Genomic DNA, 72,089 nt, shown 5'->3' on the forward strand with positions numbered 1-72,089 from the left:
GTTCATAATGGAAGACAAGTATCAGAGCTTGCGAAGATTTGATGAATAAACAGATGTATTTTCTTTTAAACCTGTTTTGTTTGCTTTTTGTTTGTCTGGCTCTTCAGTGTTAGTGATCAATGTTAGGTCCATGTTATAAAGCAAATTGTAGAAGTATTCATGCCTTACCGTTCTGGAAAAAGGATCACAATGGCCCTTAGTTTGTAATACATTTTGAAATTTATTGTCACAAAATTTAAATTAAAATACAATTTAATGCATTTTATAACGATGGATTGTGTCTCTTTTGTTTTAAGGATGTCTCAAATAATGACTTGTGTGGAACAATACCAACCAGTGGACCATTTGAGCACATACCTTTAAACAAGTAGGTTTCTGATTTTTTTTTCTTTCACATTTTTATTCTATAGCTATTTCATATTTTGAAGTGCATAAAATTGTATAATTCAGAGTAACACTCTTTTGCCAACATAAATTCAAAGTGTAAAAAAAGAGAATAGAATGAATGATTCTTTACTTATATTATGTTGAGTACATAAACTACTTTTAAATACATTATTTACTTTTCTTTTATTGTTATTATCTCCCTTTTATTCTTTGAATTATAAATTAGCTTAAAGTACTAATTTGGTTCAGGTAATCTCTTACTTTTTACAAAGAAGTGTATAACATGGATAGAAGTTGGATGCAAATTAGAAATCGAGTATTGCAAGAATAAAGAAATGAAGTTAGAAATTTAAATGCAAGCAACATCTAGTCAAATATCTTGTCTATGTAAAAGATGCAATAATACAGTACTTAAGACTCGAGATAATGTGAAAGCAGATTTGTTAATGTTTGGAATAGTTCCAAGTTACACTAGATGGACAATGCATGGTGAAGAAAGTTTTACTTATGAAGTAGGAGAAAATGATAATGACACTGATGATGGAGATTCTTTTGAAATACTAGAGGATCATTTTAGTGCTTTTAACACAGATAACTGGATAGGTAAAAGAGAATCAAATGAGCATGGTTATGATGAAGAACCTAATGAGAATGCTTCTAAGTTTTATAGATTGTTGAATGATGCAGAAAAAGAGTTTTATCCTAGGTGTCAAAAATATACTAGGTTGTCTTTCATTATGAAGTTGTTTCATCTAAAGTCTTTTGGAAGTTGAAGTAATAAATCATTTGCTTTACTAGTTATTAAAAGATGCATTTCCAGAAGGTACTGATCTACTTAATAATTACTATGAGACAAGGAAAATCCTTCAAGATTTAGGGCTTCATTACTCGAAAATGCATGCATGCTCTAATAATTGCCAACTATATTGAAAGGAAAATGTGAATGCTGATGAATGTTCAGTTTGTGGGGAATCTAGGTGGAAGCCAAATGAAATAAATAAAAAGAAGATTCCAAAAAAAGTTTTGCGAGGTATTGTCAGATTCGAACATAGGGCTACTTTATTTGTTTGACATTATTTTCCTCTAACTTCAAGATTAAAAAGATTATACATGTCAAGAAAGACTGCATCAAGTATGACTTAGCATTTGAATGGACGAGTAGATGATGAAGTTCTTAGACATCCTGCTGACGCTATTGCTTGGAAAACACTTGATGAATCATACAGTTTATTTGCTTCAGAGTTTCGAAATGTTCGACTTGGATTGGCTAGTGATGGATTTAATCTATCTGGAAATATGAGTTTGTCTTATAGCTTCTGGCCTGTCATTCTTATCTCATATAATTTACCACCATGAATGTGTATGAAAGAGCCTTATTTCATGTTATCATTACTCATTCCTGGACCTAAAGGCCTTGGTAATGATATTGACATCTTTTTACAACCGTTAGTTGATGAACTGAAGTTCTTATGGGATGTAGGGGTTGAAATTTATGATGCTTCACTAAAACAAAATTTTAACATGTGTGCTGCATTATTATGGACAGTTAATGATTTTCCAGCATATGAAAACTTATCTGGTAGGAACACAAGATGTACTTTAGCTTGTCCTTCATGTAATTTTGATATTCGATCACTTTATTTAAAAAAAAAGTGGAAAGATGTGTTACATGGATCATCTTCGTTTCTTACCCTAGAACATGAATGGAGACTACAACGAGAGTTGTTTGATTGGTTTATTGAAGAAAACCTACCTCCTAAGAATTTGTCTGGAAGTGATATACTTGAACAAGTGAACCAATTTGGAGAATATGTATTTGGCAAGGATGTGAAAAAGAGAAAATATTCTAAAGATTGGCTAAAGAAAAGCATAATCTTTGAGTTACCTTATTGGAATACTTTATTATTGCGACACAATTTAGATGTCATGCATATTGAAAAAAAATGCTTGTGAAAACGTAATCAGTACATTGTTGAATATTAAAGGGAGGACTAAAGATAATTTGAAGTCTCATTTTGATCTTGAAGAAATGGATATAAGAAAGGAATTGCATCCAATATGAGAAGAAAACAAATTATACTTACCAGCTTCATGTTGTACATTGTCATTAGATGAGAGAAATGCATTTTGTGAGTATTTGAAGAAATTAAAAGTTCTAGATGGATTCTGTTCTATTGTTGGAAAGTGTGTCGATGGGGAAAATTATTTGGTCTTAAAAGTCATGACTATCATATTATTATGGAATATTTGCTTCCATGTGCACTTCAATGGTTGATGAGAAAGGAAGTTCGAGATGTATTGATTAAATTAAGCCAACTTTTTAAAGATCTTATGCTCAAAAGTGGTTAAAGTGGACGATATAAATCTTCTTGAAGTTGACATAGCAAAACTTCTTTGTAAAATGGAAATGATGTTTCTTCCATTGGTTTTTGATATAATGTTGCATTTATTAATCTATTTACCAAATGAGGTTAGAGTTGGTGGACTAATTCAGTATAGGTGGATGTACCCCTTTGAAAGGGATTTAAGTAAGTCAAAAGTTTATATATGCAATCGAATTCATTCTGAATGTTCTATTGCAAAAGGTTATATCAACAATGAATGTGTAATGTTTTACACAAGATATTTTCATACCATAGAATCTAAGTTCAACCAAAAGAGAAGAAATGAAGATAATGATCATAATCCTTATGAAGGAATATCTATCCTTAAACCAGTTGGCAGTTTGCCGTCCTATGGGACCAGTCAAACAAACAAGAAGGCCAACAATACATGAGCAGAGACAAGCTCATCTCTATATTTTAATGAACTATGATGGTGTCCTCCTATATATTAGGCATTGAAAAGTTCTCTTATTGATAAATTTTTTTTTAAATAAATTTTTCTAATGAACATGATAAGAAGTTTGTAGAATGGTTTGAAGATCATATAAGTGAGAAAAGACAATAGTTATGATATTTAATAAGCAAATTGACACTTCAAGAATTCAAGAAGCATTAACTTAGTAGTCTAGGTGTTGAATTAGGGAAAAACCTACTAAGAAGATCAAATCTTGTATAATTCAACTTTCAATCAAATTTCAAAATTTTAATTTAATTCAATTTTTAACTTAAAGTAAATTAAACCAAAAATTAATATTCTGAAAATTGAAATGAATTAATTTAAATAGTTAATTAAATAAATTTAAATAATTAATTAAACAAATTTAAATAATTAATATAATTAATTAATTAATTAATTAATAATTTAATATAAAATATTAAATTAATAAAACACATAATCCAAACATGAATTCCTATTCATGTAATTAATATTTAAATATTTTAAACTCTCTAGGTATATTTAATTTCGATAAATTTAAACGTTAATTATATCAAATATAATTATCCAAACCCTAAATTGAATTTGAACATTTCAAATTCAAAACCCTAATTTCGATTTTGAACACTTTAAATTCGCTCAAGTTACTAATCCAAGGTGTAATGTTTTACGAGCTAGTAAAGGGACTTTATGGACGTACAAATCATGAGCTCCAACGATTTGAGATTAATCGGCTAAACTCTTTAACCCGTGTTAATCAATATTCGTTAACCATCGAGACATACCACTATAGTTCAATGGTTGCACTCTCCTTACTGTAGATATATTTCTATCCACTTGATTTAACCATGATCAATAAGTCGATCCTTCTCAGGTCATTCATATTTACAGCTAGGTCAAAATTATTGTTTTACCCTCGTAAATACTTCTTGCTTCTTAAGCTCCCATTGATCCTCTATCGAACATTTGATTTGTAGTCCAACTAATAAACCATGTCCCTCTCGGCCATGAGAGGGTGGGACCCCTTTGTTCAAGACCAAGAATTAATACTTAAGGGAACAACCTATCTGCTAACCCTAAAACGGGTAGGAGTGAGTTTCATCTTGCACGACTATGTCCCCAACTATCTATCCAGTCTTTATCCCCAAAATGGAAGGCTTGTTGAACAGTGCTGTTGAACTACTCTCACCTATCTAGATCAAAGGATAATCCCAAATAAACAGGAGTTCATACTTAGCTCAAGATTAAGATTGAGTTACCATAGGTCATCGAATTGAAATAGTCAATTTTAATAGTAAACGGTCATTATGAAGAAAAGTGACTATTACATGGTCCAGTCTTATGCAAAACTCTTTTGCATAGGATGCCCCCACTCGCATGTCTCCACATGAACGATTTCGGGATCATGTCATTCATATCAGTATACAAAGTAGGCCGCATCCATAGTGTTCCTAGGATGAGGTACCCAATCTCATCCATATGCTTATAAACCATTTTGGCTATATACTATAACTTGATCCTCTTTTGTCTCTACATAAAGTCACAGTATTCATATTATAGTTGTGGATTCGTTTATTGGATTTTATAACATAATACAATTTCAATTTCAATAATATCTTTATTGAATAAATCCTTCAATAATACTTTTATTGATAAATAAAATATGTTTCCATGATTACGAGCTATGAGTTTTAGGACATTCCCAACATATTGGTGATACTCTTTTATTACTATCACTAATAGTATCTTTCACTAATAGTATCTCCAAGAGTATATAACATTAGAAGGATATCATTGATAACATCTTTAAGTGATATCTTTAATAGGCTACTATCAATGACATGAATGTAATATTTCCATAAAGTGATATTGTTGTTGTTTGTTTTTAGTATAAATGGAGAAAGGAAAGAGAAAATTATTAGAAGGATCAACATCATCTATAAAAAAGCACAAGAAGCTTAACGTCCACAATCTAATGATATTATATAAATTTATATACATTTGTGGTTGCCTTTTTCTTATATTTATATTGTTGTTATATAAACAAGAAAATGTATTAATTGTTCCAGAAAGTGAATGGATAAACCATGAAAATTAGCTCATTCATAACCTTAGAAGTACTATCCAACACAGGAATATTAGATGAGCTATCACTCGAACAATTTAGGGAAGGTCATTTTGTGCACTTCTTAGATATAAAAATGAAAATTGAAAAGGGTACTCATCTAACTCATATCATACCTAATTAGAAGGCAATGCACGACTATAAAACAAAATATCTTGGCCTTTAATCTAGAAAGACATATTTCAAAATTTGGTCTCAAGGATTTTTGTTTAGTAACAAGTTTAAATTGTGATGATTACCCTATAGATGCTATCTATAGTGAAAAAGAATCAATGGACAACACAATTAGGAACTTTTTTTTCCAAGACAAATATGAAAATTATAAGGAGAGAGCGCCAACCAACTTTTATTTTGTTAGGTTCTAATGCTAATACACTCATTGATGTAAAGGTTAAACTTGCACACTTGTATTTTTTTTTTAAAAAAAGTTTCCTAATTCCTACATAAGAACATAACAAAGTAAGTTGAAAGCATGTAAAAATGTTGGATGATGAAGAAAAGTTTAGATCTTATCCATGGTGTAGGGTATCCTTTGAACTGACTGTAGAGTTTTTTAAGAATAGTATCATTCACGGCCCATGAGATCACTCATTGGTTCATTTTGAGACTTTGATTAAAAAAATCTTCTTTGACTCTTTCCATGGATGAGAGTTGAACCGCTATCTTGCTCTTTTTACGGGTACAAGAGCAAACCCGATCCTTTCCACGGGCTAGGATTCTACCGTTACAATGTTTTGAAGCCTTAAATCACACAATAAAACTCTTTATAAAGTGTGAGTATACAAGTTTGAGCTCAACACTCTAATCCTTACAATATAATAAAAATTTCTCTCAAGAATAAGATGAAAAGAAAGAAAATTGGAAGTTCATTGAGAGAGTAACAATGGTGGCTTTTTTTTCTTGGCTAATTTTGAGGATTGTAAAATATGAAAAGTTGAAATAATTTTGGTGAAGATGAAGTATAAAAAGAGAGGAAAATGGTGTAAAAGTCAGATTTTGATTTGGACCATTAGATTGATCAAAAAGTAAAATGGAAGGTGGAGATTGAAAGTGAAAAATTAAAAATATAAAATAAATATATATATATTTTAAAGCACTTAAAGCTGTCTCTTATACACATCTAGATGTGTATAAGAGACAGGTTCAAGCCACTCAAAACAAATGAAGTATTTAATTTTTTTAAAAATTTTTAACCAAAACAATTTCTTTCAAATCTCTGTTCTTTTAATAAAATTAAAATCCACCAATTCCAATTTTAAGCCCCATGTGTCACTCACCATATAGTTCAAAGTGACACTCTCTAATTGGTCCAATTTGATGATTAATATGCCACGTCACCTTCTCAGGTATTTTTCCATTACATTTCTTTTGGCCATATCTTTTTCATCCAAACTCCGATTTGGGTGATCTTGGCATTAGAATTGTTGTTCTGAGCTCTACGCTATGAATTATTCAAAATAATAAAATTGTTAGTAAATAAAATCAAATTTATTATCATCAAAACATTAATTAATTAATTTGAGATTAAGGGCCAAAAAGCCAACAAGTGATTGTTTCTATAAATATGTTGTCAGATAGTGATAGTATCACTAACACTTTATTAGAATTTTAGTTTACTATTGCTTCATTGGTTCCAATTGAATAAGAATTACAATCAAACTACTATGGGTATTTTGTGGAGCTGGCAAGAAAGGAGATGGAGATTGGAAAGGAAAAGGAAAAAGAAGGAAACAAATATCAATTGGAAGAAAAATAGCATCACTACAAGAAGAAATTGAAGAACTAAAAAGGACAAGAAGACATTAAGAAGGACATGCATGAAAAACACAAGGAGATCCTTGATATATTGGCCACATAAAAAAAAGCTATCAGTAATAAACTTCCACAAAAAGAGGAAGGTGGTGAAAAACAATCTCAAGAATCTCTTGAGAAGAACAAAGCGTCATCATCTAGTTTAGAACTTTTAGATGCAAGTTTGGAACTTATAGATGTTGGAGGCAAAGAGATATATATGTTTTTTTTTTTTGTATAAAGAAGTACAATAACATAAATGATATACGCGTGCAAACTGAAGCTAAAATTGCTAAGGAGAAGGAGGCTTTAGAAAAGGGTGCTCAAGAAATTAAGGAAAATGAGGCTGAAGAGAACAGCCAGTAGAAACAATTGCAAGATGAAGAGAAAGATCTTGAAGGTAAAGAGAAAGATCAAGAAGAAAAAAAGGATAAACATAAAAAAGAGGAAGAGAATGTAGATAAAGAACATATGACCAAAAAGAAGGTAAGTATTGATCAATTGATGTTTTTAAGTGTAGAATTAGCCTGCTATCAGTGATATCTAACATCACTGATAATATATTATCATTGATAACATACTATCGATGATAGCATCTATCAATGATTTACTTTACTGATAGCATATTGACAAATGTCATGTTATTTTTTATTCCATGATTTCAGGTTGTTGAAAATACTCTTAAAAAGAGTCTAAGAAAATATAGATCAAAGATTGCAGTTGAAAATATGGACGAGCTTGTTATGGAGAAGAGACCGAAGAGACAAGCAAAACCAACCAAGAAAATTTTGAAGAATGCAAAAAATCTAACAAAAAAAAAAGAAAAAGGACAAAAATAAGGTCTCTCCAAATGTTTCTTCCAAGGTGTCTCCAAACAAAGCTACAAGGCATTCTTCACGGTGGAAGGATGACGCCCAAGCTTTGATCTCAAAATATCACAACTCTAATTCTTGTTTCTTTGACAATAGATAGACTTGTTTTTTTTTTTTTGTTACAATAAATAGACTTTTGTTTGAGAATGATGGTTGTTATTTTGACAATAGATAGACTTTTGTTTGATAGTGATTGTTATGCTTATGATTTTCTTGGAAATTAAAGTGTTATTCCACAAGATATCTTTGTTTCAAAATGCATATGAATCTTTCATAAACGAGATTGATATAGTTACAACTTTCAATTTATTTCAGTATTTTTCAACAGGTTGTTCAATGTTCTTCAACAGGTTGTTTGATTGTTCAAACTTTAAACACAACCACAACTCATATCACTGATAGTATGGTATCAGTAATAGACATGCTATCAGTAATAGAAGCTATCACTAATAGCTTTTCTTTATTATTAATGTCAAAATGCTTATCTTTTAGTATAGTTACTTTTTTTGAAATAATTTCTTTGCAAGAGAATACATTTTATTTAGATATTCAGATAGTTAAAGTGGATGAAATAAATTCTCTACTTCAAAAATTAAACACTCGAGATTAGTGATAGAAGGTATCACTCACAACATGATATTATTGATAGAAGCTATCACCGATAGCTTGATATCAGTGATAGAAGCTATCAATGATATCACAAGTTTCTTTCTTTCCTGTGGCTAAAGCAAAACGAAAGCATCATAAACAAAAGCATCATATTGCCTAAAGAATATAGATATATCAACAACAAAGTCTATTCATTAGTAATAAATAAGCTGTCTCATCATCTAATAGATAAATTGACAAACATCAATGACAAGCTATGGATAAATTGATGACAAATATCATTAACAAGTTGTCTCACTATCTAATGGATAAATTGATGACAAACATCAATAATAAGCTGTCTCACTATCTAATGAATAAATTGATGAAAAACATCAACTACTATCTAATGGATAAATTGATGACAAGCATCAGTAATAAAACAAGCTTCTTCATTAAACAACTGGTGACAATTTGCATGTCCTACAACTATGGCCACGATGATGGCATCGAATGCACTTTGAGCTGCTTTTCTTTTCATCAATTGACAATATTCTTTGTTTTCGTGGTCGTTCAGTTGAATATTTAACTATTGGAGGTAATACATTCACACCAACATCAACAGGTCTCCAGTCAGAATGTTTTCCAATAGGATAAATTGATCCTTTATAGGTTGATAACAGTGTACTGGAAAAATAATAGTCCGACACAAAAGCATATTTATCTAAATTTAGCCCACAAATAATAGCACAAGCATGAGCACATGGAATCTTCATCAAATCCCAAACACGACAACTGCACGATTTAGAGGCCAAATTTACCACAAAATGATTGTCTCCATCAACTACTTTATATTCTTTATTGTTAATAGAATCAATCTTAAAAACAAAATAATCAATAAAATGTAATCAACTGGGTGAACTAATGACATGTCACTAAAAACTAACATATAAATGAAAATGTAAGTGATACTATTCTTGCCTGATAAAATGTCTTCAAACTATCAGTGAAAACAAAAAATATCAGTGATTTCAAGCTATCAGTGATTGCTTCTATCACTGATAACATGTTATCAATGACAGAAGTTATCACTGATAAAATATTATCAATGATAGAAGCTATCACTGATAAATTAAAATTACTAATATCTTCTATTGACTAAGGTATTTGTACCTTGAAGCTTCTTGACTAACTGTGTTGCTCTCGCAACTCAGACTTCGCCCAACTAGTCAAAACGGTCTTCATGGATAATGTTGATTGATCTTTTTCATAAAATCAATTTTAAAGTATTTCTTTAATGGAATCAAGTAATGATTCGACATGAAACTCCCTAGGCTCTTTCAAAATATTATTCAAGCACTCTGAAATATTTGTAGTCATCATATTATACCTTCTTCTCCTAGAATGTGCACGTGTCCACTTCTCAAAACCAACTTTACTGAGATATTCCCGAATAGTAGGATATATCGATTCCATTTATTTCATATAAAACTCGAACTCATCAATTGTATAAGCTTTTGCACAACTATAATATATGTCATCAATTAAAGAATTTTTATAAGTCAACTTCATATTTTGCAAAAGGTGTCATAGACAAACACAATACTCAACATTTGGAAAAACATTCATAACACCTTTTGGAATGCTAAAATGTTGATAGAAAATAATGACTAATCCGTCCCATTTACCAAAACTTTTCTTTAGATTCTAAAAAATCCATCTCCATGATGCATCATTTTCAGAGTCAACAATACTAAAAGCAAGAGGAAAAATCTGATTGTTACCGTTAATTGTTGAGTCAAAAGAGTCCCAACATTTTTACATTTCAAAAACATGTCATCAACCGATATATTAGGTTTACAATGCTTCCAACCCTCAATTGACGCTCCAATAGCAATATAACAATACTTAAAATACCCATTTATGTTAGCTTCATAAGGAATGAATGTGCCTAAAATAAGATAAACATGAAAATAAACAAATAAGATTATAAAACGTATATAATTGATTGATGCCTATCAACGATAGCTTCTATCACTTGTTGGAATCTATCACCAATAGCTTCCATCATTTTCATGTTATCAGTGATGGAAGCTAGGAGTGGAATGGAACGGTTTGGTTCGGTTCGATTTGGTGGTCAAATTGAACCGAACCACATTTTAAAATTTGGTTTTGGCATTTTAAAAAAATCTATGTTTTATTTTTTAATTAAAAAACGGTTCAGTTTGGTTTAGTTTTAAATTTGGTTTGTTCTTTAAATTAAAAATGGTTTGGTTTTAAATTCAGTTTTACTATTTTTTTAAAATATATAAACAAATATATATATATAAATATATTATATATATAAGCTTAAAAACGGTTCGGTTTAGTTTCAAATTCAATTTTCAAAATTGAAACAAAACCGAACCGAATTAATTCGGTTTCAAAATTTCTTCAAATCAGACAGAACCGAATTTTTCGATTTCACTGAATTTTTTATTTAGTTCGGTTTGATTTTTAGAAACGGTTCAATTTTTGGGTTTGAATGGCCACCCCTAATGGAAGCTATCAGTGATAGAAGATATCACCGATACATCATACAACCTGTTAATAAGTTTGAAACAAGAAAATAAACCTAGATTATTTTCTTCTATCTTCATCAAAAACTTTGGAATCAAAGTATAGGATTCACGTGCATCACCTTAAAAAGCTTCATTATTTGCTCTTTTGCCCTCCGTGCTTTATAGTAGCTAATATTTACTCCAAATTCCTCATGGACTTTATTTACAATATCACTAGGAGTTGAGGTATGAGAAGAACTAAATCTAAAATCATTTTTCAAACATTCAACTATTAAGGACGAGGAAGCTTGCCTATAAGAAGTTTGAATACTTTTTATAGAACAATCATGAATATCAATAAACTTCCTAAGTATCCATAAAATATTGCACTTGTAACGGGATGCCTTCACATACCATTGACAACCATCTTGAACACCTTGGAATACAGTAGCTCCTGAATTTGATGTTATAGTCTTAAATTCAAAATTCTTCTTGACTACTGCGAATTTGATAAAAATCTCTTTACTAGCAAACACATCATCCAGAATAACTTAGAAATTGTCATCATCAATCATAGGCATAGAAGAAGGAACAATTGACAAATAATTCTTAGCTCTACTAGAAAAAATATTAGAAGACATTTCCAAACATGAACTAGTGACATGAGCAACCAAAGAATGTCTTGTATTGTGTTCTCTAACTAAAGCAAAAAACCAAGCTCCATCCTTATCTTCATAAATTTGAACTACATTTTGAACCTCATTCACAGGAAAATCTAAATAAAGTTGAAAGTTTTATAGGAGAAGTAGATGCATTCAAACAAATCTCCTTCACTATTAAACCCACAAAATCTTCAAAAACTATTATATCATCTGCTAAAATTCTAACAGATTTGTAATTCACATAACAATGTTTTTCATTCCATATTCCACTATGAAAAACAACTATTGGAATAATCATGTTTTAAAATTCCTGTGAAAGTAAAACAAAAGCTCTTGAATAACAATGTCAATAGGTTGTAATATCTAGCAAAAGCAAATATAAACCTATCACTATCACTCATACCAGTCTATAACTAGGCATGTCTTTCAAGGAATATCAATAAGAAACCATAAACACATAAAAAATTATAACAGTCACATATATTCTATCAATGATAGCCAACTGATATCTTCCAATTGACGACAGTAGCTTTTAAACCCCAAGTTAATACAGTGAAAATTTGCAAAAAATCATAAATGACAAACAAAAAGACAAAGAAGTCGTAATATCAAACCTAAAAATATCAAACATCAAAATAGATATGTTTCTAGAAATATTATACAATTTAAAAGAAGAATATAAAAAAAGAAGAGTCAAGAACGTAAACCTCAAAATAATCAAAGAAAAAATTGAAGAATGAAAGCCCTAAATTAATAGGTCAAAACTCAAAATATCGAAGAAAAACTGAACAACACAATGAAGAAAGCAAAACTGAACGAAAACACAACAAACTCCCCTCACAATCCACTCTGTTATCAATGAGATATAGGGAAGAATTGCAAAAAGGGCCAAACATAAGATGCCCAAATGAATTTTGTTAGAAACTCAGAACTGTAAATTAGTTTTTGAGTTTGGTCTAGTCAATTCCTAGTTTCTAGGAAATAGTTGAAGTTATTTTTAGTTGTAGTCAAGTCTAAGTATCTATTCTTGTGAAGTTAGTGAGATTAGTTGCTAACATTGTGGAATCTATTTTTAGATTTAAGATATGTATTTATATGGAGTTTTCTAGAATGAAATTTACACACTTCCCATTTTTTTCATTTCCCTCTCATTAGTTAGAACAATAGTGGTATCAGAACCCTCAATTTTTAAGGAATCTGTGAGTGAGAATCAGTGAAATATATTTGAGAGAAACTGAGTGATACACCTGTGAGAGTTGTTAGAGATGGAATTAGGATCAAACAGTCTTTCTTCATTGGCTCCACCTGTGTTTGATGGTGAAAACTACCAGGCATGGGTTATCAGAATGCAAACCTACAGAGAGGGTTGTGATTATTGGGAAGCAATTGAGCAAGACTATGAGATTGCTCCACTTCCTGATAACCCAACAATACATCAGATCAAGACTCACAAGGAGAGGGTCACCGAGAAGGCAAAAGCTCGAGCTTGCCTATATGCAGTTGTGTCTCCCACCATATTCAACAGAATTATGGCCTTGAAGTTGGCAAAGGAGATCTGGAAGTTCCTCAAAAGTGAGTATGAAGGTGATGAGAGGATTAAAGGCATGAAAATGTTGATGGTTCGAGAATTCGAGAGAATGCAAATGAAGGATTCTTAGTCCATTAAAGAGTACTCAGATAAGTTAATTGGGATTTCTAACAAGGCAAGAGCATTAGGAACAAATTTATCTAACAATAGATTGGTTCAGAAGATTCTAGTTTCAGTACCTGAGAGATATGAAGCAACCATTGCTTCCTTAGAAAATACTAAAGACCTCTTAAAATGTAAGGCGATAGAAGTAGTTAGTGCTTTGCAAGCACAAGAGCAGAGGAGGTTGATGAGACAAGAAGGAAGCATTGAGGGGAAGAGAGAAGAATGGGAAAAGGAAGAAAGGAAGTGGCAACAGTAGCTCAGAGTCTGTTGCAAAGGATGCTGGTAGTACATGCAAGCACTGTGGGAAGAAGAATCATCCATATTTCAGATGCTGGAGAAGGCCAGATGTGAAGTGTAGAAGATGTCATTTATTGGGGCACATTGAACGATTCTGTAAGGAAGCAAAAACTTAACAACAAGGAGGAGCACATGTTGTAGTACAACAAGAAGAAGATCAACTCTTTGTGGCTACTTGTTTCTCATCAGTCACTCAATGTGATGGTTGGTTGGTTGATAGTGGGTGTACTAATCACATGATAAGTGACAAAGAGTTGTTCAAGGACCTTGACAAGTCATTCAAGTTAAGTGTGAAGATAGGAAATAGTGAGTATCTAGAAGTAAAGGGGAAGGGCACAGTGTCAATAGAGAGCTGTGCAAGAACCAAGTTGATTACTGAAGTGTTGTTTGTCCTTGAATTTGATCAAAACTTGTTAAGCGTTGGTCAATTAGTAAAGAAGGCATTCAAAGTGTTGTTTGAAGAAGGAAAATGCCTCATTTCTGATTCCAATGGGAATGAGTTGTTCAAAATAAAGATACAGCACAAGAACTTCTCATTGGATCCACTCGAGAAGAAGTAGATGGCTTTCAAGTGTCAAGTGAATGACATTGAGTTATGGCACAAGAGGTTGGGAAATTTTCATCAGAAAAGGTTGCAGTATCTGCAGAAGAATGAGATGGTAGTAGGAGTGCTAGTTCTGGAGGAGCTGAAAATAAACTGCAGAGCTTGTTTAACAGGGAAGCAAACAAGGCTGCCTTTCAAGAAGTCACAAGGGAAAGTAACTGAGAAGTTGCAGCTCACCCAAACTGACTTGTGTGGACCTCAACCAACTCTCTAACTAAATGGTAGCAGGTATTTCATTATCTTTATTGATGATTATACCAGAATTTGTTGGATATATTTCATGAAGCATAAGTCTGAAGTAGTTGAAGTGTTTTTGAAGATTAAGAGATAGATTGGAAATCAAAGTGGCTGTAAGATTCAGGTGGTGAGAACTGATAATGAGACTGAATATACATCGCAAAGGTTCAATTCCTTCTGTGAAGAAGCTGGGATAGAGCATTAGCTCACTGCTCCATATTCTCTACAGCAAAATGGAGTCAGTGAGAGGAAGAACAGGAGTATTATGGAAATGACAAGATGCTTATTGCATGAGAAAAACTTGCCAAAGTACTTTTGGGCTGAAATAACAAACACAATAGTTTTTCTATTGAATAGACTACCTATGAGGGTATTGGAGAAGAAGACACCTTATAAAGCTTGGTTTGATACTAAACCAAAACTGAAAAATTTGAAGGTGTTGCTGCTTATGTTTTTCTTATGTTCCACAGGTGAAGAGAGACAAATTGAGTGAGAAGGCCGAACCAGGAATCTTTGTAGGCTATAGCATGGTGTTCAAAGCCTACAAGATCTATCAACCTCACACAGAGAAGTTGGTGATTAGCAGAGATGTTCAGTTTTTGGAGGATGAGGAGTGAGACTGAACAGAAGAAGCAAAGGTGAAGCAACAAGAAGTCTCTCTTGATCCTGATGAATTAGTTGATGATGCACCAGTTAAAGGGGCTAGACTATTGAGGGAGTTGTATGAAAGAAGTAGTGTAGCTGCATTAGAGCCTACAGGATATGAAGTGGATGGAGGTAATGAAGGAAGAGTTGAGTATGATAGAGAAAAAAAATACATGGGAGCTGGTTGAGAAGCCTGTTGACAGGAAAGTGATTGAAGTCAAATGGGTTTTCAAAACCAAATTGAAGCCAAATGGCTCTGTGAACAAGCTCAAGGCCAGGTTAATGGTAAAAAGGTTTGCACAAGTCTAGAGAATTGATTTTTTTGAGACTTTTGAACCAGTTGCAAGAATGGACACAATCAGGTTGCTACTGGCTGTGTTAGCCCAACAAGGATAGAAGGTGTATCAGCTAGATGTGAAGTCAACATTCCTAAATGAAGTGTTAGAAGAAGAGATCTATGTTGAGCAACTAGACGAATTCATCATACCAGGACAAGAGCAGAAGGTTAATTTGTTGAAGAAGACTCTCTATGGGTTGAAGCAAGCTCTTAGGGCACGGTACAGCAAGATGGATGATCACTTGCTGAACCTCAATTTTGTGAAGAGTTTAAGTGAATCCACACTTTATGTGAAGAAATCAAGTACTGCTATTGTGATTGTATAATCAAGTACTGCTATTGTGATTGTATAATCAAGTACTGCTATTGTGATTGTATCTCTCGATGTAGATGACTTGCTAGTGACAGGAAGTGATGATGTTCAGATAGAGATATTCAAGCAAGAAATGATGAAGGTGTTTGAGATGACTGATCTAGGTCTGATGCATTACTTCCCAGGTATGGAGATTCAGCAAGGTAGAATGAAATGCTCCTCTGTCAGAAGAAGTATGTAAGAGAGATATTGAAGAGGTTAAATATGGAGGAGTGTAAGAGTGTGAACACTTCAATGATTCAAAAGGAGAAGTTGCAAAAGGATGATGGAGAGGAACCTGTCGATGAGAATGTGTACAGAAGTCTAGTTGGATGCCTCATGTATCTCACATCCACTAGGCTTGACATTATGTACACTATAAGTATCTTATCTTGATTTCTTCACTGTCCAAGCAAGAATCATATGGTTTCTGGAAAAAGGGTTATGAGATATCTGAAAGGCACACTGTCTTTTAGGATCAAATTTAGTAAAGTTGAAATTTTTGAGTTGCAAGGCTACTCAGATAGTGATTGGGTTGGGTCATTAGATGATATGAAGAGCACCTCTGGCTATTGTTTCACTTTTCACTCAGGGTGTTTCTCATGGCGTTCAAAAAAGCAAGATATAGTGGCTCAGTCAACTATAGAAGCTGAGTTCATTGTAGCAATTGCAACAGTCAACCAAGCTGTTTGGTTGAAGAAACTGATGCATGACTTGCATCTGAAGCAGGAAAAGTGTGTGAAGGTGTTTCTGGATAATTGATGCTTGATTTTATGAAGTGAATTATGGATGATATGTGATGGTGAAATTTCATTGTGCACTTAAGTTTCCTCAGCAGAATCCAAGTGTAAATTCCACTGAGTTTCCTGGTAAGTCCAGGGTCGAACTCAGGGATTTGTGAAAATAGATTGCGATGGTAATTTTTATGAAAACCTTGCGGTAACCGGTAACTCAATTAATGGGTGTGTTGTTGATTGTGATAATGAAAAATAAACAAATGCGGCGGATTTGAGAAAAGTCAGTTGTGTGATAGATGCGCTGAGTATGCGGATGAACGGGTTGAGAAGATCTTTAGCTAGCGTTACTTGGGAATGCGTCAAACTATGTGATCATGCTACAACCATGCACAACAAATCATTTTCCAATGCAAATGCGATGCTCCTAAGTCTAAGACGCATGTGTTGAATGCAAAAGTGTCCATAGAGCTTATCCCTAAGTCTCTACTCTTTTCCTATGTGATGATGCAAAATGCATAAAGGCACGGTGACCGCATACAATCATATCCTATCTCTAGGATGCATGTGATGCGTTGATAACAAATAGTGCTTATTCCTAAGCTCCTATCTCTTGATTATGCGTTCTAATCTAACTCTTTCGAGCCTAGATTCTAACCTGACCTTCCCAAGCCTAAATCCTGTCCTTAGACTACCCTCCCGAGTATCTCTAATGGATAAATGAAGCATACATAATACAATATAATCGCATAGAATGAAGATTCCCTAGTTGTGCTAGCTAAATGCTTCTCAACCTATTCAACATATTTAGCTACTCATGCGTAAATAACGGAGAGTGAACAGATATAGAGAAGGAAATTCCATTTTTATAAATGAGTGGAGTACAAAATAACAATGGAAGTTAAAGGTAGAGAGCCTAGTAGGAATTCCTTGCTGACTGAGGCTTTTACACTGTAAATCTCTATTCGGTACCAAAGATGTTCCCGCTTCCGCAGGCGTCGGCCCTCTCTCTATCCTTGAAGCTTCCGGTGCTCTCCCAAGCTTACCGGAACGATCTGTCGGCACAACCTCCTCTCTCGCGTTCGCCTTAAAATGAAAGAAAACTATAAATAAGGATGTGTGAACTGATTAATTGATCAACCCCTTTTCTGAAGGATGCCTTTGGTATTTATAGAACATCCAAGGTGAAAGTCGGCTTCTCTCTCATGATTGTACATATGAGACTGCTTTATTTCCTGACTGATGTGTCGAATATTTGTCACCGAAAAGCTGAATGTACTTGTGATCATTATTAACTGTCAACTTAATTCGGATTCGACTGTCATCAACTTTCTGTCCCATCGCGATTGATTAGCCTTTCACCCAGATGCGCCCACCATGTTGCACTGACCAAGTTGCGGCAATCCTTCTCGGGCGAATATTTGCGAACACGATCACCGCAAAGCCTTGCGGTGATGTTGCGCTCAACCAATGATTTCCTATTATCGCAATTTTCGCCTTGCGTTATCGCATATTCTGCACAAAAAATACAAAAATCAACTATTCTAATGCGACGAACGTATGCGACCGCAATATAATGAAATTGATGCTTAATGGACGCAATTTAATATGTTTTATCAACACAAGTCGGCATTGTTTAAGAACTTAGCACTATGATAACGTGCATTTCTGCCCGTTATCACACCTCCAAATTTAAACAATGCTTGTCCTCAAGCATAAGCTAAAGACTTCTTTTAGCAAGTCAACCGCAATGTCCTTTTCCTAGATTTCTCAAGGATACTTCGTTCAAATCCTATATACCAAAGTTTCCTTAAGCCTTATTCAAGTCTCTTCTTAAAATATTTCTAAGACCTAGGGACTGCAAGCTTAACCTTCAAAAGGACTTTACTAATTTCTGGAACATCGCATGATTTATTTCAAAAAGAAAAATTTCCACTGGGGTGTCAAATGATTTTATCTTTGCATATTTCTTAACATTGTTATTTTTTTCTGACCTTGCGCTGATCCAAGTGCCTTGCCTTCATTTTGCCTTGCCCCCACGTGTGTCATACGGACATCCAACTACGAGCAATGCACTTTTTCTCAGACAAAACTCATGCTTACTTGGCAGTGGAATTGCGATTATTTATTTATGCGTTAATCCTGGTGACTTACTTTCGTTTTGGCTTGCCCCCACGCGTGTCATGCGGACATCCAATTACGGGTAAGCACCTTTCACAACTTAATTCTTATCAACATGGGTTTCTCATTGCATTGACAGTGGAGTTATTATTCCTATATATATATATATTTAAAATAGCAAGGTCGAAAATAAATACCTCACCCCTAAATTTAAAATGCGGCAATGTCCTCATTGCCAAAAGATTGATATAATTCATGCGATGTTCTTAGAAAGCTTCGTAAAGAGAGTTTGAAAGAAAGTTAGTAAACTCCTAACTTCTAGAAATATTTTATGAGGTGACTATATTAAAGTTAAGTTGACTCTAGTATATATGAAAGACATAAAAGCATATTTTTCATAATTGAAATCATACTTGGCAAAGAAACAACATGCGGTAACTTACTAAATTTATCTATGTCAAATGATTGCGGTAATCAAAGAGGATGCATTGATAAGACTTTTAAAACTAACATACGATGCGATAGTGCAAAATTTGAAATAAAGATAAGGAAGAATACACTCCCAAATTTGCGCTGTCGCCCGCATTGTGTATTGACGCATCCATTTGACCCACTTCCCTCCCCATTTCATCAAGTAGTGCGTGCGGAGTGAGATAATTTGCTGCTTCATGTAACATCTCCATAATCTTGTGCCTTAATCGTTGTAAACAAATAGAGTGAGGGTCAAATGTAAGAACGATGCTGGTAACAAAAAGGTAATTGCGATAATAAATAACGAGATGATAAAAGTTCATGAAGTAATTGATGCAGGAAAAGGATATTCAAAAGGACTGCATCCCTGATGAGGTTGAATCATATAATACTCAGGGACCATTTATTCCAGGCTAGTTTGTTCACGTCTATGGTGACTTTTCTCTCTTTTCTTTGTCCTCTGGGATCTTTACTGCCTTAATCTGGAGTTTTTCCCCATAAATGCTCATTACAATTTTCCCCTTGCGCACATCAATTTGAGCACGATCGGTTGAAAGGAATGGTCGTCCCAATATGATGGGCACATCGTCGTCCGCTTTATAATCCAAAATGAGGAAGTCTGCCGGTAGGCTGAATTTATCGATTGAAATTGCAGCATTTTTCAACTCTTCTTCAGGGTGTATTCAGGATCTGTTCGCGAGCAGGAGAGTTTCCTTTGTAGGCGTAAGTATGCCGACATTCAATTGTTTGAAGATTGATAGCAACATTATGTTTATACTTGCCCCAAGATCGCATAGTGCTTGGCCATTGTAGGTCCCTCCGATGGAGCATGGTATCATGAAGATTCCTGGGTCGCCCATTTTAGGTGGGATCATAGCATTTTGCGCTGCAGCCAATATCGCGATCTTTTCGTCCTCATTTTGTTCCTCTTTCAATCTTTGGGGAGTTACTGGTGGTTGAACTTCTTCTGTCTCAAGATCTAGAGGCTTAAGGGTGGACGCAACTTCAGGATCTATTTTCTTGGGCTTCTCCAAACTATAGGTCAACGTGTCTTTGGTTATCACCACATTTAAGTTGGTTGCAATGGGCTTCTCCCTTACTTCCACAGTCATATTGTTGATTAGCAAGGAGATTGCTAAGAATTGTTCCTTCCCGTTACCCACAACATTGCGAGGGAGCTCAGTTGAGCTCGGCAACGCTCCTTGCAGTCTATTTTTCAGCTCGCCCGCAATTTGTCCCATTTGAATTTCGAGATTTCTAATGGATGTAGCTTAATTCTAAAGCACTGATTCGTTTTTCTCAATGTACTGCTTCAACAAGCTCTCTAAGGATGAGGATTGCAGTGGTTGCGAACTGCTAGCTTGGCTATGCGCTGGACCGTTGTTTTGCGGGAAAAATTCAGGTGGCCCTCCTTTTTGTGCCACGGGTTGAAAGCTTTGTTGTTGATTTTTCCACGCAAAATTTAGGTGGTTTCGCCACCCGGGGTTATATGATCGGAATAGGGATTATTTTCTCAATGAAGCATACCAACTGCGGTTTTTGGGCATTCTTCCATCGGTGAGCATTCTCCGCAAATGACACAACTGCGGTCGTTTGAGTAATTGCGCTGACCTACCCTTTCTTTGCTCCCGATATATTAATTGTGATGCCTTGTATCAAACTCATCATCGCAGTCATTTGATTTTGCAGGGATGCGATGGCCCGTTGTTTGCGTCTATCTTTTATTCTTAATCTCTGATCGCTTTCCCGCCAATCCTCGTGATTTTTTGGAAATGTGATCAAGTATACTCTTTGGTAGCCACCAGCGGTTGCCGCATTGGCAGCGGTCTAAAAAGAGGGATTCAATCCTTGGTAGAAAATCTCCATTTGTAGAAGTCTGGTAAGCCATTGTTGTGACAGTCTCTTACCAGCCGCTTGAACCTTGCCCAGGCATCACTGAGCGATTCGTCATTCTTCTTGTTCAAAATTTTTTATTAATTTTCGTTTCCTAGCATTCTTGGTTTGGTGGAAATACTACTTTCATAAACTTTTCCACCACCTATTCCCACGAAGTTATCTCCCCCGTCTCGAGAGATATGCCATTTTCTTGCTTGATCGCATAAGAAAAATGGGACAGAGGAGCGAACTCTTCCTCGGTAGAGATATTTCGGGAACAAAAAAGTGTTGCAGATTTCTATGAAGCTCCGGAGGTTGGCCGTGCGTGTCTTCGCCACGCCTTCCTCCAAACTGCCTAGTAGCCTGGATCATCTGCAACATTACCGGCTTCATTTTAAACCTCGATCCATCTAACGTCAGCCTCATGATTCCTAGGGAGAAATCATAGAGGTTAGGCGATGCATAGTCCCGGATGGGTCTATTGCGGTCATTCGCCGGAAGGATGGGGTTGGCCATAATATTATTTGTGTTAGCAGCCCTTGCTTCCGGTTACTCCGCCATTCTTGGTGTTCTTTCTTGTTGTTGGCGGTTGTCTCTTAGTCTGCATCTGAATGTCCTCTCAATCTCCAGGTCGAAATTCGCCAGAGATTGAGAGTCTGCAAAGAAATAAAAAATGTCCGTTAGCATACTATTTTGCCCAAGTCCCCAGTAACGGCGCCAAAAACTTGATGCTCGATTTTATGAAGTGAATTATGGATGATATGCGATGGTGATATTGCGTTGTGCACTCAAGTTTCCTCAGAGAAATCCAAGTGTAAATTCCACTGAGTTTCCTGGTAAGTCCAGGGTCGAACTCAGGGACTTGTGAAAATAGATTGCGATGGTAATTTTTATGAAAACCTTGCGGTAACCGATAACTCAATTAATGGGTGTGTTGTTGATTGCGTTAATGAAAAATAAACAAATGTGGTAGATTTAAGAAAAGTTAGTTATGTGATAGATGCACTGAGTATGCGAATGAACGGGTTGAGAAGATCTTTAGCTAGCGTTACTTGGGAATGCGTCAAACTATGCGATCATGCTAGAACCATGCACAGCAAATCATTTTCCAATGCAAATGTGATGCTTCTAAGTCTAGAACACATGTGTTGAATGCAAAAGTGTCTATAGAGCTTATCCCTAAGTCTCTACTCTTTTCCTATACGATGATGCAAAATACATAAAGGCACAGTGACCGTATACAATCATATCCTATCTCTAGGATGCATGCGATGCGTTGATAACAAATAGTGCTTATTCCTAAGCTCCTATCTCTTGATTATGCGTTCTAATCTGACTCTCCCGAGCCTAGATTCTAACCTGACCTTCTCAAGCCTAGATCCTCTCCTTAGACTACCCTCCTGAGTATCTCTAATGGACGAATGAAGTATATATAATACAAGATAATCGCATAGAATGAAGATTCTCTAGTTGTGCTAGTTAAATGCTTCTCAACCCCTTCAACAGATTTAGCTACTCATGCGTAAATAACAGAGAATGAACAAATATAGAGAAGGAAATTCCATTTTTTATAAACGAGTGGAGTACAAAATAACAATGGAAGTTAAAGGTAGAGAGCCTGGTAGCAATTCCTTGCTGACCGAGGCTTTTACACGTAAATCTCTATTTGGTTCCAAAGATGTTCCCGCTTCCGCAGGTGTTGGCCCTCTCTCTATCCTTGAAGCTTTCAGTGCTCTCTCAAGCTTACTGAAACAATCTATCGACACAACCTCCTCTCTCGCGCCCGCCTTAAAATGAAAGAAAACTATGAACAAGGACGTGCGAACTGATTAACTGATCAACCCCTTTTATGAAGGATGCCCTTGGTATTTATAGAACATCCAGGGTGAAAGTCGGCTTCTCTCTCGTGATTGTATAGATGGGACTGCTTTAATTCCTAATTGATGCGCCGAATTTGTCACCGAAAAGCTGAATGTACTTGTGATCGTTATCGGTTGTCAACTTAATTCGGATTCGACTGTCATTAGCTTTCTGTCCTATCATGATTAATTAGCCTTGCACCCAGATGCGTCCACCATGTTGCGCTGACCAAGTTACGACAATCCTACTCGGGCGAATATTTGTGAACACGATCACCGCAAAGCCTTGCGGTGATGTTGCGCTCAACCAATGATTTTCTATGATCGCAATTTTCGTCTTGCATTATCGTATTTTCTGCACAAAAAATACAAAAATCACCTGTTCTAATGCGATGAATGCATGCGATCTCAATATTATGAAATTGATTCTTAATGGACGCAATTTAACATGTTTTATCAATGCAAGCTAGCATGTCTAAGAACTTAGCATTATGATAACGTGCATTTCTGTCCATTATCAATAATCAAGCCACTCTAGCCATTTCATTGAATCCAGTTTTTCATAGAAGGACCAAACATTTTAAGATCAAGTATTATGTTCTGAGAGAGATGCAGAAGGAAGGAGAAGTGTAGCTGGTACATTGCAGCTCAGAAAAGCAAATAGCTGATATCTTCATTAAGTCTTTTTGTGTGAGTCATTTTCAAGCTCTTAGGAGCAAGTTAGGTGTTTGCAGTATTTGAGTTAGGAGGAGAATGTTAGTAACTCAAAACTGCAAATTAGTTTTTGAGTTGGTCTAGTCAATTCCTAGTTTCTAGGAAATAGTTGAAGTTATTTTTGCTGTAGTTAAGTCTAAGTTCCCATTCTTGTGAAGTTAGTGGGATTAGTAGCTAACATTGTGGAATCTATTTTTAGACTTACAATAATGTATTTATATGGAGTTTTCTAGAATGAAATTCATACACTTCCCATTTTTCTCATTTCCCTCTCATTAGTTAGAACAACGAATTTTGGCCTCACTTTTGAAAAAAAATTAAAGGTGGCCTTTTGCTTACATCATCCACCTGTGAAATTACCATTTTAACCCCTATAGCCTTCTTCCTTCTCCTCCATTTTAAAGATTTTTTCATTTTCTTTTTTCACGTTTCTTCTGCCAGCTTCTTCTTCCTCTTTCTTTTGCCTTTCTTTTTATTTTTCTTTCTTTTCTTCTTCTTCTATGTTTTTTCTTAAGGAATAGAGAAGTGAGATCGAGATGGAGGAGAGTGAATAAGAATGAGAGGAAGAAGCAAGACTGGGACCAAGAAACGAGAGGAAGAAGCAAGAGAGAGAATTCAAATGAAGAAAAAAACTCAAAGGAAAAAACAACAAAATTGATGAGGAAAAAGCTAGAGAAAGAAACAAGAGGAAGAAGTGAGAAGAAGAATTCAAAAGAAGGGAAAAAATCAAGGAAAAAAATAATGAAGAGCAATGAGAATTGTAAAGGAACCGTGAGGTCCGATACGAAAGCGTGGATCATTCCCAATTTTCAAAATCATAGAATTAAAATACAGAGAACATAAATTATGCATATCTCATATAGTATTTTACAGCATGCTTTACAAGGAGAAATTAAGGGTTTGGATCAACTTACCTTTGAATTTAAAATCTTCACGAATTCCCTCCTCAATCTGGTTACGGACTCTCCAAGGAAACTCAAATAAAAAGTGCAACCCAACTTTGGATACCACTACAAGAGAGCCTCCAGTATTCTCTGCATGAGTTTAGAATTAGCAAAAGTGTATGAGCTCTCTTATGATTTCGGGAGAGGGAGATAAAATTTGAAAGGAGAATTTTTCTAGGAGAATTCTCCTGAGACCGAAAAAATCACAGACACTCTGTGATAATCTTCTGTGAAGAAGATAAAGAAGTTATCGTAAAAAAATCCACTCCCGCGAATGATAATGATAGAAAATAGGGGGAAGGAGTTATAATTCCCTTCTTAATTAAATTCAAATTATTTAATAAATAAAATTTAATATATATATATATATAACCAACTTATCATATAATATATATTAAACTATATATTATTGAATTCTCTCAATCATTCATGGTATTTAATATAAATCAAATTTATATTAAATTTAACTATATGAATCTAATCCATATAATTAGTATTTGAATCATATTCAAATATTTAATTCCTCTCAAAATAAACTTTATATTATAATGTATCAAATATATTATAGTAATTGTATCACATATAATTAATTTAAATTAATTATATCATATATAATTAATTTCATTAACTAATTTAAACAATTCAAATTAATCCAAAATTAATTCTCAATAATCCCTATTGAGCTACAAAGGGGACCTTATGGACCTGCATATTGAAGCTCCTATGGTACTTGGATAATTAATTAAACTCTTTTAATTAAATTATGCAACATCCATCAACTGTCAAGCACTCCACTAAAGACCGACGACTGCACTCTTCCTATTACAGATATATTTCTATGTCCATTTGAAATAACCAGTCAACTGTAGAATGACCCTTCACAAATTGCTCGTAAGTACAGTTGGGCCAAAATTACCATTTTGTCCTGTAGTTACATCTAACTCCTTAAGTACCACTAATTCCTCTAATGAACAATAAGTCATAGTCCAACTATAACCAAACCCCTCTTGGGCTAAGAGAGGGTGTGACACCATATTGTTCAAACCTCGGAATTAGAGATGTCCACGGGGTAGGGCGGGGCCAGGGATGTCATTCCCCATCCCCATCCCCGCTCCCCATTTCATTCTCCATCCCCATGAAATTCCCCACAGGGATCTGCGAATTCCCCGCAGGAATTTTTTTCCCGTTACCTTTTTTTTTTGTAAAAAATCAATTAATTTAAATCATTAATGTGAACAAGTTTTAGTTAAATAATTAACTTTATCACTAAATTCTTTATTATGTTAGTTTTACATGACAATTTGAATTTAAAGATAAATTGCTCAAATTTTGGCCTAAAAAAACTAATTAATTTCTTATAGTAGAAAGAAATAAATATGAATCAAATTATTCACATATATAATCTAAATTTAAATATTCAATTTAAAAAAATTCATTATCTTTTCCAATAAATAATCAAATTTAAAATTTAAATGTCATATTTATATAATAATAATAATAATAACATAATATTAGATACTGTCTCTTATACACATCTAGATGTGTATAAGAGACAGGCCCGTCCCCGTGGAAAAATTGGACATCTCTACAATCAACCTTCTAAGTGTTGATATATTAACTGGTGATAATTCTGTCTCTTATACACATCTAGATGTGTATAAGAGACAGTTTATCTACTTACCTCGATATTTGGGAAGGAGCGAATTCCATCTTGTGTAGCTATGTTCTCAACTCCCCAATCAAATGAATCTCCAAAATGTTATGCTTATTGAGTCAGCGAATTGGCCAATCTCACCCATACAAATCAAAGGACCCCCTTCATAGGCAAGATCATCCTGGTGAAAAGTAATTCTCTACTATTATTGGCGTTATATAATGAGACTAATCATTTCGTGGTCCGATCTCATACAAACCTCTTTGTATAGAATACCTCTACTCACATGTCTCTATATGAATGATCAGGAAAAGGTACCTAGCCTTATCAATCTACTAGAAACCATTTAGGTCATCACTTAAACATGATCCACCTATATGTCTCTATATACATGTTTAAGCTACAGAAGATAACCTCAGATGTTAGTTTATTGGTTTTGTGGGTCAATGCTACAAAATGTGGAACAAAATACCTTAGATTTTATTAAATAAATAAATCATTTGTACATTACGATTACAAACTATATGACCCACGAGATTTAAGGCATCAACCCCAACAAATTAGGAGCGAGATGAAGGAGTGAGAGGAACGAGATGAAGGAATGAGAGGAAAGAGCGAGAAATCTGAGTTGCGTCTAGCCTCGCGCATGTTTTGGGGTTAAAATAGTACTTTCATGTGTGACTGACGTCATCAGGAGGCCAATTTTCAAGCGTTTTTTTAAAGGTGGGTCAAATTTCGAGTAAGCCTCAAAATTTGACCTATCCGTGTAAATTTTCCCAGATATAGTAATTATATTTTATATCTCTTATTTCTATAACTTCCTTTTTTTTTTTTTACAAAGTTTGTCCAAGTAAAATGGATTGTGAAGTCTGAAACACACAAAGTACCAGCTCTTCTTATTCAATCAGATCAATATGGGTGTCGATGGCAGGACCAGAAAGGTTCGAAAAAACTTGAAGAACCTAGGAATGAGTTGAGCGGCCAACTACTTGTCGTTGGTACTCGTTTTTCTCCAACTACAGACCCATCTTCAAAACTAACCTCTACCCCCTCCATTCCAAAAAAAAAAAAAAACCACGAGAAGATAAAAAACCTAGAAAAGAAAAGGCAAGAAAAGAAAAGATTTGTCATCGCTCTATCTGCTTTTGCTAACATATCGACGTTGGGGTCGATGACCTAAATCTCCTAGGTCCTATAGTGTAACACCCCCCGGAGTTTTTTTTTCAAGAATGAACTTTCGAGGACGAAAGTTCTTTGAGGAGGGAAGAATGTAATACCCCGCACATTTTTTTTAGTAATAATGTAATTTCAGTAACTTTATTATTCGAAATTTCAGTAATTGTTATTAGTTGGAGGGCATTTTTGGAATTTTGGACTTCAAGTATAAGTGCGGGAATTTAATTGTTGGTGTGAAATTATTCAATTTGAAATTCAAATGGAAAATTAATGGCAAAAATTAATTTTCTTTTGAAACGGAAAGGAATTTAATAGTATAAAACGGAAAGGAATTAAATGTAATTATATTTACTTCCTTTTTTGTTTTATTATTATTATTATTGTTATTGTTTTTCTTATAAAAAGTCAAAACCCATCCCCCTTTTCTTCCTCACGTTCGTGAGCCCGTCCGACGCCTCCAAAGCCGTCACGTCAGTTTCTTCTTCATGACCTACGTCCACCATTGCTCAAGCGTCATTCGCTTTTGCCGTCACTAGATCTATCGATTTGGGTAAGATTTCTGTCGTTTGGATTTGTTTTTGGTTGATTCTTGAATACTCATTTACTTTTGGCATCAATTGGTTGATACCCATTGTGTTTCAACTTTGGATTCAAGTTTGTGAAGGTATTGAGGTGTTGTTCAGTGAAGTTGGAGTTTGTTTTAGCTAGTTTTGGTAAGTTTTATGCTTTGATTACCCTCTTGTGGATTAATTTTGGTTGTTGAGAAATTTTGGTAAAGTCATTTGGAAGTGATTTTTGACGAAGCTACATATGGATAATGTATTTGAGACATTGATAGTGAAGTATGTATTTGATTCAAGCTTTAGTCATGTAAGTCTAATTTCAAATTATGATTAGGGGGTTGATTCAAGAATTTCATTCAAGATGAAGAAGAGTTTGGTTTGTTAATTATTTGGACTTAAAATTGGAGGCTTGGAAGGTGAATTTGAATTGGACCACACCTTAGGTAAGGTTATCTGGAAATATTTTGTAATATTTGGGTGTTTGGAATTTGGCCTTAACTATTAATTTTAAAGCTTGGTTTATGTTTAGGCTTGATTAAGGATTCAAGAATTTCACAAAGATTCAATTGCTCTTTGGTTCGACCTAATATCAAGGTAAGTAATCTTACTACTGGAGCTGCCCACGGGCCAGACATTAGATGTATGCTAGCATGTTAAATGAAGGTTATGGCAGAATGACAGCATGAAAGATTGATAGTATAATATGATTAAAGTATGTTCTGTTACGAGATCCGAATTATTTATTTATGCACATAAACACTTGAATGCTAGTATGGGATGGTATGTGCTTCCATAGTTGTATTCGATCTGATGATGTTGAGGTATACATGTATGTTGTAGAACCATGAAGTTGAGGTATATGTGTATGTTGAAGAGCCATGATGTTGAGGTTTATATGTATGTCATAGATTCGTACAGTGATGATTATGATGTTGAGACTGTGCAAATGTCCTTACTGATTAGTTAGATGCCCATTAGATTTTGTGTTTCCTTCGGGATTCAGCAGTTTGTGTTTCCTTCGGGATTCACTAGTTTGTGCTTCCTTCGGGATTCACCAGTTTGTGCTTCCTTCGGGATTCACCAGTTTGTGTCTCCTTTGGGATTCACTAGTGTGTGTCTCCTTTGGGATTCACCAGTGTGTGTCTCCTTCGGGATTCACCAGCTTGTGTCTCCTTCGGGATTCATCAGAGGTAGTGGGCATACTTAACTACAATAGGATAGGACTCGGTCTCCTTCTTATTTCATGTGCATATATGTCCCATGAGGACTAGAGCAGTTATATGTTTCACCAGAGGTGGGTATCTAGAGGACATAGATGCCCAGCCTGACCCCAGTAGTGGGGTTACTTACTGAGTATTTTATACTCATTCTTTCTCATGTTGTTGTTTCAGGTAAAGGTAGAGATGCACTGGCGATGTACAGCGGAATTCGTGATCGAGCCACTGGGACTAGTTTTACGCTCCCGCATCATGAAATTTAGAGTTCTTTTTATGTTTCTTTAAATTTTAGTTTTGATGTTTAAAACTTATTTTAAGAATCGTTTTTTAGACTTATTTATTATCCTTTTATGATTTATAGGTACCCCTACTATTGTTTTAATATTTGAAATTAATGAAAATCTTTTGAACTTACCTTATTTAATTAACATTTTATTCACCATAACGAGTGTCGTTTTGAGTTTCATGCATGCATGTATTTAGTAACGACCTAACTTAAGTCCTAGGGGTCGGTCCGTTACTGTAGTTGTAATTATAATGAATAAAATATTTTATTTTTTTAATCAAATATAAGATGTTTTACTTGAAATTTAGTAGTATTAACCCACAACCAATAAACTAACATCCAACGTTATCTTCTGTAGCTTAAACATGTATGTAGAGACATACAGGTGATCATGTTTAAGTGATAACCTAAATGGTCTGTAGTAGATGAATAAGATAGGGTACCTTATCCTGTAACACCACGAATAAGGCCCATTTTGTAGACGTTACAATTGTTATAAAGTACTACAAATGCTCTGATCCTAATCATTCATGTGGAGATATGTGAGCGAGGGTATTCTATACACAAGGGGTTTCTATAAGACCGGACCACGAAATGACTATTCTCATTAATAACACACTGTTTCATATAAAGACTTACATTTCACCAGGGTGATCATAGGTGACATGACCTGAATCCTGAGTGAGTTGTGAACTCCTGCTTATGAAGGGGTCTTTGATTTGATAGGTGAGAAGTGGCTAGATGGCCGACTCAAATAAGCCTACCTTTTGAGCATTCGTTTGATTAGAGAGCTAAGAATATAGCTACATAAAACAAAATTCACTCCTTCCCTTAACGTCTGGGTAAGTAGATAAATTGCTCCCTTAAAGGGTTGATTCCGAGGCTTGAACAATGTGTGTCACACCTTCCTGGCTTGAGAGGGGTTTAGTCATAGTTTGACTATGACTTATTGTATATTAGAGGGATTAGTGGTACTTAAGGAGTTATATGTAACTATAGAGGCAAAACGGTAATTTTTGCCCAGCTGTACTTACGAGCAATTTGTGAAGGGTCATTGGACTATTCACTGATTATATCTAATGGATACATAAATATATCTGTAGTGCGAAAAGTGCAGCTGTCGGTCTTTAGTGGAGTGACCGCCAGTTAATGGATGTTGAATATTTTGATTAAAGGAGTTTAATTAATTATTCAAGTACCATTGGAGTTTCAATCTACAAGTCCATAAGGTGTCCTTTATAGCTCAACTGAGATTATTGAGAATTAGTTTTGGATTAATTTGAATTGTTTAAATTAATTGAGGGAAATGATTATATGTGATATAAGTAATTTAAATTAATTATATGTGATATAAATAATAGAATGTATTTAATACATTATAATATAAAATTTAGAGAGGAATTAAATATTTGAATATGATTCAAATACTAATTGTATGAATGAGATTCATATAATTAAATTTAATATAAATGTGATTTATATTAAATATCATATATTATTGAGAGAATTAAAACTATAGGTTATATTGTATTTGATACAATATAAAACTATAGGTTATGCATTATATATGATATAACATATAGTTATATATACATATAATAAGTTAGTTATTATACATACATACACACACACACACACACACATATAATCACTATTTAAATTAAATTTAGGAAAATTATTTCAAATGGTAAAACTGTTGAAAATATTTACAAGATATAGCAAAATTTTAAAACTATCAATGATAGACGTTGATAGACACTTATAGACGTTGATAGACACCGATAGAAGTCTATTATTGTTTATCAACATCTATAATTGATAGTTCTAAAATTTTACTATATTTTGTAAATATTGTGGTTCATTTTTCTATATTTTAAAAATAACTCTTAAATTAATCTTAATTTAATTTTAAAATTTTAAAATTAAAGGGAGGAAAATAACTTCATTCCCTTTAATTCTCTCGATCACCAATGTTTGGGGCAGTTTTTCCACGGGAGAGATTCATCTTCGTCACAGAAGATTTCACAAAAACTATGTGTATTGTGTTTTTTCAAGATCTGGCAAAAATCTCCCAAGAATTCTTCCTCTCTCTCTCAAACTCTCTCCATCTTCCAAAATTTGAGAGCTGACACACTCTTGAGAAATTCTCATTCTGAAAGAGAATACAGAGATCTCACTTATGGTGGTGGCCATTTTGGATCGTGACCATTCGAGAAGGGATTTCTTGAAGAAATTGGTTTCTTCAAGGGTACGTATTTCTCCTAACCCTAATTCCTATTTCGTCATCAATTGCGTGCTGTAAATTTCTGAATTTATGCATATTTTATGTACTGTAAATTTCCAACTATGTGAAAATGAAAATTTGTCCAATCCCCACTTCTGCTACGAAACTTCACAGTTCCTTCTATTGGTATCAAAGTGGTGGTTTTTGGTCCCAATTTCTTTTTTAATATTCCAGAATTGATTTTACAGTTATATGGTGGGTTTGGATTCTATAAAAATTGTTCATATGATGAATGAATTTGTGAATATTTGTAATTTTTGGATGTTTACGGGATTGGACCTTAGTTTTACATCTTTAATTTTATAAATTGGTTTGTAAGGACCCTTTGTTTTTAGGCATTAATTGCAATAGAGTTTGTAATTCTATAGTCTTGAGTCATTCATGAATTTTTCGGTGGATTTCTAGAGAAAACGAGGCTAAAATCAAAGGAAAATCGAAGGAATTCGTAACTGTACAGTGGCTACTATATAGTAGTATTGCAACGTTGCGAATAGCGAACAGAAGAATTTTTCGTAGCATTGCAACGCTAGGTCACAGCATTGCAACGCTCCGAGATGGAAATTTTTTCTCAATTCGTGCGCGGTTCAGTTCAAATTGAAGTTGGTTCAAGTAGTTTGGAGCCGATTCAGGTGTTGGGCAGTCTGGTTTGTGCGGTTCAAGACCCGGTTCACCTATTTTGAACCGGTTGCCTATTAATTTGTAAAAATTAGTTGTTTTTTAATTAATTAAATTAATATAATTGTTAATTAATTTAATTAATTTTTTAGGAGGCCAATCCCGGTCTAACAATTGTTTTAAATTATGCATATGATGTATGATTTAATTTATATATTTATATGTCATAATATATGTCATATAGTAAAATCCCACCATAGGTTATGCATTATTCATGCATCATTTATATTATAAATTTTATCATATATAGTTGCATGATTTAATTTTATAGCATGCTCATGCATCATATAACATGAATTGTTATAATATATGTTTGTATGCTTTAATAACGTTGTCATGCATGATTTCTATTATAAGTGTTATAATATATAGTTTAATGTATGGATGTATGCATGTTACTAATTATTTCATTACTTTAGTATATAAGTGTTATGTATGTTAAGTAATGAAATGGAATTGCATAAAGCATGTCACTACTTTAGGTTATTTTATAATTACCTAAGTATGCTTTAACATGCAATAATTGGTTTTAATTGAATTCATTTCTTTTATAAAAGTTATAATTAAATGAAATTAGAAATTAAAATCAATAATTCGAAATTGCATGCAAACTTTAGGTTAAAATTACTTTTTAGAATATTTTTAAAACATGATTCACATAGACCAAAGATCACATTTCGAATGAGATTAAAAATAAGTTTAATAGGATTAAATTTGTAGCAAATGTATCTATAAGGGATCTTTTGTCTAAGGCTAATTCTTTCTAGGCTAAGCTATTTAAGCTGACGGAAACGGAACATCCCTACCTAGGAACTGACTTGGAAAGGTGAATTAAATAGATTTGCTACAAGCATGCAATTATCGATTAATGTTTATTAAAGTGTTTAATGAACATTAATTAAAGTTGTTTAACTATCCAACTCGTGGTCGTTTGAGCAATTGTGTTGACCTGTCCTTTTTGCATTCCTACGCTATTGATTACGATGCCTTGTATCAAACTCATCATCGCGTTCATTTAGGTTTGTAGGGATGCGATGACCCCATTATTTGCATCACTATCTTTGATCCTCAATCTTTGATCACTTTCTCTCTAGTCTTCATGATTTTTAGAAATGCGATCAAGTATATTCTTGGCCTCATCGTAAGTTTTATCAAGCAGACCACCAGCTGCTGCCGTGTTGGCAGCCGTCTGTGATGCAGGGTTCAGTCCGTGGTAGAAAATCTCCATCTGTAAACAATCTGGTAAGCCGTTATGCGGGCAATTTCTTACCAGCCTCTTAAACCTCGCCAAGGCGTCACTGAGCGATTCGTCAATTTCCTGTTCATAATTGATAATTAACTTCCTCCTTCTAGCGTTCTTCGTTGGAGGGAAGTATTTCTTCATGAACTTTTCCACTACTTGTTCCCACGATGTTATCTCCCCTGGTTCGAGGGAATAAGCCCATTTCCTTGCTTGATCACATAAGAAAAATGGAAACAACGTTAGTCGAACCTCCTCAATGGAGATATTTAGGAACACAAAAGCGTTGCAGATTTCAATAAAACTCCAGAGATGGGCGTGCAGATCCTCGCCACGCCTTCCACCAAACTGTCTGGCCGTTTGAATCATCTGCAACATAACCGGTTATTCAAACCCAGAGCTGGCCTCATAATTCATGGGGAGAAATCATATAGGTTGGGCGACGCATAGTCCTGAATGGGTCTATTGCGGTCATTCACCAGAAGGATGGGATTGGCCATTATATTATTTGCATTTGCGGCCCTCTCTTCTGGTTGTTCCTCCATTCTTGGAGTTCTGCCTTGTTATTGTTGGCGTTTATTTCTCAATATTCGCCGGAATATTCTTTCAATCTCCAGGTCATAATTCACCAAAGATTGAAAGCTGCAAAAAAAAAAAAAAAAAATAACGTTAGCACAATGTATCGCCGTAGTCTCCGACAACGGCGCAAGAACTTGATGCGTTTTTAATGCGATGAAATAATGGTGTAGAATGCGATGGTGGATGCGTTGTGCATGCAAGTTTTCTCAGCAAGATCCAAGTATAAATCCTACTGAGTTGCCTAGTAAGCCCAGGGTCGAACACAGGGACTAAGAACACAGTATGCGATGGTAAATTTTGATTACTTTGCGGTAATAAATAAATCAATGGGTTGGTTGGTTTGTTGTTTAAGGTATAAAGTTTATGCAGCAGATTTGAGAAAAGAGTTAATTATGCAAAAAATACAATGAGTATGCGGAGGAATAGGTTGAAAAGGTCTTTAGCTAGTGTTTCCTGAGAATGCGTTCAAGCTATGCGATCATGCTACACTCATGCGACAACAATTCATTTTCCAATGCATATGCGATAGCTCCTAGTTTTAGGATGCAAGCGATGTATGCGATGATGTCTATAAAGCTTATTCCTAAGTCTCTACTTCCTGCCTATGCAATGATGAAGGATGCACACAGGTACAAGGTGACCGCATACAATCATATCCTATCTCTAGGGTGCATGCGATGCGTTAATAGCAAATAGAACTTATTCCTAAGCTTCTATCTCTTGATTATGCGGTTCTAATCTGACTCTCCCGAGCCTAGAATCTAATATGACTTTTCCAAGCCTAAATTCTATCCTTAGACTACCCTCCCGAGTATCTCTAAAGGGCGAATGAAGCATACATAATACAAGATGATCGCATAAAGTGAAGTTCCCAGGTTATGCTAGCTAAGTGCTTCTCAACCCATTCGACAGTTTTAGCTACTCATGTGTACTGTAAAGAGAATGGACAGATATAAAGATGCAGTTTCCTTTTTTTTATAAATAAGTTCATAATACAAAATGACAATGGAAGAATAAAGGTAGAGAGCCTGGTAGCAATATCTTGCTTCCCAAGGCTTTTACACTGAGTTATCTCTATTCTGCCCAAAAGGTGTTCTTGCTTCCGCAAGAGTTGGCCCTCTCTCAGTTTTCAACACTTCCCGGCACTCTTCTGAGTTTACCAGAACGATCTCTTGGCGTATTCTCCCTTCACTCGCCTCCGCCTTCTAAAATATCTAAAATTACAAACTACGGCTATCTATGGTGAATTCTCCGAATTGAGCAAGCTCCTTAAACGAAGGTGGCGTTCGGTATTTATAGATCTTCAGGGTGAAAATCTTTTTCTCTTGAATGATTGCACTGATGGGATGTCATTAATTCTCTGTCTGATGCGCCGAATATTTGTCACTGAAAAGTTGAGTGTACTTGCTACAGTATGTCGTTAACGGCTTGTCAACTTAATTCGGAATCAACCGTCATCAGCTTTCTGTCCCATCGTGATTTATTAAGCTTTCACCTTGATGCGTCGGCTCTATGCGGCCACCTTCTTGAGCAGATTTTCATGAATGCAAATGATCGCATAACCTTGTGGTTGCAATCTCTTATGAACTCGGACGCTAATTTCCTTGGATCGCAATTTCGCTTTGCATCAACGCATTTTCCTGCATAAAATACATAAGTTAGCTGTTTTAATACGATGAACTCATGCGATCACAATGTTGTAAACTTAATGCTTTTGGATGCAATATTGTATAATTTTACTGTCACAATCCTGCATTGTTTTATATCTTTGCGCTGTAATAACGTGCATTTCTGTCCGTTATCAATACGCTGTGTAGTAGCAAACGGAGCTTATTCCTAAGTCCTCATTCTTGCTTATGCGATTCAATCTGCTCTCCCGAGTCTAGATTTGGTTTTTAGATTACTCTCCCAAGTATGCCTAAATGATGAATGATGTGCTCATAAGACAAGGTAATCACATAAAACATGGTTGACATAAGATTATTTCTATCTCTAGTGAACACTTGCTTACATTGCTTAATGCGATCAACTACTTACTCTCCCGGGCAGTTGGTTGCTGTTGATTCTGCTCATAGACAAGCATTGCATCCACTTATAGACAAGCGTTGCTACAACTTCACACTAAGCAAATAGGATTTTCTCACAACACTCACGCAACGCACACTTCTCGGTGGTTTGCTACATGCTTCATATGTCTATGTCGCATGATTAAGTATACGATACTCTAGCAGTCTTACTTAGTAGTTCAATGAAAGTAAAGGATGCTAAGTAAATTAAGATGGAGATGGAATCAATGGAAAATATAGAAATTCATTGATCACAAAATGTATTAATCTCTTAAGCCACATTGTAATACAATACAAGGATAGAAGAGAAATGGAGGGACAGATGGAAATAATATCTTGCTTCCATCAGATGTGTGTCAAGGCTGCCGGTGGTGCCATGGATGGGTGGTGGAGTAGACTCTCTCGAGATCTAACTCCGACGGAGGCTCCGGTCATCACTTGAAATGGTTGAGGGGATGAAGAACTCTCAAGACTATCTTCTCACGCTTTGGTCTATATCACAAGGATCTGCCCTAAGGCAAAAACCTGGACCACTTGAAGTTTGCTCTAAGACTTCTATTTATAGAGCTTGATCGTCAACAACATTTATGGACCTGCTCTAAATCTGACACTCGTGACGCGATGGTCCTTTCATGAATCTTTGCCACTCGCGGCCTGGTAGGTGAAATGTCAACATCATCTTTTTGATGATCCCAATGTATGCATTCATGCTGCATTCCACCAACCTTGAGATTGCCCTTCTATTATGGTTATTCTATAGCTGCAATCTTCCTGCGATGACCGCATTCGCTTGATCGCCGTAACACCCATATGACGGACGTATGCGATCACCGCATGCGATCGTCTTCGCGATAGCCTGGCTTCCGTGCATGCGATTGATTCCTACATTTGCTACAAAAATAAACAGTTGAACGCATAATAAAGTATAAAAGTGGGTTAGCCAAGATTCTTAATGTCGATCAATGCAAGCTCGTTTTCTCGTGAATCCTTAGTATAATCGCCACATATTCTACTTAGCAGCCCTCATAATTCTAAATAAAAGGCTTATAATAACGTACATTTCTCCTCTTCATCAATTACACCCTTACAAGTCTCTTCAACGAGTTGTAAACATTCCAATCCTTGCTGAAAAGCAAGGAGAAGAAGGTTAGTGAGGAAAATGTTGCTTCATCATCAAAAAAAGTTCCTCCGAGGATCGACCTTAGGAACTAAGTCTGCATCTTCTTCTTACGGCACTAGTAAGTGAAAAAAAAAAAAGAAGGGTAGTAAAGGGAAGGGGAAGGCACCGACTAACCCACAACCTGCCGCTCCGCGAGGTAGGCGACCAACGCTGGTTGGAAAATGTTTCCATGACAATCAGAATGGGCACTCGATGCGGAACTGCCCACACTTTTTGAAAGAGAAGAAGAAGGTCAAACAAGATAAATGTGATTTACTTGTTTTATAGACTTGTTTAGTAGAGAATGTTGATTCTGTCTGGATTATAGGCTCTAGGGTCACTAACCATGTTTATTCTTCCTTTTAGGGGATTAGATCCTGGCGGCAGCTTGAGGCTAGTGAGATGACAATGCGAGTTGGCATTCAGCACGTCGTCTCAACTGTGGCAGTGGGAGGCCTCCAATTGACTTTACAAAATAGATTCATCATTTTGAATGATGTGTATGTTGTTCCCGAGTTAAAGAGGAACTTGATTTCTGTAAAGTCATTGCTTGAATGTAAATACACTCTAAACTTTTCAGTTAATAAAGTGTTTATTCTGAAAGATGGTGTTGAGATATGTTCAGCTAAACTGGAAAATAATTTATATGTGCTAAGGTCGTTAGCAACAAATTCCCTCCATAACATAAAGATGTTTAAGACTATCGTAACTCAAAACAAACGACTTAAAGTTTCTCCTAAAGAAAATGTCCAACTCTGGCACCTCTATTTAGGGCACATCAATCTCAATAGGATTAAGAGGTTGGTAAATAATGAACTTCTAAATAAGTTAGAGGAAAATTCTTTACTTGTGTGTGAGTCATGCCTTGAAGGCAAGATGACTAAAAGACCTTTTACTGGAAAAGGTTATAGAGCCAAAGATTCTACAGAGTTAGTGCATTTAGACCTTTGTGGTATGATGAATATGCGAGTCAGGGGAGGCTACGAGTATTTCATCACTTTTACGGATGATTATTCAAGGTATGGGTATGTTTATTTAATGCAACATAAGTCAGAATCCTTTGAAAAGTTCAAAGAGTTTAAGTCTGATGTTGAAGACGCATTAGATAAACGAATTAAAACACTTCGATCTGATCGGGGTGGAGAGTTTTGGATTCTGAGTTCCAGAACTATTTGATAGAATATAGAATCGTTTCCCAACTCTCAGTACCTGGTACATCTCAGCAGAATGGTGTATTAGAGAGGAGAAACATAACCCTGTTGGACATGGTTCGATCGATGATGAGTTACGCTTCCTTACCGGACTCGTTGTGGGGTTTTGGTGTAGAGACTTCAACTTACATCCTTAATTGTGTTCCCTTCAAGAGTGTTGCCAGAACACCTTTGGGGTTGTGGAACGGGCGTAAAGCTAGTTTGCATCACTTCCCCATCTGGGGTTGCTCTGCACATGTGTTTGAGGCTAATCCTAAGAAACTGGAACCACGTTCGAGGCTATGCCTATTTGTAGGCTATCCAAAGGGACACGAGGGGGTTACTTTTTTTATCCTAAGGAAAACAAAGTGTTTGTGTTGACAAACACTAAATTCCTTGAGGACGAACATATGAGGGAGCACAGTCCAAGAAGTAAAGTCGTGTTGAGTGAACTTTCCAAAGAAACTACTGAAATTTCAATAAAAGTTGTTGAAGATCCTGCTATATCAACAAGAGTGTTGATGAGAGTTCATCTAGTAGGTCAAATCCACCTCAAGAGTTGAGAAAACCTCAACGTAGTGGGAGGGTTGTAAACCCACCCATTCTCTATATGGGTTTAACTGAAATCCTGGCTATGATAGCCGATGGTGAGGTTAAGGATACATTGTCTTACAAGAAGGCAATGGAGGATGTTGATAAAGATGAATGGGTCAAAGTCATGGATCTCGAGATGGAGTCTATGTACTTTAAATCAGTTTGAAATTTTGTAGATCAACCTGATGGGGTTAAACCTATAGGTTGTAAATGGATCTACAAGAGGAAACATGGCGCTGATGGGAAGGTGCAAACCTTCAATGCTAGACTTGTGGCAAAAGGTTATACCTAGGTGGAAGGAGTTGACTATGAGGAGACTTTCTTGCCTGTTGCCATGCTTAAGTCTATTTGCATCCTCCTATCTATTGTCTCATATTATGACTATGAGATATGGAAAATGGATGTCAAGACTACTTTTCTGAAAGGCAATCTTGAGGAGACCATTTATATGGTACAACCTTAGGGATTCATAGCCCAAGATCAAGAGCAAAAGGTTTGCAAACTGAATCGGTCAATTCATGGACTGAAACAGGCATCTCGATCTTGGAACATAAGGTTTGATACTACGATCAAATCTTATGGCTTTGACCAAAACGTTGATGAGCCTTGTGTCTACAAGAAAATCATCAACAGTTCAGTAGTTTTCCTAGTATTATATGTAGACGATATCCTAATCATTGGGAATGACTTAGGTTTACTAACTTCAATTAAGATCTGGCTAGCGACCTAATTCCAAATGAAAGATTTGGGAGAGGCTCAATTTGTTCTTAGGATTTAGATCTTTCAGGATCGCAAGAACAAAGTGTTAACACTGTCTCAGGCATCGTACATTGACAAAATGTTGCTCAAGTACTCGATGCAGAACTCCAAAAGGGGCATTTTGCCTTTTCGGCATGGAGTTACATTATCTAAGAAACAGTGTCCTAAGACACTTCAAGAGGTTGAGGAAATGAGATGGGTCCCCTATGCATCTGCCCTAGTTTATTGTTTTGTAGTTGAAATATGATTACCTTGTACACCCCACTAGCTTTAGGACAAATGGGAGATTGTTGGAGCTGATTCCCTAAATCTCGTAGGGTATTGTAGTTTGTAAACACATGTATGAACAAAATAATAAGAGGGAATTTGATTGTATATGATATAATTAAATTAATTAAATTATAAATGATATAATTGATATAATGTATTTGATACATTATTGTTTGATTGGAGGAACTAATATTTGAATATGGTTCAAATATATTTTCTATGAATAAGATTCATAGTTATTAAATGTAATATAAATATGATTTATATTAAATGCCATAAAATAGAGAAAAAGAACTATTGTTTATATATTGTATGTGATGCAATATTAAAACTATAGGTTATAAATTTAATATGATAAGTTATAAACGTGATTAGCAATCGAGTAAGAGAGTCTTACTATACGATCACTTGAGAGACTATACGATCGAGTGCATTGTCTATACAATAGACTTCCTCTTCTATAAAATCGTGTGTTCGTTTACTCGATCGTCTTCCTCCTCCATACCAAACCTTCCCTCTAACCAAAATAAGCCAGAGCCCACCACTCCTAGATTCTCACACCGACCAAGGTAATCAAATAGTAGTGTCCGGTAAGTTTTTAGGATCGAGTTGTTTGCTGTGTTCGTGAGCGAGTTTGATCGAGGGATATACTTGAAGAAGGGTTCTTCAAAGGTATAATCTCTTATCCTTTGTTTTTATTTTCAAAGCATGTTGTAATTTAAGTTTTGTGCATAATTTGTTTTGTATGACTGTAAATGTATGAGTTTATTCACAATGGGATTTGGACGACCCGCTTCCGCTCAAAGGTCCTCTGTAATCAGAGTTCCTTCAATATCATCTATAAAGATTGATAATAAGAATAATATATGGTATTTATATACTATATCTATTGTCTTCTATGAGAAATGCATATAGAAAAGTTATATTTTTCCTTCTAAATTGTATTCACATATATTTGTATAGTTGAAATATATGCAACAATGTACATGAAGTTCATTGATCCATATATACTTTTCTTTGACATGGTGAGCCATTTGGGTAAATAGTGAAAATAATTATTGGAAATATGTATTAGCATCCATTAAAGAACTAGAAGAATCTTCATGTAATCAATTGGCAGAGTGTCTTGTTCTTAAAAGATTAATTATTAAAACTTCACTAACTAAATTGAAATTGAATCTCTCCGATTTTTGGAATGGATTCACGATTGTATATCTAGATTTATTAATCTACCAAGTAAACTATTTTAATATTTTATGATTTTCGTTGGCGCATCCAGATGACGGTCACATATATACTTATTATTTTGTTTTGATAATGCTAGTGAGTTTGTATTCCAAACATTTGATAATTGATTGGGATATGTGTTGAATATCCTACAACTTATGTTCAAATAGCAAAGCTTCTAAATCTATATGAGATCATTTTATTGTATATGCTCTAAGTCAATAGCTTATAGATCAATTTGAACTAGAGGTTCAAAAGATAATTCATTTACCAAATATTACAAATCAAATGTTAGATGCATTTACAAAACATTTACTGTTGCTAGAAAGTGACTAAGTTATATATAATGGTTGCAAATACACCATCTAAAATTGAAATCCCAATGCAACAAATTGTCAATACTATGAGTCTGCAATACGTCTGAAGCGTGATAGACACTTAAGTTCCAAAGATAAAGATCCTCGAAAAAAAGTAGTCAATATCAAAATGACTCGATTAAGAATATGGGTATTCCAGAAGAAATCCTAAATATGAATACTCATAAGAATCTTAAAGTAAAAGAGGACAAAAAAGAGATCTCGATAAATATATGTCTTGATAAGAAAAAGATGGATCCATACTTAAATAAGTTGACAACATTTTTGCATACAATGTTGCTTACGATATTATTTATGAAAATGAATATTATATACTCAGATATATTGAAAAAAAAAATGTTGCGATATAGAAATGATTGACTTATGTGGAAAGAAACAATCTAATACAAATAAAATTAATTTCAAATCGTAAGAATTAATAGTTCATACATTAGAGAATGCCAAATATGTGGAATACAAGTGAATATTTATAAGAAAAACAAATAGAATGGGATCACATTATATAACACGAGACAAATTCCACAATAATTCTCACAAAAAAATGGTATTAATTATAATGAGACATATTCTCCTACAGTGGATATAATACCATGAGATATCTAATTTATCTGGTGTGTATGAAAAGTTTAACATACATCTTATGAATATAGTCATCATACATTTATATGAATCTCTTAATAATTTTATCTCTGGAAGATTAGAGGTACCAAATTCATATGTTCATATATATATATATATATATATATAAGTTGTAAAAACTAATATTCTTATTATAAACAACAATTTAATATATAAATCTATTAAATGGATTCTAAATAATTAGAAAGAAATTTTTTTTAAAAAATAATAATAAATAAAGTATGTTGTGTAACTTGATTCCAAAAAAGAAATGCTCTCTGAATCTCTGAAGAATGAATGGCCTTATAATGCCCGTGATATAATGATTTTATTAAATATTTGTTGATATGAGGTTATAAAAATAACTCATACCATATGCTTTTATAAAGAAATCACAACCTGAGATTTGTTATATATATATGTTGATAATTTAAGCATAAACTCCTGGAAAGATTTCAAAGACAATAGAATTTCCTAATAAATAAATTGAGACGATAAGTTTTGTCTTAGTTTGCAAATAAAGCATAAAATAGATGGAATTGCATCAATATATACATATAAGATCTTATATGGATTAGTTCCACCATTAAACATTCATATGATAGTTCATTCACTTGGTGTGAAAAATTTATATCATCTGATGTCAGAAAGATAATGAAGAACTTTTGGTCCCAAAGAATCAAAATTTTTGGAAAATAGTGCACTTATATCTTTACTAGTTTATACGGTACCTGCCGTAGCATAAATATAATATTTCTCCAAATAAAGATATTTGAATTGAGTTAAACATATATTATATTTTTATTTGAGAATTAGTTTACATTGATTTATTTTATTCTCATAAATCTAATTATGATCTAGTTAATTGTGAAGATGCAGATTATTTATCTAAGTCATATGAGCTAGATGTTTAAACAGGTTACTTAGTACATAGAGAAGAATTTTTGTATTATGGCAATTTATGAAGTAGAGCATAACAATTACTTTAATCATGTTAAAATCTTGATGATGCGAGGCTAGCCAACAATGTTATTATATGAAGATGATAAAGTATAAAGTACCGACATCACTATTCAGCGAATTTCCTCAAAAGACGACTTGAGAGACTTATTAACGAAGGTGTTACCTGCGACAACATTTGAGAAGTTAACACACAACATTTATATGTGACAACCAAAGGTATCAAGTGATGTTTTCATGAGGGGGAGTAAATGTGTTGCATTATTTTCTATTGACTATAGTTTTATCCCACTGGATGTTCCTGACAAGGTTTTTAATGAGACAGTCATTAAAATAAATAAAATAATGTACTCTTTTCTTTCACTAGAATTTTTTGTCATTGGGTTTTTTACTAGTAAGATTTTAACGAGACATTTATTTTATATAACATGGATATTTAAGGGGAAGTATTATAAATATAATATATATTATAATATACTATTTAGTGTAGATATCCATAAGCTACATAGGTTATCAAATATCACAAACCACATTGTAACATACACCCTCTATTGAATTCTATGTTGTAACACGCATCATTCCATGTCCTATAAATAGTGGTGTATGTGCCTTTGTAGGACATACCACAATTGAGTTCAATATTAGCTCTCTACTTCTTCTTTTCTATTTTTTCTCTTGTCTTGCTTTCATTATTGTTATTTTGTATTTCATATTGGTGTTATTTCATCACAACAATTAGATTTAAGTTGATTTTTTGGACCCTTTTGACATTTGGATCTATCTAGTTGATAGGTTAATTGCTCCATAGATCCTATATCTATCTATATGAAGAAGAAATCATGTAATGAAGGGGGTTCTCAGTTGTACTAATAAAATGAAGTATCTCAGGTTCTGCTTAGTGCGGGTTGAGGACTTCTTCTCCTCCCCCTTCTTCAAACTCCGATTTGTAATAGTAGTTCTGGCTCCTTTTGGAAGCACCAAATAAATGATTATCTACCACTTTTATATTATATATAGTAATTTTACACTGTAAAAGTCGGAGTCTAATTTATTATAGAAATCGATGTCGGCTACAAGGGTTTGAAATTTAATGACGGCAAGGGGAGGGTTTTTCTCGGTATTTTCTTTTCAATTGTCCTTTCTATCTTTTTATTTATGTTATCTGCACATAAAGAAGTGAATTTCCTTCTTCTTCTTCTTGTTTTTTAAAACGTTCAAAGGGCTATAGGGGTTAAAATGTGAAAGCAATAAAACATTTAGTCAATTTGTGAAAGATGGATCCAGTAGACCCAATATATAGGTCATCAGCGTAGAAAGCCCATCAAATAATGGCTTTTGGACCAGACCTAAAGTCAGGTTTGGGTCGGCATTTAGGGCACTGGCCCATTTGATGAAGTTATAGAGTTGTTAGAGAGCTAAATAAATACCCCAATCATACTATGCGCCTCGAAGAGAATCTAATTTGTGTTATTTGTACGACACAGCACAATTTGTTACATGTATTAGAGTGGAATGCATTTAAGTTTTTTTTTTTCTTCTTCTTTTTTATAATTTATATCTTGATTGAACTCCTGCAAAATTTTTATTTGAATTTTTATATCTCAATTAGTATTCGTACTATCCACCTCAAGATCAGAGGTTCGATTCTCCCACCATACAATTTAATTATAATATCTTTACAATATCATAAGTTCGCAACTTTTATCTATATTATCAAAATATTTTCTTTATCAATGTAGGCTATAAAACTAACATTATCTATACTATCAAATATATATATTTTTAAGTCAATGTGAACGTCGCTTAGTGGTATTGGCATGCATTCCGTCGAAGGTTCAATCCCCTACCATGCAATAGTTATATATATATATATATTGTGAACTTTTAGGGACTGTTTGGTTTAAGGTTTTATAGATGTTCGAGAATAAAATGTCTAGAAATCAAATATGAATGTGTTTGGTTGTGCATAGAAATGCTATCAAAATTTATGAAAGTAAGCATGATAAACTTTTGTAATTGTAATAGATTAATATATTAACCAACAACATTCAATATATCAATAAAAAAAAATAATTAATTATGAGTCAATAATAATTTTAATTATAAATATTTAAAAAATGAGTATTTATAATTAAAAATTAACCAATTAATATATTTAATGAACGTCATACTAATTATAATCTAATACCTAATCATTTTTATAATTAATTAATTTCAACATTAGTAATTTAACGTTTAGTTAAATAATATAAGAATGTATATTTTAATAAACAATATATTTTATAAANAATAATGAATGAAATAATAAAAATTAATAACAATAAATAATTAACTTATCAATAATGATTACATGTCCATAACAAGTGATCAAATTAAAATTAATCCCCATAAATGATTACTTGGTTATTAAAAAACAATAAAGTAATAAATTATTGTTATAGAAATAGAATTGCTGTACTAATTAAATTTAACGAATCTTAGAGTACTAATTAAATATAGTTAAGATATTGTTGACTAATAAATTATTAATTTATGTAAAAAAAGTAATTACATTCATTTAATAAAATTTTATTATAGAAATAAGTTAAAGCAAATATTTGTTAAAATAAATATTTATATTATTTTTATTAAATTAATATTAATTACTTAACTAATTAACTATATTCAAAGTGAAATTAAATATAAAATAAACATAGATGAATGAAGGAAAAAACATAATTTTGGAAAGGAATAAAAAAATCCCTCTCTAGAAAATGAGAATGCCTTATTTAAGTGAAATGGTTAAATTCTTATAAATAGAATGAAACTTTTTACTATAAAGTGTAAATATTTTGTCATTTTTACTCTTTTTTTAATATTATTTTTTTCTTTTTCTTTTTTTTTGCAAAGGTATTGTAATTAAAGTGTAGGATGAAGAATCAAACTTTTAACCACAAAGTTGATAATAGAAGCACTATATCAATTGAACTATACTAAAGTGAAACAACACAATTAAAAAATTATTTGGTTCAAAAGTAGTTCAAATTTGCATCTCATGTTAGAAACATGCATCTAATAGTTATTAAGAGATATATTGTAACTTTTTATTTTTGTTTGTTTTGTTTGTTTGTTTTTTTTCTTTAAATACATAAATGTAGTGGGTTAGGTAGAGAAGAAATTACGAGAGCATGAGGTGAGTCTTTCATTTTATTTATTTATTTATTTTGTCTTCTTTCTTTTCTTTCGAAAGAAATCTCTTTCGTATCCTAAAATTTTGGCGGAAAGTACAATCATTCCTTATTACTATCATAACATAGAAAATACTAGAATTATTGTTTTTTTGTAATTTTCTTTTAAAAATGTATATTCCTAGTCTTTAGCCATGGATTAAGACTTTGCACATTCATACGGATGACCCTAATTGAAAATCCATAATCAAGTGATGTAATTTGAATGACGAGTAGGGACGAATTTAGTATTGATCCTGAGAGCTCGAGCCCTATAATTACTGTTTATGGTTATGTTAGAAAAAACCTATGAATTTTGACACATTTACAATTACCGTTACACTATGATTTTGCTCTTAGAGGTAAAGGTTACCATATCGATAACAGTAAATTAGACAAAATCCTAAATTATAGGTAAATACGATCAAAAGTGATCTAATTACATTTGTAATGGAGGTTGGTTACTATTGATTTGTTAACGAAATTCGATTACGATTACACTAATTTTCATTACAAATTTGTAAACATAGCCTAAATGTTAAAATTGGGCATTGACAAAAATATAGCAAAAGTTAAGAAATTCTAAAATCTATTTGCAAAAATAGAGTCATCGGCCATCACCGAAGTTGGTGTCCAGAAGTTGATCGGCAAACTTCTTAGATTAAATTAGGGGAAAAAAGGAAAAAGAAAAAAAATGGTAACACATAGATTCAAATAGTGTTTACTATTCAAACTCATGTGAGAAGAGTATTGAAAGCTAAGACTTTCTAAATCCTTGTCCCAAACAAGAGTTGGGCTTAGGATGTCTAACCCATCCAATCCCAACCCTTGAAACAAACACCTCCTAGAGGTTTGAGTTGAACTGTAGTCTGGATAATTCTTTATTTAATGCCAAATTGATTTTAGTTTAGTCCCAGTTGAACCATATATTTAGGGCAATACTTCGGAGTCGGTTCAAGTTTAGTATATGTACCGTGTATATTTTATGTCCAATTTTAATCACCAAACTTTCAGTATATTTTAAATTTTATCTAGTTTATTATAGATTAAAAAAACCTATTTGTTATCCACTAACGCTTTTTTTTTATACATTCTAAAAACATATTTATATATTATATTTCCTTACATGAAATATTATTATTATTATTTAACCAATTTTTGATAAAAATTAAATTTGAAGAACTCAATTCAAATTTATTAAAAAGTGGATTAAAATAAGACATTTGAAATCATATTGATCAAAATTGAGCAAACACCAAAGAACATACATAGACTAAAATAATATCTTAACCTTAAATCTAACATCTAACTTCTGATGCTAATATAAATAAATAGTGTATTCTATAACTTCTTTTACAAGAAAAGTGATTTAATTTCCATCCAAATAAATAAGAGTACGATTCAAAACTATCTCAAGAATAATTTCAAAAGAATAAAATACTCAAATTTAGGAAATTAATAAGAGAAAGAAAAATAAAAAGATAAGTTTCCTTTTTCAAAATTTAAAAGTATGTGTGAAAGTGATAATGAAATGATTAAAATCACACGTATATTAGATTTAAAATCTCCCTAAAATGTGTTTCTAATAATTCAACGAAACTTATATTTAAAAATGTAGAATCAAATATTAAATTTATTTTGAAAGATTGAACATCTAGAACATTACACAAAATGATTTTTGAACTTTAATTTTATAAATTATAACTACAAAAATTAGGCGAGAAGAGGCTTCTCGTTTTCTTGAGGACTGGACCATTCTTCTACATGTTCTTGTGCTTTCTGTGCCTGATTTTTTGTTTTTTTAAGATTACAAGTTAATAAGTTGGATAATAAATTATATCTGTTAGATGAAATAAATTAATGCAATTCAAAGTTAGAATTTCATAGTAAAATTTACCTCATGATCCCAGTTAGTTCTCATGGTGATGATCACTAATATTATTGTTTGAACTGCAGTGCCACCAAATATCATCCCACCCCAAATTCCCTGTTGGTAACATATGGAAAATTTTAGTAAACATTTAGTCCTATAATATGATCAATAGATTTATTATTTTAGGTTAAAACATACTTTTATTTACTCTCAAAACCATCATGAACATAACAATTTAATCTTTGAACTTTAGTGTCTATCACGAAAAAAAATATTATTAAAATTAAACGAAATTTCGTACACGTTTAGATTGATAAACTCATTAGAGAACAAAATTGTTTATACACTGTTACAAATAGAAATTGACACATAATTTTGATGATACTTTATATTAGGGACTAAATTAATTATAATCATATTGAAAGTACGGAGACTAATACGAGTAAATTTAACTTTGGACTCCCAATTTTACATTGAGTGGAGTGGGTTATTATCGTCCACTCAGGGGATGTTTGGGACCCTAACTTCAAGTGGGTGGAGTGGACTATTACAGCTCATTTCATATTCAGAACTTCAATTATAATAATTGGTGTTTCCAACTACTATAACCCATCATTAACTACAAACAATAGTAGTATTTCAAATCTCTCTTTACTATAATATTTACTATTTGTTACTTTGTTTATATTTCACCCTTTATAATAGTTGAGTAAAACTATTTGAAAGCTCTCATTGTGTTTAATGCTTACTGTTTTGTAACATCTTCTCTCCTCATCTGTAATCGAAACTAAAATAGTATGTACTCTATATACAGACTATTATTACCCAGATTAAAATAGTATGCGTCCCGAACAAAAACTATTATAACTCACATACTATAATAATCACGGATTATAATAATCAATTTGGCGCTTCAACTACCCTCTTAATTGTTACAAACTAAAGGTGGTAAGACTGTTACTTATGATATTTGGAATCAAAATTGTTCTATAACCTAGTTAAAAAAAAAAAAAAAAGTAAAAGAAAAAACATACCAGCACACCAGAGTGGAAAACCCATTCCATAAGGAAACCAAGGGGCAGGCCAATAAGATAATAGCAGCCAAGATTTATGTATGCAACCCAAGATTGCCATCCTGATCCAACTGCCACCCCTGCATAAATTTAATTTAACACCCATTTTATTTCACTTACTTTTTGTTCCTTTCAAACTTTTTTTTCTTTATTTTTTATAATTTTTAATTTAAAAAATCATTTATCAAAACCTGAAAGAACAGGTTGAATGCTGTTCAAGAGAATGGTGACGGCTAGCAAGCTTGAAAGTGAATCCACAGCTTTCACAACACTGCTGCTGTCTGTGAAGATAAAGGCTATCTTATCGTGAAATATCATTATAACAACACAAATCACCGCACCAATCACTGTTGATTGCACCACTGATACAATTGTTGCAAATTTGGCTTCTTTCCCATTCCCAGCTCCAAGTTCATTTGCCACTCTAACTCTGCCATAATCATATGATTAAAAAAACTTTTTAAGTACAACCAAACATTTGGAATCTTTTAATGCAAACAAGGTAAAGCAGGAAAAGAAAAAGACAACAAAAAACTGTACCCAATGCCCGCAAAGAATGCTAAAGGAACCATCATTTCCCATCCATTGATGCTCATACTGCATAATTTTTAACCCCAAAACTCAATACTAATTTATCATTACTTAGACCATTAGAAAAGGTAATTAAATGTTGGTTTACCATATTGACAATGCATCTACAGCTGTAGTAGCATCCTTTAACTTCCCTGTCATCAGTACTAATATCCTGTAATACCAATTCTCCGAGCTGCTCATACCCATTAATGTTGTTAGTGAAGTTAAATGTGTAAATGAAGAACAGAAAAATAACAAACAAACAGATAAAGTTAAATGGTTTTTGGATTATGTGGACGAGGTGTTGTAGTTAGAAAAACGTAATCTATTCTATCTTGGGAGACAAATACTCTTGAAACTCAAGAACCAAAGTAAGTAAAATTATCTTAAGAAGACAACACGAAGTCGTTGAACTTATATTCTCGTGTATGCAAAGTTATGTATTTTCTAATATTATGTGATACTATTTATATAACAACAAAACAGAGTTAGAAAGTTACCAGAGCATGAAGCCAGCAGAAATGGAGAGCTTAGTGAAATCCCAGAGGCCATTGAAGGCTTGGAAAGAGAAGCCAGTCCAAGTTAAAGGGCACCAACCACCAACAGTGTAGGTATACAATCCCAAAACCAGAACCCACCAAGATATATCTAAAGCTATGGCTGCTCCAGTCACCCCAAATTCCAATACATAAATGAAAACCCAACTAGCCAAAATATTCATAGCTAATCCTATGAAAGAAACCCAAGCAATCACTTGGGTTTTCAATTGGCATTGCAAAAACCTCTGCAATGGAAATTGAAACGCAAAGCTGAAATGAAGTGGTATTAACCAAAGCGCTACTACCCCTGATTGCTCTGCTACATCGTCGGCTTGTCCAAGCAGTTTCAGAACAGGGGTGGCGTAAAAATAGACAGGAAGTAACAAGAAACAACAAAGGGAAAGTACTACCCATGAACGTTGCAAGTAAATTCCCAACATATGGTATCTTTTGGCTCCATATGCTTGTCCACATAGTGTCTCTAAAGCACTTGCCATCCCTAACTAAAGTTAAAAAATCAGAACAGGGGAAAAAACAGGGGAGAAAATTAGACCGACCCAGAAAGCAAAAACCATTTAAGTTACTGAATCAGATTGTAAGGAAGGAAGAGAAGTTGTTGAACTTACTAAGAGGCCGAAATTGAAACCCACAAGTACAGTGTTGGCGATGGAAATAGAAGCGAGTGGGACATCACCTAAACGGCCGGCGAAAGCTTGGGTTATGATATTCATGGTGTAGTTAGAGACACGGCTGAAAATAGAAGGGCCAACGATTAACCATAGCTTCTGAGTTTCGACCCAAAATTTGGACATGAAATCTTCCCTCGGATTGATAACACTTCCCATTTGAAAGAAACAGAAAACAGAAGAAAAGGTTTGTGCGATGTTAGAGGAAAATGGAGATGATCACACAGATTATTGCATTATATAATCAATTGGGACAGACGCCTCATTTCCTGCCACATCTGGACGCACTCAGAAACTTCCAATAAAACTTGCCTGTCCAAGGAGAAAAAAAAACTCAACCTTTTCATACCCATTAAAATTTATTTTTTTTAGGTTGTTTCTAACAGCCACATTTATTTTACATGTTTTTAATCATATTTCATAAATCCACTGTTAAATTCCTATCTACTCTTTCGGTCAAATCTAAATTAGGGTGATTGAGGCAGGTTTGAGATCAATTGCTTCTATGACTTTCCTCTTTTATTGAATCTTTTTAAATCAAATTGATAAAAACCACACTAACATGAAGACCGTCGTAAAATAGGTTTTTCAGTTAGCTTTCTTTGTGGAGGTACAATGTTTCCGTCAACTGATCACTTGTGATGGTATAGTTCTGTGGTCAATGAATGATCGAGGATATATGTTCTATTTGTTGGGTAGTCATATCTCTCATCTTGTTCATGAATTATTATTACATGATAAACATTCTTTTACTTCTTGCAAAAAACAGAATGAGAACCAAATCAAATTAAGAATAAAATTTATTCGTGGGACCAGTTACTAATTCAAGAATTCGTACACACAGTTGTTACCCCTATTCTCTCATCAATCTTCATTATGTCCCTTTTTTTTTTTAAACATTTTCTAGTTCAGTAATAGTGAGTCAGAAATGAATTATCGACATAATTGGTGTCTTCATCCATTCAAATTGACAAATCGTTTTTTAATTTTAATTTTTTTTTATCTGTGTCGCTTCTCTTTTTCTTTTTATTAATTACTTTACTTCTTTACCCTTCTCTTTAATTTATAAGTAAGATTTGAACTTTTTATTAATTCTTTTACAAATTCTCTCTCTCTTTCTCTCTCTTCTACGGTTGATAATTTATCTTCTCATTAAAAGAAAAAAAACCTATTTATTCTCTTATTATCTATAATCTTTTAATAAAATTAAAATTCTATATTTAATGTTTTTAAATATATAAAATAAAGTATTTGAATTAGATACACCTGAAAAGAGCCTATATTAGAAATAAAAAATTAGTATGAAATAAATAGCAATAGAATCAATTTAATTTATTGTTGATTATTATTATTTTAATTCAAGGATATTTAAATTGATATGTGATTCAGAATTAGACATTTTTATAATTAGTAGGTAGCATCTTTGTACTAATAATATATCTTATTCATATTTCCATTTTGAGTAGTAAACAACAATAATAATGAACTTTTGATGCCAACGTGAGCAAAACTCAACTAACAACTGCGATGAATTTGTATTATCAATTTCGAAGTTAAAGTTCGACTATCTCATTTCACATATTATCGAAAAAAAATTATTTAATGTACTCTTAATACTTTTTCTAAACAATTCCTAATAAACGATAAAAGAATCAAACTCAAATTGGTTTTGGTTTTGATTTGAAGTCATTCTTGATAGGAGTTCAAAATGAAATGTGCAACTTAATTAAAAAAAAAAAGGACTAAACTTTATTTGATAAGAATGTTGATAACCAACTTCGACAACAAAGAAATGCAAAGTATTTGAGTCTACTCCACAACTAAAATTTGTTCTTTTGAACCAACAAATATAATAATATGCTGTAACTAATGGCTGACACATTTTGCTATCTATCTGGGACCTTCCAATCTTCCATGCACTTGGACATAGTTTATAAAATTGTTCATCTTTTTATAAATACCCATCGTTTTAGGTTTATAATGCAGTAGTTTCTAGGCATTACGTCATATCTACGGTGTCACTGTCCATTCCTGCAGTTGAGAAACACTCTAAAAAACACTAAGGAGCTATTTGGATTGAGGTTTTCTCAATGTCTAGGAATTAAGGATGTCTGGGAATAAAATTACTGAGAATCAAGGATGACTATGTTTGATTGTGCATGGGAAAACAATGTCTGAGAATAGTATGTGTGGGAATGGTATGTGGGAATTAAAAAAAAAAATTGAGATTGTCCCTATCAAGCATTTGTTGAAATGCCTTGAATCTGTTTGTTGGCGCTTCGAACAACCAAGTACAGGGGTCTCATTGTGTATCGATCTGTGTGTTAATCTTCTCTATCTCTACGTTCCCTTTTTTGTGTTCTTTAATTGTCGATTTCGTAACAATACGATCGCTTAAATTATCTACACGATCGCTAAGCTCTACTGCACAATCATTTACAAAATACTATACGATCGCTTAAATCATCTACACGATCGCTGAGTAACAAAACGTTATACGATCGCCTACCCAATGCTATACGATTGCCTACCAAATGCTATACGATCGCTTACCAAATGCTACACGATCACTGAGCTCGACTACATAATTGCTTAGCTCTGCTACACGATCGTTGAGTAACAAAATGGCCTGCCCAATGTTATACGATCGCCTACCAAATGCTATACGATAGCTTACCAAATGCTACACGATCGCTGAGCTCGACTACACGATCGCTTAGCTCAGCTACATGATTGCTGAGTAACAAAATGCTATATGATCGCCTACTCATTGCTATATGATCGCTTACCAAATGCTACACGATCACTTACCAAATGCTACACGATCGCTGAGTAACAAAATGCTATACTATCGCCTATCCAATGCTATACGATCGCCTACCAAATGCTATATGATCGCTTACCAAATGCTACACGATCGCTGAGTAACAAAATGCTATACAATCGCCTACCAAGTATTATACGATCGCCTATCAAATGTTGTACGATCGCTTACCAAATGCTACATGATTGTTTACCAAATGCTACACGATCGCTGAGTAACAAAATGCTATACGATTTCACGGCTGGAAGGAAGGAAAATCGTGGTAGGAAGTGGAAGAAGAAATGAAAACCCACATTTCTCAATGGGTATGCAATTCCTTCATTTGTGTGGGTAAAAGATACCTAGGAATTGCCTTTTCCAAGGTAAATAAACAAATCCCACCAACCAAACATGGGCTTTGTGAACTCATTCCCATTCCCACCCTCTTTTCCCTCCAACCAAATGACCCCTAAGTTATTCTATATACAAATATGTTCGAAATAGACAATGACGAAGACCACCAAATGAGAAGGGACATGTTTAGCTCACGTGTAATATATTTTTTCCCTCTCCGTCCTCTATTCTCATCGAAAAAAGGGATGTCAATAACAATGATTGATTGGATAAGAGAGAATCTGACCCAAGAGAAATTTAGAAGTGGCATGCTATTAAAGTTTGATCACACATTTTTTGAGGTAAAGCTGATTTCCTTCATTTAATTTTTAGTTGATTCAATATTATCAAAATAGGATGTTTCTTTAGATCTCAAACTTTCTCTCTAATGGTGATGCTCTCTGGCTTTGAAGGGATTGAATGTGTATGAAAGAAGTATAAGAAGAAGAAGAACTAGAAGAACTAGAAGAGGATTTAGAGTGGTTTGACAGCAAAGGCACTACAAGAATTTTCTTTTTCCTCTCATTCTCACACTTCCCTCTTCAGACCTTCTTCTTTCTCACTTCCCTCTTCCAAACCCTTGCCATTCATCCATCGATCGTGGGTTAAGAGTCTATCATGGTGTAGATCTGGTTTTCGTGTAGGTTTGTTCGTTGTGCAACCCTCGCTGCCGCACCTAGTTGCCCAGATCTGCTGCTCATTCTGTCGAAGTGCCACAACCAACTCGGATCTGATCGTGGGTGAAGCTCGTTCTATTGAAGCGCCACAACCTGGATCTGCTGCTCCTTCTTCAGTTATTATTCTGTGTCTTATACTCTCAGTTTGATAAATAAGCACGAAAACTTGATACACTAATCATGTGTCTCTAGATCTGAAGTTCATATTCCCATGTCGCTGTTTTTTGTTCAATTTTCCTTCGCTGCATGTCTCCAGATCTGCCGTCGTTCGTCTTTGTCCACCACACTGCCGTACAGATCAGTATGCTCTTCTTCTCTTTCCCCTTTTAAACTCACAACAATTTTTGTTCTTATGTTTACGCCTCTCAACTGTTTTTGTAAATGTCTCAATGAAAGCCAGCTGCAGTTTCACTCCAATATGTCTCTTTGCTCCTAGATTTGAGCCTTTTTATGTGTCTATGGCCTTTGAAATTCGATTTGATTAATGGTTTGTTGTATATGATACATTTGTTGAATTAATTGAAGTTCTAGTGCAGAATGTAAAACCCAAATTTCCATTTTCCCTACTTAAGCAGGTGATAAAAGGAATTAACTAAGTGAAAGTTAAATCATATGTTGAAGAGAAGGAAATTTCTAAGTGTTGAATAGATTTTCCTTGAGTAGTTTTGAGTTAAGCCTTAATTGGTGAAATTTGGCTAAGTGTAAAGTAAAAAAGAACACATGCATTGAGTGTTTGGAGACATTAATGCATAAGATGAGTAGAAAGGCAACCATGCACTTGTGAGGTTGAGCGCATGATTGGCCGAAGTTTTGGCAAGAGGCGTTGCCAAGAGTTGCTCATGCGTTGGGTATGCGTGAGCAAGAGCAGTGAAAGCGAAATGTTGAGCGCAAGGCGCTGGGTAGACAATCGTGTAGCAAATGAGCAGCACTACACGATGAGGTAGACGATTGTCTAGTAAGTGAACGGCACTACACGATGAGGTAGGCGGTTGTGTAGGCGGGCATTGGATAATCGTGTAGCAATGCGGGGAGCTAAATGATGAGGTAGGCGATTGTGTAGGTAGGCGCTGGACGATCTTGTAGTAATACGAGGAGATAAATGATGAGGTAGACGATTGTATAGTAGATGCATGGAGCTAAGTGATGCGCTAGACGATCGCATAGATATGTGCACGACGTTAAACGATGAGAAGTAACGCGGTAGACGATCGGGCTCTACAATAAGCAAAGTACTACATGATTAGTGTAAGCACTAGACGATAAGTGTAGAAGCTGGACAATAGTACTAGACGATAGCGTTGAGCGTTAAAGCGATGCGTGGGCGCTAAGCGATAGATTACATGATGGCGCTATGCGATGGACGTGAATGTTAGATGATGAGCAGACGCACTACACGATAGACGGAATGCTAAGCGATATGCGATGATGTTAAGCGATAGGCGGATGCGTTTGATGATAAGGCGTCAGTGCTAAACGATGGAGGTAAACAATGGATGCGGTAGCTAAACGATAGCGAGATCGTTTACTAAACAATTGAGCTACATGATGGGCCACTAGAGCTAAGCGATAGATGCAGGAACTAAACGATGGATTGGTGCTGAGGCCTGCATTACGCAAGATTGATGAACTCATCCGGACAAATGTAGACTTGAGTTAGTAGAAGCTGGACGAATTAATTTTCATGCAAAGGAAGTCTTATGCATGAGGAGGACAACACAAGTAGGTGTGTGGCATGAGAGTAGGTGAATGTCAAGGGAGTAGGTGGTGGCAAAATAAGGTGCAAACACCCTAAAGTAGGAGGTGTCATGCGTTGGAGGCTTGGTAAAGATGATCAGGATCGTTTCCTTTGGCCTATAAATACCACCACAAGATGTCTCTTCCATTCATAAGCTAAGTCCTCTTCAAAGAATATAATGAAGAGTGTTAGAGGATGGATTTGAAAGAGAACATGCGTTGGGAGTGAGATCATGTTTCGGTCATGAAGTTCCAAGAAGAGGAGATGCTGTCGAATAGTGAAGTCTGGAAGTTTCCATCGTTTTCGTATCTCATATCTAGGTAACCAAGCTTCTCTTCTTCAAGATCTTGAAAAAGAAGATTCTTTCATTTATTCAACTATTGAGTTTTCTTGTTTTGCAGGTGCAACAAAGGAGTAGAGATTTGGTATCGCAACCTCTTTATGCTTTTTCTTAGGGAACTCTAGATCCAACACATTCACTACAAGAATTTTGCCTTGAATGTACCATTTATACACATTCCCAATAAACACAGTTAGTTAAATATGAATTTTGATCACATTTTCACTTTCAATCCTTTGTCTTAAACCTTTTTTGTTTGTGATCCTTTGAACAATAGTGGTCAGACAAAGATGCCTATAACCAGACAATGTTGAAGCTAGAGGAGGGGTCTGTTCAAGAAGAATTATGAAGGGATCCATACTTACCAAGTGGAGAGGGACAGTAAACTCATAATGTTTGTAAATTCATAATGTTTGTATTGCTTGTAATTTGTGTTTTCAAGGGCTGAATTATTGTACGGCCTTTTAAATTATAATTTTATAGCAGAATTTGCGGATTAAATGTAATAGATTTTCAATCCATACATAAATAATATGTCATAGCCATAGTGTTTGATGATGATGTGTCATGTTATACTTTTTGACCAAAAAAAATGGATTCGACAACGAAATTTAAAAAAACGGACAGACTCTGGGCTTCAATGTCGGTTTAAAGGGCTTCATTTGATTCTTGGGCTTCAGTTGCAACCGACATTAAAGGGCTTTAATGTCAGTTGTAAATTTGGGCTTTAATGTCGGTTTAAAACCGACATTAAAGCCCGAAATTCTTCTAGTGGGCCTACATCCACTATGAAGAGGGAACAAGAATTTTATTTCATGCAACTTCTTGAAGGGAAAATCAAATACAGATAAGTATCTACCTCTCTTATTTTGACTCTCTTTTTTCTTTAAAATAAAATTGAGCTTTATATAAAGGAGGGAATTAGTTATAGATTAGTTTTTTATTATGTTTCATATAGTCTTCTGACTTTAACAATCTTCACCTTGAAAGTATCTATAAGAAATAATTCCTCCTTTTCCTAATGGTGTTTATCCTTTTTCAGGTAAACTGAAGTATATTAGCTCCAGACACTTCAAAAATTTGAGATGAGATGTGGGCTTCATCAGTATATCTGTTGTGTTATCATCAATATGAATCCATCCATAAACCTAGACCCCGGCAACCTTCGTAACCAAAGCGTCAAGACAACATCCAAAGGTCACTTTTAAACCTTGTCTTTTCCATCTTCAATTTCATTTCTCATGAAATGATACTTTACATCTATGTACTTAGTTTTGTTATGAAATTGGGATTTTTTTTTTTTTATTGTCACAAAAAATAGTAACACTGTTTTGTTGAATGCCATAGTCTTGTAGAAGACCTTTTAACCATAGAGCTTCTTTGACTGCTTCAGACAAGAATATGAACTCTGCTTCTGTTGTTGAAAGAGTAACAATAGATTGAAGGTCAGCCTTCTAGCTCAATAGGTTATGTCTTAATAGAAAGAAGTATCCTAACAATGTTCTCCTTCTGTATAAATCACATGCACAGGCTGTATCTATATAGCCAATAGTGTAGGATTAATGGAGTCATTTTTTTTTTGTAAATGAGTCTAGCTTTTCTAGTACCACTAAGGTATCTGAGGATCCAATTAGTGGCTCCCTAGTGTCTTCTCCCAGGATTTGACATGCGGCTAACTAGACTAGCTCCATAGGATATGTTCAGTCTAGTTGAAATCATTAGGTGTATCAAACTTCCCACTACTTGGGAATAAGGGATTCTAGACATATAGTTTGAGTGTTCTGTATCATCATCTTTAGAAGAATTTGCTGTACACAATTTGAAGTTATGAGCTGTTGGAGTGGTGACTAGTTTTTCCCCTTTCTTACATAATTTCTTTAGGATTTTCTCATAGTAGTTGCATTGGCTCATAGATAGCTCATCCTCATTTTTATTTCTAAAATTTCCACTTCAAAAATCTTCTTTGATTCTCCCAAATCTTTCATTTCAAATTCCCTTTTCAACGTAGCTTTGACTTTATTCAAGCCACTTTTAGAACTCATTACTAGGAGCATGTCATCTACATATAGGAGTAAGTAGACTTTGTCTTTAAAAGAATTTGAATTGATGTAAACACAACTATCATAGTTGCTTCTCAAGAATCCAATCTTTAGAATGAACTCATCAAACCTCTGATACCAGCACTTGGGCACTTGCTTCAATCCATATATGGATTTATTTAGTTGACAAACCAAGTCCTCTTCACTTTGTTTGATGTAACCTAAGGGTTGTTTCATATAGATCTTCTCTATTAAGTGGCCATGTGGAAAAGCTATTTCCACATCCAATTGGTCAAGTACTAAGTTATTTTGAACCACCAAGGACAGAAGCATTCTTATAGAGGTTTTGCTTGACAATAGAAGAGAAGATCTCTGTGTTATTTATTCCCTCTTTTTGAGAAAATCCCTTGGCTACTAGCCTTGTTTTGAATCTAGGTTGTTCAACCCTTGGTATTCCTTCCTTAAATCTGTATATCCACTTAGAAGGAATTGGTTCGAAGCCCTTAGGGATAGATGTGACAGTCCATGTTTCATTCACATTTAGTGGATGCATTTCATCATTCATGGCTTCAATCCAATTGTGAGCATTAGGTCCACTAATAACTTTCTCAAAGGTGCTTGGTTCCATATCATTAGTATCATCAACCATGCAAGCAAAATCTGCCTCTCCATAAGAAAAGACAGACTGATTATACCTCATGAGAGGTGTTATTGTTCTTCTTTGTCAATGTCTAGCCAATTGGTAATTTGGTAGGTTGTTAGTATTAGAGATTCCTTCTGATTCATTCTCCTCAGTTGTATCAGTAGGTGACTCTTCTTCAAGATCTTCTTAAGTTACCAAACCCTCTTTTTCTAAGGGTAACTCCACCTCAAAATTAGTATTGTGACATTGAGTGATCTGGTTAGTGCTATCATTTTTAAGCATGAACATTTGATCTTCCTTAAAAATTACATCTCTACTATGAACACATCTCTTCTTAATAGGATGCCATAGCCTATAACCTTTAATACCTTCTGTGAAGCCACCAAACATACTGTCCTTGCCTTCAATTTTCCTTTGGACTGATATACATAACCCACACTATCAAAGACCTTAAGCATATTTAGGTTTGGAGGTTGATTAGACCACTTTTCTTCTGGGGTTAAGAAATTTAGAGAAGTGTGTGGGCATTTGTTTAAAGTGAAGACAATGAAGGAGTCTGCTTTAGCCCACCATTTTTCTGGCAATAAAGCATCTGATAAAAGGCAGCTAACACGTTCCATAATAGTCCTGTTGAGCCTTTCAGCAACAACATTTTGTTGTGGGGTATCACAGTTTGATGTCTAGTAATGCCATTTTCTCTGTAAAATTTGTCGAACTTTTCTCCACAAAACTCCAAACCATTGTCAATTTAAAGAAATTTAATTTCTCTTGAGGATTGCTTTTCAATCATGAGTTTCCACTTTTTAAATTTTTCTAGAACTAAATCTTCAGTCTTTAAGAAAAATATCAAGCTTTTTCTATAAAAGTCATCAGTAAAGGTTAAGAAATACCTTGATCCATTTAAAGATAGAGTTGAAGATGGTCCCTATAGGCTAGAGTGTATATAACCAAGTATTCCCTTAGTTGTATGTTGGGCTTTAGTGAAGCTCTGTCTTACTGCCTTGCCACGTATGCAATGTTGCCAAAACTTTAGTTCTTTACAAATATTTTTAGGCAGCACACCTTGCTTAGACATTATTTCATACCCTTTTGGCTGATATGAGATAGTCTTTTGTGCCATAATTCTCCTTCTGTAGGATTTAAACATGTAGCCACTAGAGTAGTGCGAGACATCTCCACATCACTAATGATGTAAACACCAATTCTTTTCTTTCCAATCAGCACAACTTTGGAGTCTTTCATGATTTGAAGAGTGCCTCTATTCCTTTATATTCATAGCCTATAGCATCCAATATACCCAATGAGAGTAAATTTCTTTTTAGGGCATGGACATGTCTTACATTTCTTATGAGCTTTTATGTTCCATCTTTCATTCTAAGACAGATTAATCCAATGCCTATGATTTTGCAAGCATTTTTATTGCCCATGTAGACAGATCCTTCTTCATAGGGCTTGTAGGTTGTAAACCAACCCTTAGAGGGTGTCATGTGAAATGAACACCCTAAGTCTATGACCCAATTTTGAACTCTTTCTTCCGTGTTCTGAGTTCCCTTCTCATTTGAGGTTGAAAGAGCATCTCTAAAGGTCAAACAATTTTCTCTTACTACAGTTTCTCCTTGTTGATGGTTTTTATTTTTCTGGTTTTGTTTTTTTTTTCAGAAACCAACAATCTTTCTTGCGATGCTCATCTTTCTTGCAGCGGCCATACTTTAATTTTTGTTTTCCTTTATCATTAGACTGTGTTTTGTTGTCCTTCCCACTATTCTTTGATTTCCTTTCTGAAAATAATCCTTCACCATCAATATTTTCTTTCTTCTAAACACTTAATTCAAGTCCCATGGTTCTTAAGGGAGAAATAATAGTGTCTATAATGATTGTTTCCATACCACATTTAAGAGCAACTTTCACATCTTTGTAACTCTTTGGTAATGAGTTTAAGAGTATAAATGCCTCATTTTCCTCTCTAATTTTATCTCAAATCTTCTTGAATTTTGAGAAAATTCTTCTGAATTCATCTAGATTCTCAGAAAGAGTTTTAGAGGCATCCATCTTATATATGAAGAAACTTCTCTTAGAAATATTTTATTAAGTAAATCTTTAAACCGATACAAAGATTTTAATTTTTTCCAAATGGCATAAGAAGTACCTTCATCTAGGACCTGTCTCAAGAGATTATCACTGAGATTTAGAATGATTGTACCATAAACAACCTCATTCATTGTCTCCCTCTGATCTGTTGTAATTTCTGGTGGAAGTTTTTCTGGATCAAGAGTTTCCTTGGATGTTTTTTTCTATCCAAGAAGAGTTTTGTTTTTAGCTTTCCAAAGCTCGAAATCTCTCTTACCATCAAACTTTTCAATATCAAATCTTACTACTGCCATCATTCAGTCAAGAAACTGAAACTTGATCTTTCAAGAACCGATTTCTTGAATTTCTTTATTCTGATACCAATTTAATGGGCTTGAATGTTGAATCAAGAGACCCAATAGGATGTCAATAACAAGGATTGTTTGGATAAGAGAGAATCTGACCCAAGAGAAATTTAGAAATGCCACATTGCTAAAGTATGATCACACGTTTTAAGTAAAGCTGATTTCCTTCATTTAATTTTTAGTTCATTCAATATTATCAAAATAGAAGGTTTCTTCAGTTCTTAAACTTTCTCTCTAATGGCGATGCTCTCTGGCTTTGAAGGTATTGCCTGTGTATGAAAGAAGTATAAGAAGAAGTAGAAGTAGAAGAACAAGATTTAGAGTGGTTTGGCAACAAGGGTCTATATCCACTATGAAGAGGGAGTGAGAATTTTATTTCATGCAGCTTCTTGAAGTGGAAATCAAATACCGATAAGTATCTAAACTCTCTTATTCTACCCTTTTTTTTTCTTTGAAATAAAATTGAAGAATATAAGCTCATACATCAACATTCAAGAAGTTGTTTCACATTTCTTTAATTTTTACAGTTAGTTATTGTAACTACTTGTATAAGAAAATAGTATAAATACTCATTATTTACAAATTTTTAGATACAATAACTACATAGCTTCAAGAAAACATGAAAGATTTGTAAAGAAAAAGAGTCTGTGGCTTAGCTTCTTTAATAAAACTCTCTCCTTCCCGTGAACGTAGGCTTTAATAGCCGAACCACATACATCGCTGAGCATTTTTCTTCTTCTCTTCTCATCATCTACAAGATAGCTCAAGATAGCTCGATCGTTTACCATTTTTCTTCTTCTCTTCTCATCATCTACAAGATAGCTCAAGAAAATGAGGATTGGGAGCTGGCAGCCTATAGTACGTTAGTTCTTAATCTAAGTGACAGTGTTCTTAGACAAGTTTTAGATCAAGAAACTGCATATAGAATATGGACTAAGCTAAGAGAGTTGTATGCTACTAAAGACCTTCCTAGAAAATGTATCTTAGGGAGAAGTTCTTCACATTTAAAATGGATTCATCTAAAACACTAACTGACAACTTAGATGAGTTCAAGAAGATAGTTACTAAATTTAAAACTCTAGGAGAAAAACTTGGTGATGAAAACGAGGCCTATGTGCTTCTAAAATCTTTTCCTTAACCGTATAAAGAAATTAAAAATGCTCTAAAGTATGGAAGGGATAGTATAAGTACAGACACCATAATCTCAACCCTAAGAACTAGAGAGCTTGAGCTATAGGTTGATAAAAAGGATAAACCTAGTGGTGAAGGTCTGTTTGTAAAAAGAAACTTCAAACAAAACCACTCTAAAGACAGAAAACCTTATAACCTAGAAGAAAATAAATCAAAACAGAAAATAAAATGTAAGTAATGTAAGAAAAAAGGACATCTAATAAAAGACTGTTTTATCTTAAAGAGAAAGAACCAAGAGAAAGAGAAGGATTCAAAATGCAAACAGCCCGAGGCATCTGTTGTAAAGGGTTCGTTCATCTACTCAGATGCCTTAGCCTCAACTTTAGACAAATCTAATCATGTAAACCCTCTAGGAAAACATGATTGGGTTTTAGACTCCGGATGCACCTACCATATGACCTCAATGAAACCTTGGTTTAACACCTTTAAGGAAATAGAAAGAGAAATGGTTTATATGGGAAACAACTAAGCCTGTAAAATTGAAGGCATTGGCTCTGTTTCCATGAAACTTAAGGATGGAACCATCAAACTTCTTAGGAATGTGAGGTATGTTCCACTACTTAAGAGAAATCTAATCTTCTTAGGTATGTTAGATGCAATAGGGTGTGAATACAGGGGTAAAGGAGGAACTCTTGAGGTGCTAAAGGACTCTAAAGTAATATTAGTTGGGGAAAAGATAAATGACTTATTCAAAGGAGTTGAGATGATGACAGGAGCTCATGTAGCCACCACAAATGAGATCACAGAGGTTGATCTATGACACAAAAGGTTATCTCACATAAGTGCTAAAGGCCTAGAAGTCCTATCTAATCAAGGAATTCTCCCTAAAAGTCTTTCAAAAGATCTAACCTTTTGTGAACATTGTGTTTTAGGGAAAGCCACAAGGCAAAGTTTTACTAAAGCACAACATAGCATAAAAGCTATCCTAGACTACATACACTCTGAACTATGGGGTCCAACTCCTACACCTAGCCTAAGTGGCTCAAAGTATTTACTTTCTTTTATTGATAATTTCTCTAGGAAAAGTTGGGTCTACTTCCTTAAAACTAAAGACCAAGTGGTTGATAGGCTTAAGGAATGGAAAATCATGATAGAGAAACAAACTTCTAAAGAAATTAAATACCTAAGAACTGATAAGGGACTGGAATTTTGTAGAGAAGAGTTCAATAAATTTTGTAAAGAAACAGGAATTACTAAGCATAGAACAGTTAGATTCACTCCTCAACAAAATGGAGTTGCTGAAAGATGAAATAAGATAGTCATGGAAAGAGTTAGATGTCTCCTATCAGATGCAATTCTAAGTGAAAATTGCTGGGCAGAGGCTGCAAGCTACACAGTGTCCACCTTAAATAGGTGTCCACATTCCTCCCTAAATTTTTTGACTCCTGAAGAAAAATGGACCACACATCCACCTAACCTAGATAACCTAAGGGTATTTGGATGTGTTGGTTATATTCATCAAAATCAAGGGAAATTAAAATCTAGGCCAATAAAATGTATGTTTGTAGGGTTTTCTGAGGGAGTAAAAGGATTTAAAATGTGGAACCCTATGAAAGGAGGTTTATTATAAGCAGAGATGTCACTTTCAGAGAAAAAGAAATGTTTATGCAAAAGGAAAGAACATCCTATGAAGTTCCTAACAGCCCTTATACCACTAGGATTGAGGTGAAGTCACCTAAGGTTTCTTCGACAAACCAAAACCCTACTATAGATTTAGAAGAAGAAGAGGATGCCTCAAATGAGACCACAGGGAATACTGAAGCTGTACCTGACCTAAGTTAGTATTCCTTGGCTAGGGATAGACAAAGAAGAGTGATAGTTCCTCCAGCTAGGTATACTAAAAATAACTATATGAACCTAGTTCTAAATGCCACAATAGCTCCTAATGACCAAGAACCAACCACTTTTGAAGAGGTAGTGAACTACCTTAATGCTAGGTCTTGTATTCAAGCTATGTGTGAAGAGATAGAGTCATTCACTGTCAATAATACATGGACCCTAGCTCCTCTTCCTAAAGGTTGTAAACCTATAGCTTCTAAATGGATATATAAACTAAAGGAAGGTTCTACCAAAGAAGTAAAGCCTAGGTACAAGGCAAGGTTAGTGGCTAAAGGATTTACTCAGAGAGAAGGAATAGACTATACTGAAATCTTTTCATTAGTAGTGAAACAAACCTCTATTAGGCTTCTTTTATCTCTAGTTGTTCAATATAACCTAGAATTAGATCAACTAAATGTTAAAACTACCTTCTTACATGGAAATTTAGATGAGGTTATCTATATGGTTCAACCTAAAGGGTTTGAGGAAAAAGGTAAGGAAGACCTATATTGTCTCCTAAACAAGTGAATATATGGTCTAAAACAATCCCCTAGATGTTGGTATAGAAGGTTTAATGACTACATAGAGAGTATCGATTTTCAAAGAAGTTCCTATGATATTTGTTCTTATATTAACTCTACTACCTATAAGGACAAACACTAAAAGAATTTCGGGCTTTAATGTCGGTTGGAAAAAGTGTAATCAGATGTATAATATTGGTTTAAAAAAAAACGAATCTTTAATGTCGGTTTTAAACCGACATTGAAGATGGGCTTTAATGTCAGTTTTAAACCGACATTAAAGGTGTAATTATTTTTTTTTTCTTAACAGTACACACTCGCGCGCCACCTCCATTTTACCCTTTCGCCCTATAGCTTTTTACCCTATTATGCACTGCTTCCATTTCTCTCTTACCCAAACCCTAATCGATCTCCTTCACCGTCCGTCGATCTTCTTCATCGTCTGTCCGTCCATCGATCTCCTTCATCGTCCGTTTGTCCTTCGATCTCCATCGCATTTACATCCATCAAGTTTTCCGTCGGTCTCCGTCGATCTCCATCGCGTTAGTGTTCAGATCTGTAGCTGTGGGTACAAATCTGCCAGTGGGTTGTTGGTCGTCGATCATCTATGCCAGTGAGTCGTCGGTCGTCTCTGCCGTGGTCGATCTCTATCGCGTCCGTTAGTATATTATTCTTATACCATTTTTTTTAACTTGTGATATATTATTCTCACAAGATCTAATAAACTTTCTGGCCCTTCATCCCTAACGATAAATCCAATATCAAAGAGAGAAAATGGTCCAAAGGAAGTTTGAAAGGATATTCTGACTCCAATCAAGTATATATTTTCTCATTTGTATGTATTTTCTCTTTGATGAAACATGAGAATCAGTTACCTCATTGTATTGTTTGACTGAAATGAATTGATGCCTAATTGAGTTCATTGTTCAACTTTATCCTTCATTTAAAGACTCTTTTATTTCAGCAGATGCTTAAATCTCTTAACCTTGAACTTGATGATGTTAATGAGCCTTTCTTTACGCAGCTAAAAGTATCATGAATTGAAAGTCAATGTTATTAGTCTAGAGCAATAGGTATATCCAAGTTTTGTAGTTTGTTGATTTGCCACCTCAACATGGATTGCCTTATAAATTTGTTTGTAGATGGCCAAAAATCAATTGAAGTAAAGTATGCTTTGGGCAAATACAATAGGTATTTTTTTTATCACATATCATCATCGTGCAAATTTAATTTGAACTTTCACCTTAAATATAACTAAGTTAGTGTGGTACCTTAACATATATTTTTTATTTGATCCATAATCCATAAATTCCTTATCAGTGCCCTCAATTGATCACTCTCAGTTGAACTAGTTCTCTTGGTTTGCTTTATGCTTTTTAAAAAATAAGGTAAAATAGTTACGCAGTACATGACTTGGGGAGCATTGCCTGCTGAAGAATGAACCCGCTTATTTTCTTTTTATCATATTATTATGAACTGTAGATTAGATTGTGTGCTATAACTATCTTGAAGTTATGATAATCGTAGTTTTGATTAAGTGTAATTGTTTGCATTAATCTTTGATGACTAATAACTAAAAAGAGTGGAATGTGGGGGTCTTTTATATATAGGATGTTTACAATTTTGTTGAGAGATAAAAGTAAGATAAAATGTCAGTTTCACTTTAAATAGTTACTGTTTTAACACTTTTCAATATACTTGAGGAAGAACGAGATGTCATAATCAAGCATGGAACACAATCATGAGAGAGTCGGTGTGCTGCAACACATGGGATGTAGATGTCTCAGTTCAAGAAGGTATTTTGTTATGCTAACAATTGCTATTCTTTTGGGGTTGGGAAAGAAGTGAGTTACTAAAACCAACTCAAGAAGATACTTTGTTGTTTACTCATGTCCCTTTGTGAAAAATATAATATTCTTATGCTTTGAGCGTTAAACTGCGACTAGATAAACTAGCTAAATCTATGAAAATCAATTCTATTTATGATCAAAATTATTTCGATAGTAGATAGGTTACTAATTGTTGTTACACTTTTTTTCACTTGAACAAGATATACAAGAGAAATGAGCAATATTGTGATGATTGAACCATATAGAAGATAGGTTACTTGTTTTCTTATCTTCTTTTTTTCTTCTCTCTTGACAAGGCAATTCTTTTTTTTGAAAATAGTCTCTTCTTAGCCTTTGCAAGTGGATACAAAACTATTTCAGAGTAAGATTCTTTTGGAAACTAGTCGAATTAGAATCTGGGAGCTAACTCATTTGAGTAATAATGAAATGACTTTGAGTGAAGTTTTTCATTTTGTTAGGTTCAAGTTTGATGTGTAAGGCTAAATTTTGATTCTTAAGGATTTGGAAGGAAGATAGAAAGATTGCATTGAACATGTTTTAAGACGGTTGACAAGTGGAGAAGATGCACCAAACACAAAAAGGACTTCATAACAAAAGATGCATAAAACCGACATTAAAGGGCTTTAATAACACTGTCTTTAACGTCGATTGTCAACTGACATTAAAGCACTTTCCCGAATTTCTTCTAGTGAAAGTCTACCTATTACTCTATGTTGATGATATGTTACTAGCAAGAAAGTCTCATGTCAAAAATCTCCTAAGGAGAGAATTTGACATGAAAGACTTGGATCAGTCTAGAAAGATCCTTGGGATAGAAATTTAGAGGGACAGAACATCCTTAACCCTAACCAGAAGTCAACTAAGCTACTGTTAAAAGGTAATAAATAGATTCAATATGACAAATGCAAAACCAGTCACCATTCCTATTGCTACACACTTTAAACTTTCCTCTGAGAACTCACCAAAAGAGACAGACATAGAACATTTGACTCAAATGTAATTAATTCCATACAATTAAGCAGTAAGGAGTCTAATGTACTTAATATGCATGTCATCTTAGGTTTTTTATTTAGAATTATGAGGGTTGTTAAGCATAATATGCGGCAATTATGTAAGGAATTCATGAGAAAATGAGTTTGCATCGTTCAACATTGAGAATCTTGGCTAACCCACTATTATGCATTATTATGCGTTCAATTATCTATTTTTGTAGTTAACGCAGGAAGTGGACGCAAACGCGGAAGCCGGGCTATCACATAGAAGACTGTATGCGGAAAAACTATCCATCGTAAAGGCGAACACATACGATCAACGCATGGGTGTTGCGGTAATCAATCGCATGCGTCCATCCCATAGGAGTTGCGATCGTCAAGCGATTGCGGTCATCGTGTAGAAGTTGTGGTAATTAAGCGAATGTGGTCACTGCACGATTGTGGCTACACGATAACCATAATAGTGGGATGAACGCAAGGTTGGTAGAATGAACACATCAACGTATCTCTCGGGAAAATCAAAAGATGATGTTGACATTTCACCTACCACGCCGTTAGCAGCAGAGATTCAGAAAAGGACCAACGCGCCATTAATGTCAAAATCAGAGCATGTCCATAAATGCTATCGGCAACCCAAGCTCTATAAATAGAAGCCGCTGAGCAGAATTTCAAATCATCCAGGGCTTTCGCCTGAGGTTCGCCTTAGGGCGGATCCTTGTGATCCAGACGAACGCGTTAGAAGAAATCTGAGAGTTATTCATCTCCTTCATCCATTCCGAGTGATGACCGGAGCCTTCGCCGGAGTTAGATCTCGAGAGATTCAACTCCACCGCCCTTCTATGGCACCACTGGCTGCCTTGACACACATCAGCTGGAAGCAAGAAATTGCTTCCAGTTGGTCATTTCATTTTCTCTTCTTTTCTTATATTGTATTGTACTACATTTTGGATTAAGAAATTAATACATTGTGTGTTCAATGCATTTCTATGCTTCCTTCGATTCCATCTCCATCTTTCTTTACTTAGCATCCTTAACTTTCATTGCATCACTTAGTGAGATTGCTTGAGTATCACATACTTAGTCATGCGGATTAAAGATATGAAGCATGTAGCAAACCACCGGAAGGTGTGCGTTGTGCGAGTGTGTGAGAAAACCTTATTTGCTTAGTGTGAAGCTATAGCTACACTTGTCTATAGGCGGATGCAATGCTTGTCTATGAGTAAAATCAACAATAACTAACTGCCTAGAAGGGAAGTGGTTGGTCGCATTAAGCCGTGTAAGCATGTATTCACTAGAGATAGGAATAATCTTACGTCAACCAGGCTTTTGCGGTTACCTTGTCTTATGTATGCGTCCATCACACCTTTGGAGCTACTCGGAAGAGAGTCTAAATAAATAACCTAAGACTCGGGAGAGCTAGGTTAGAATCGATGCTTGGAAGAGCTAGATTAAGATTTCATAAGCAAGAATGAAGACTTAGGAATAAGCTCCGTTTGCTATTACACAGCGTATGCACCCTACGGAGAGGACATTGCATGCGTCCAAGAAGTAGGATATGGTGGCGGTATGTGATCATCTTGACCCTTTTGCATACACATCGCATACGTCCTAGATTTAGGCTCTAGTGTGTGTAGCATGATCGCATAGCTTACGTTGGCTGAGGTTGCCCTTGCGATCACTCTTAAGGGTTGTGATGAAGATATCTCCACATTTTATCTATTTTTCCATCCATTTACTTCATGTCAACAGTTTTCGTTTCTCTACCTCTCATTCATATTTCTCATTGCGTTGTCTGTTAGGTAGGAATAAGAGTAGTGTTAGCTTATACCCTTCATCATTCTTTTATTCAACCGTCGCAAACACATTACCGCATACGTCTAGCTATAAGTCCCTGAGTTNTCCAATGCTTTGTCTGTTAGTTAGGCGAAGGAGTAGTGTTAGCTTATACCCTTCATCATTCTTTTATTCAACCGTCGCAAACACATTACCGCATACGTCTAGCTATAAGTCCCTGAGTTCGACCTCTGATCACCCGAGAAACTTGCGTTTGTGTTATACTTAGCGTGAGTGCAAGAAAACTTGTGACAGAAACGCGTGGTCATCGTATACATTCATTAAAGCATAGTTTCATTCCAACGCATGACCACCGATGCATGATAATCAACGCATACCTTAAGACATGCATCGCTTATTGTGTTCACCTAATTTTAGTCATCAAGTCTTTGACGGTTAATTTCTTGTCACCAATGATATCTACTAGACCAGACTTATCATACAACACTAGCTTAGTCAGTAGATACATGTCTAACCCTGGAAAAAGACATTGGAAAGCAACAAAATTGATTTTAAGATATCTTATTTGGTCTAAACAGTTGAAATTAACATATCAAAGTACTAATTAATCAAATTTAGAGCTATGGATATGTTGATTCAGATTTTACAGGTGACCAAGACAAAAGGAGATCTCTAACAGGTTATCTATTCTTATTTGGTCCTAACTTGTTGTGTTGGAAAGCAAATTTACAGTCAATCACAACATTGTCAACCACAGAAGCAGAGTACATGGCACTTTCAGAAGCAATAAAGGAAGCACTGTGGTTAAGAGGATTGATGAAGGATTTTGGTATTAATCAAATAGTAGTTAAAATCTACTGTGATAACCAAAGTGTCATTCACCTTTCCAAAAACCCTCAGTATCATTCAAGGACCAAACATATAGATATCAAGTATCACTTTGTCAGAGATAGAATAGAGAAAGGAGAAGTCGAGGTGCTAAAAGTTCATACCACTGAGAACGCAGTCGACATGCTTACCAAACCTGTGAGTAAACTCAAGCTTGCTAACTGTCTTGGTCAGATCGGGTTTATGCTTCCTGAAAAAGGGTGAAGACATGTTAAATCCAGAAGGAAAAGAGGTTGCATGTTGAGCTTAAGGTGGAGATTTGAAGAAGATAAGCTCATACATCAATATTCAAGAAGCTGTTTCACATTTCTTTAATCTTTACAGTTAGTTATTGTAACTACTTATATCAGAAAATAGTATAAATACTCATTATTTATAAATTTTTAGATATAACAACTACATAGCTTCAAGAAAACTTGAAAGATCTGTAAAGAAAAAGAGTCTGTGACTTAGCTTCTTTA

General features: G+C 34.3%; 1 protein-coding gene across 1 annotated transcript; it reads right to left on the reverse strand.

Annotated features, from left to right (window-relative positions):
- Positions 1 to 48,368: 48,368 nt before the first annotated feature.
- LOC120075182 (protein DETOXIFICATION 27-like) lies at positions 48,369 to 51,876 on the reverse strand. Its single transcript, XM_039028377.1, has 8 exons — positions 51,453 to 51,876; positions 50,788 to 51,329; positions 50,394 to 50,480; positions 50,255 to 50,311; positions 49,906 to 50,144; positions 49,676 to 49,794; positions 48,666 to 48,755; positions 48,369 to 48,553 (listed from the first exon to the last, which is right to left on the reverse strand). The coding sequence occupies exons 1-8, from the start codon at positions 51,669 to 51,671 to the stop codon at positions 48,482 to 48,484; spliced, it is 1,425 nt and encodes a 474-aa protein (XP_038884305.1). The 5' UTR covers positions 51,672 to 51,876; the 3' UTR covers positions 48,369 to 48,481.
- Between the last annotated feature and the right edge of the window lie 20,213 nt (positions 51,877 to 72,089).

This window comes from Benincasa hispida, chromosome 4 (genome assembly GCF_009727055.1).
Source record: "Benincasa hispida cultivar B227 chromosome 4, ASM972705v1, whole genome shotgun sequence".
In the NCBI taxonomy this organism is placed as follows: Eukaryota; Viridiplantae; Streptophyta; class Magnoliopsida; order Cucurbitales; family Cucurbitaceae; genus Benincasa; species Benincasa hispida.

Excerpts from the sequence above, each read along its gene's own strand:
- LOC120075182 (XM_039028377.1), bottom strand. The coding sequence starts at position 51,671 with ATGGGAAGTGTTATCAATCCGAGGGAAGATTTCATGTCCAAATTTTGG. Across the intron at positions 50,145-50,254 it reads GCATTCTTTGCGGGCATTGG|AGTTAGAGTGGCAAATGAAC; the intron begins GTACAGTTTTTT and ends TGATTATGGCAG. Across the intron at positions 48,756-49,675 it reads TTTTCCACTCTGGTGTGCTG|GGAATTTGGGGTGGGATGAT; the intron begins GTATGTTTTTTC and ends TGTTACCAACAG.